We start from the raw sequence: 66,240 nt of genomic DNA, 5'->3' as shown, positions 1-66,240 counted from the left end.
GCTGGTGGAGGAGCGTGAGAAACGCTCAGCCGCGTATGCCACGCACCACCACCACCATCCACCACCACCAGGCGAACAGTCTACGTTAGTAGCTACCTGCTAAGTGATTGACTTTATTGAATAAAGTCCGTACAGTACATATTATGGTTTAATTTTAATTTTGGTATAACCATAAGCCAAGAGCTCTGAACAACCCCAAGCTGCTAGCTTAACAAATCTCACAGCGCATGCTGTGAGATTCCCGAAAGGGAAACTACGTTGCTTTTTAACGTACAACTAATAGACCTGCGGCCTCAGACACGTACCCCCCCCCCCAAAACACACACACCCATTTGTGAATAACAAACCCGCAGGCGCACTTGCATGCCGCCACACCACACCACACCACACCAATGCACGTGATGCCCTGATGACTACCTCGGGGTCGTACACACGCGGGTTCTTTCTCCTCCTCCTCACCCCCACCCCCACCCCCACCATCACCACCCGGTCCCAATGTTCAGGACGCCGGTCTGGTTCCCCTCCCTGGCCTGCTCCGCATCAAGTGGCCTAACGACATCTACTCGGGGGATCTGAAGGTGGCGGGGGCGCTCATACACACCACATGGCAGGGCGGATGGTGGGTTGGGGGGGGGGAGAGGCCGGTGGACGAGGGGGAGCGGATGGGAAGGGGGAGACATGGAAAAACACCGAAAAAAGGGAGTCTTGGAATTGCAAGGGAGGGATCTTTTCGAAGGGCAGGATGATAATGAGGAGGAGGAGTGGATGGGGGTGGAGGAGGTGGGTGAAGGGCAGGGATGGTTAGTGGTTAGTTGCTGGGTAGCGGTGTGGGCTGGAGGGCCGGATTCGTGGGTGCATGGGGGTGGGTAGGGGTAGTATTCCTCGCCTCTCCCTCGACCCGTTGTAAGACACTCAGACACACGGACAGGTAGGGTACTCCTCGCACCTCGCTCTCCCTTCCCCGCAATGCCCCGGGGGGCTCTCTTGGACACCCGCGTTCACGTTCCCCCACCCCCGGTGGTTCGACTTACCACCACCACCACCACCACTGCCCCCCGTGTCTCACTGTCCAACTCCCCTCACGGACCCCTACGTACGTACGACCCTATGTACGACGTTCCTTCGCCGGCCCCGCCCGTCATCGGCCCACCGTCCTTCCAGCTTCAACGTCATTACGGGCATTGGCCTCAACGTCAATAACCGAACTCCAACCACCTGCTTGGACGAGCTTCTGGAGCGGGCAGCGGCAGAGCGGTCGGCGGGAGAACAAGGTGGGGCCGCGGGGGCCGCTGCATCGGAGCTGTCTGTACGTCCGTCTGTCTCACGAGAGGCGGTGCTGACGGGTATACTTGCCGCTCTGGAGGAAGTGTACGACGTAAGCGATAGCGGCAGGAGTGGGGCAATGGGAGGGGCATGAGAAGGGAACAAGAACGGGGGAGGTGGGGGAAGGGAGCAGCAGCAGCAGCAGCGGCAGCAGCGGCGGCAGCAGCGGCGGCAGCAGGGGCAGCGGCGCGAGGCGGTAGTCATATGCACAGTCGACAATACAAGTGTTGCGACGTACAAAGCAAGGAGAGGGAAGGAAGGAGAGGGAAGGAAGGAGAGGGAGGGAAGGGGAGGGAGGGTTTGGACAGAGACAGGGGGGTGGGGTAGCAGTAGCGGTAGGGGGGTGAGGGTAGGGGTAGGGGAGGGGAGTAGGGGCAGGGGTAGGGGGGTAGGGGTAGGGGGTTGGCGGCAGCAACAGGAAGGGGTTGGCGCCAGGGATGATCAGCCAGTCGCAGGAACGCGGAGCGACATTGGGGGCGGAGGCAGGTGCACCCACAATGTCTTTCACTTACATGTTGTACAATTGTAGTACGTTACGTGTACAAATGTGATATGGGTTGCCCATCGCGTTCTAGTCCTGATATGTTATTATTACTTGTCTCTCTCCTTGATATCCTCTTTTCCTTCTCTACTACATTTCTTATAACACCGTACTTCATGAGCCCATTTCCCCGCGGCCTGCACTCCATCATCGTCAGATCTTCGAGGAGCACGGGTTCGCCCCCCTGGAGGCCGAGTACCTGACCAACTGGCTGCACACTGGCCAGGTGTGTGTATGTATGTATGTATGTATGTATGTATGTATGTATGTACGTATGTATGTATGTGGGGTTACGTTGGGTATGTCGAAGGGGGCGCCAGGGAGTGTAGCCCCGGGGGCCCGGAGGGGTGTGAAGATTACGGCAAACCCTGGACGATACACACGGACACGGAAGCCGAAGCCGGGAGGGAGAGCGAGCGGAAGGGAGGGAGGGAGGGATATTCTCCGCAAACGGGCGACGAGGAATGCATGGTTGGAAATCACCACAGCTTACGCCCCTTCGCCGTCATCATATCACCTGTCTGCTTGGCTTTTCCCTGAGAGCCTCAATGGATTCTCACTTCTCCCCCGCGCCCGTTGACTCGTCTCCGCTTTCCAGCCAGCTTTGTGCACTTTTTACACTTTTCCGCTGAGTTTTCTGTCCCCCTCTGTCCCCCTCGCCGTGTCATCTCGCCTTGCTGTTCTACACCTCCCTCCCGGCGCGCTCCTCCCCCGGTCTGGGGTGCTGTCGGGTGCTGTTTGACCCCGGGGGCTAATATTGATGTTGACCGCTGAGTAGGTGTTGGACTTTGACAACTCGGAGCCGCCCGCGACAAGTCCATCTTCCTCCGCGACCACCACCACCACCACTACCACCACCACTACCACCCCTTCTACCACCGGCAGGAGCACTGGCACCGGCGGGGGCGGTGCGGTTACACGGCTGATCATCCGCGGCTTGTCCCCCTCGGGCTTCCTGCTGGCTGAGGATGTCGAGGGCGGTGCTGGTGTTGCTGGTGCTGATGGTGGTGGTGGTTGTGGTGGTGGCGCCCGTTACGAACTGACACCCGACGGTAATAGTTTGGACATGATGAAGGGCCTTATTCGTAGGAAAGTGCAGTGATGGCACTGGTTGCTGTGGGTGTTGTTGCAGCGGGGGAGCCCCCCCATACCCCCGGGGGGGGGGAATACACCCCCCCGGGGTTGGTATCCTGGAGGGCTTCTTATTATCACGGGATCCCGAGAACCACCGATCGGTTCTTTTCCGAAAAAGACGTGACACAACACCGGGGTAGGGTGGCATCGGAAGGTGAGTCGGCACGTGAGGGAGTGGTGCGCCAAGCAGCGTAGTACACCGCATGCGGGATGAAGTACAAGCATGCAGCAGTGGTGCAGGGGTACGGGTGCAGGGGTGTTTCGCTCTTTCGACCCTTCGAAAAGAGAACCTTTTGCATTTGCAATATTCGAAGATTTAGGGAGTTTTGCTCTGTGTTTATACGAGTTTTTTTTCCTGTTTTGAGACCTTGGTGCGTGTAACAAGAAATACGTTGAAGCGGCCTTAAAAAGAAAGTGAAGGCGGTGAGTGAGAGTAGCCATCCCGGGGCGTGGGTGCTCGCCCACGGATGGATCGGACACCGGACACTACTCTTGGGGAGATTTACAGCTGGGCGGCTGAAGGCGGGGTTTGCCGTGCTGAGAGGGGTTGAGGTCCCCTACTCGGACAGGGAATGAGCCCCCCTCTGGCGAACCTGATTGACACCTCGCAGTGCTTGGGAGATAGGCCGATCAGTTATGGGGTCTGGTCAATGGTCTGGTCAGTGGTCTGGTCAATGGTCTGGTCAATGGTCTGGTCAATGGTCTGGTCAATGGTCTGGTCAATGGTCTGGTCAATGGTCTGGTCAATGGTCTGGTCAATGGTCTGGTCAATGGTCTGGTCAATGGTCTGGTCAATGGTCTGGTCAATCAGGTCGGGTTGTAGCAAACATGCTTCTGTGACATACATACATAACACATATACAGCATATCATCAGTGTCCGTAAGGTGGTTGACTGGACATTCCGTCACTCGTGCTCCATTCTGTTGACTATTGAGGTCCATCCATATGCTATGAAGTGCGGGAATGCGGCTATGCTAATATGTCATTGCATTTGCCCAAGGCAAGCAAAGGAGGCACGGTTCGGCCTATCGACCGAGTCTGCTTTGTTGTATTTCGGCCAGGACTTCCCTTATGTCTTCACGGGGCTATTCGCTATGTTGACCAGACAACTGCCCGCTGTATCATGTTATCATGTATATCAGTAATGGTTTACCCCTGAAAGCACTGATCGAATTGCGCGCCTTCGTGTTGTATGGAAATGCCATGCCCCCTGCTATTTACTCCTTCAGTCGTCCAACTTCTTCAGCTGATTGTAACAACCATTGCTTGCTTGAGGCGTCTTTTGGGGTTTGTCTTCCCTTTTAAGGCTTGAGGCTTAGGCACGGCTCAGCTCAGGGAACCAGATTTGACAGACAGCTGCTGGTCCGCTTTGTTCGCCATGCTTGGCTTTAGCTTTTCCTTTTAAAACTGTGTGTGTGTGTGCGTGTGTGAGGGGAGAGGGGTGTAGGATAAACTCCCGCTGTCATTTAGGGCTCACTCTTTCCCTGTGCTGTACGGCTCACTCGTACGGGCCCTTACGGGCTTCTTAAGACAGAATCCAGAAGAACACAATTCAATCAGGATAAATAAAACGTACTGGCCTGATAAGCAATGCTTAGGGAGGGTAGCGAGGGTCGCGGAAGAGAATGGCCGCCATCTGGATGGCCACCGTGGCGGCCAGTTTGGACCACAAGGCCCCCGGGGTCCTAGGCAGCGAAGCAACCCCCCTCTCCCAGGCATTAAGACCCTGACGTGGGCGGTAAGCCGTGGGCCCCTCTCGCCCCTAACCGCCTCATAACCGGAAATCTATCGTGGATACCTCGACCCGCCGCTCCTTCTCACTAATCCTGCGTGGCGCCGAATCCAGGCCACGAACTGTGTGCGGTGTCATGAGTCCCCTCAAGAAACAGCTGCGTGAAGCACCCGCCGGCAGAGCTGCGCTATCCGGCTGAGGTTTCCCGGAGAGCTTTGGGCACGCGGCTGAGGCGACATACATTCTTATACGGCACGCGGCTGGCAGAGGTTAAGGCCTGACTTCTGCTCCCGGCCGACACGGGTTCAAATCCGCCTGCCGGTTCCTCGGGTGTTTGAGGAGTGTTGAAATGGGAGGTGGCCCCCCCATCATATGGACGATGTAGGTCGTGATAAAATCAACTTGCGAGCTAACCATGAACTAAGTTGATGCGCCGTTGATCCGCTAGATTTGGTTGGATGCTGGTGGTGAGTTGCCGAACCCAACGAATACATTCTGAAGTCGGATGGGGTGACGGATTAGGGTGCCCCTCTAGCAGGGGAGAGCAGGGACTGCCCCGGGAAAGGGGGCCGCTGGCGAAGTTAACCACCCTGTAACAACATACTCCCGCATAGGCCGTTTTCAGGCTGGGTCCCGTCAAAAGCGCAGTACAGTTCATCAGTTGTTCGTTGTTCGTCATCTTAAAAGTCGTTATGAGCGGCCCGGCAGCAATCAGGCCCTGTATGCGTGTCAGGTGGATTTTGAGAAAGCCTTTGATAGAGTGCCCCGGGCAAGCCTGTGGCAGCGTCTTGAGGAGAGGGGTGTGCATGGACCCATGTTGACGGCCCTTAAAGCCAGCTACGAACGTGTTCTCCAACGGGTCAAGGTTAACGGTCGCCTAGGGTCCATCTTTGCCTCTCTGCAGGGCGTGAAGCAGGGGTGTCCCATGAGTCCCAATTTGTTCGGGTTCTTCATTGAGGTTATTGCCGACTACCTTGAAGCGAGGGATGGTATGGACGAATGGTTCAACACACGTGCACACGAATGTCCTGTCATTAATGATCGTCGGTTGCCTCTGTTGTTCTATGCAGACGACCTTACTTTGTTCGCGACCTCGTTGGCACGCCTCCAGTTCTCGCTTAAGCTGCTTATTGAGTTCTGTGCTGCTTTTGGTATGCGCTGCAACGTTCGGAAATGTGAGGCCCTTGTTGTGGCTGCTCCCGTTGATGTCGTTAAGAGGGCGTTTGAGGGGGTGAGGCTCATGCTTCCTCTCCGTACTGATGGGTCGCTTTGGCACCCACCCATGGTTGGTAGTTTACTTGTTCCTAGTCCTATTAACTGGTGTGGTCGCGTTAGGTACTTGGGTCTCTATTGGGGCCCTGCGTCCCCGTTTGCGAGTTGTGTCAACGAACTTTTGGAAGCAGGGCGACGGGCTATGTTCGGTCTAAGTAATCGGTTGGATGAGAACAGGGTGTGGGCTCCTGCCGTTCGGCTTCAAGCGTTCGACACCCAGGTCCGTTCGGTTCTCTGTTATGGTGCTGAGGTCTGGGGTCCTGATAGGATTGTCTCCGTCCTGCGGTTAGGTAAAGGTGTTTTACCCGCTGGTAAGTCATATTTTGATTTGGCTTTGGAAGATGGTATGGTCCAGGTCCAGCGTGACTTCTGTTTACGTTGTGCTGGGCTCAAGCAGGTACCTTACAAGCTGTTGTACAGGGAGCTGTCTCAGTTGCCTTTGCAGTACTTTTGGTTACGCCTTGCGTTGTGTTTCTGGAATAAGATAGTCAAGTCCCGTGGGTCGGTCTATCATGACGTGTTAGTAGATGATCTCCGTCTGGCTCTTCTGTCTGATCTCAAAGTGGATTGCTGGTCGTCTAAAGTGCTCATCATTTTGCGTTGGTTGGGCATGAGTGGCCGGCGTGTGACTCCGTTTCTCAGAAGGTAGATGTATACTCGTCTCAGTTGATTCGAGTGGGTGAGGTTCTGGAGAGGTTATCTGCGTTCCTTTTAAGTGACTGGGATCAGTTCAGCCAAGGGGGTGATCCGCGTGTGTTCCAAGGTAAAGGGGTTTCGCTTTGCAGGTATCATAACTGGATGGGCTCCCCTTCACCAGCAAGAGAGGGCTCCGATCCCACAGGCTATTTGCGTGTTTATTTGCCGGTCAACCAGTTGCGTATGGTTGCCAAATTCCGTCTTTGTTGTTGGCCTTTGGAGGTCAACAAAGGACACCATAGGCCGAGAGAGTGCCGTACGTGTCAGGTCTGTACGTCGGGTAAGGTTGAGGATGAATATCATGTGCTCATGGAGTGTGAGGCGTATACTGAGTTGCGTAATAGGTTTCTGATTAACGTTGAAGATACTGATATGCGCAAGGTATTTCTTAATACCAATCCGAGGAAAATCGCTACTTTCCTTACTGAGGTTTTTGATGAGCGTCAACAGCGTGCTCTGGAGCCTCACGGCTCGTGAGGGCACCCGCCGCGTCGGCGGCGGAAATACTGTAACCACAATACAATACAATACAATAGGCACCCAGCGTGAAGAAAAATCTTTCAGGTGTCAAAGATTTAGGGTACGTCTTTCGGCGTTTTGGCGTGACGGAGTCGTCCTTCCGGTTCTTGCTAACTTATAGATCAATGAAATGCTCCAGCCATCCATGTTTGGGCAAACTTCTGGCGGGAGGAAATAGCCGAGGGTTCCATGTCTATACGAAGGAAGATAGCCACACTGCATATGGGCCTTAATTGTAACTAGATAATGTACAGTGGCGCCAGGAAGCCGTGCGCAACAAGCTGTTATGGTTGGCGCTGTCCTCTGTCAAGGTCCTCCTAGATGGATGGATAGGATGGAATAGCCCCTAACAAGTTAATCAGGGAGCCCTGCCGATCGATGCATGCACCTAGAAGCATATTTTATCAACGTGATTGCTGGAAATAACGGATGCTAAAGATAACTCGGCGCGAGCTGAGCACGTTACACCCACGGCCTAAACGCTTGTAAACAATGTGGACGAGGCTTCATAGTTGAGCTCCTTGGGCCGTTGATGGCTTAAGCGCTTAAAAATTCGATTGTTACAGTGGACCCCGAAGCGCTTGACCCTTGTTAGTTGGAACGTCGAATGTTGATTGCAACGGACAACCTATTACCGAACAAACGAGGGTGCCAACCCGATGTGCGGACACGATGCCCGACGTCCTGCCGGGTTGCCAAAATCTGAATTAGCTAAAGCCAGTCTCAGATGCAGAAAGCTCCTTACATGGCGCCAATTGAACTTGATGGGGTGTTAAAATCAAGCTAGCTAGGTTTGAAGTGCTTGACGTTTCGAGGACAGAACCGAGTAAATTTTGACGCTTTCTTCAGGAAATCCAATTAATTTATCAATGCTAGTTCACGGGCCATGCATGTCGCGAATAGTACCTCCAAGTCGGCTGGTCGCTTGCACCGCAAAGACGAAAAAGCCTGGCGGCAAACCCACCGGAAAGGGCTTCGGAACGCCATCATCTTGCGCATCGCCAGCACCCCAGAAGCAACGCGGATCTGAGCTGCGAATACTCGATGACTTACAGCCGGTGCTTGTCGTTCCCGAATCTGAAATCGATGATAATACGTTTCAATCCTGTCTATTCTATATGAACAAGACGGAAGAGCTATGTGGGCGACTACCGAAGCTGCTAGACCACGAATGGGCTGAGGCGACGGCCCATCGCATCCAGGACTGCGTGTCCCAACCGGTCCTGCTGACCTCACCAACTCACACAACGTCAATTCACATACTCATGGTGAAGCATGACGACTGCTACAACCCAGCGCTTGTCGCCGCTGTCTGGGACCGCGTACAGCCGGATGCCGTGGCTCTCGACGTGCAGCCCCAATATCCCAAGTCCTTCACGCGCATGGCGAAAGCAATGTACCCTGGACTCATGGACAAGCTCCTGTCCACTCCCCTGACTTCCTTGTCCGGCGCCTTGGACCATGCCGACGACTTTGACCGGTACGGCAGTAAGGCCCCAACAGGGCCCAGCTCCAACACCATTATCTTCTGCGTGCGCGCCACCAGCTGGTTCCTTTCCCACCCCTTTCATACACCTGGATCTTTCTCCTTCCGCTCTCACCGTGTTGACGACTGATCGCGCTGCCCCCTCCATCTCCCCCATGCTATTCCCTCTTGCTCCATCTGCTGCTCGCTCCCTCAGCCTGCGTTGGCATCACGCGCTTCTGCAGGTGGTTGGCCAGGGCGCCAGCCCCATCCTCATCTCCCAGGCCGCCCTCTTCAACGTGTTTGCTAACCGAGACTTGCACCTCACTGAGGCCATTGCTGTGGCGCATCTCGCCGTGCAAGGACCTGCGGCAGGGGCAGTGCCAGCAGCAGCAGCAGCAGCAGCAGCAGCTGCTGCTGCTGCTCCAGGGAGGGGAGCAGCAGCCGGCGGCCCGGGGCCCGGGACCGGCAACCGCAGCGGCCCCGTTCACGTTCACGGGATAGACGTGGAGGTGAGGACCATGTCGATGTAGGTGCAGCTAGCGGAGGGAAGCTTTGGAGGGCACATCATGTGCGACATCCATGCACATGAGGTCCGCTAGGGGGGTGTTCCCCCTAGCAGGGGGCATCAGAGGAAATCTGATAGAGGGAAAGAGCGGGATGACTTATTGCCGGTGAAAGTTGACTTTGCGACGAGTTGGCTTTCCACCTGGTATTTTTATAGTGGAATATTGATGGATTGATGGAATCATTATGTGCACATGTGTGCATATCCCGTGCACATGCCGACCGTTTACTACACCAGCATGATCATCACCCCGACATCAGCAACCCCGCAATCTTCCCCTTGCTTCCCTGTCCGGGTGCTTTGAGGTGCCTTCAGGACGCGATCATGCTCCAGGCGTTGGGTGAGGATGATTTCTGGACCGACGAAGACAGTGCGGCGTACAGACGAACGCTCCTGCAGGTCGCGGATCCAAAATTGAGGTCCGCGGTTAGCACGTGGCTGCAGGTCAGAGCGATGTCTGCGACTGTGACTCTCTTCGTCCCTCTCTTTTTTTGTCTGTCCCCTTCTGTCTATCGTGCGCCTGTCCATCGTGCGCCCCCCGCGGTGTCCGTCGTATACGTGCCCCGTTATGTGTCCCTTTCTTTTCTTTGATTGCTCACCACTCGTTCTTACCCTCTGTCGCGCTCTCCCTTTCCCCCTTTCCTAAGCAGCACTTTTTCCTTGCCAGCAGACATTCACTCGCTCGTGGTTCGCCTTTTCCCCCTTGCCTTCCTAACTTCCTGCCTTGCTTTCCGTGCCCGATCCGTGTGGACCTCCTGAGCTGTGCTGTCGTCGCCACCTCGTTTGGGGCTGTCCTCTGAACGTCATCGGAGCAGTTCCTCTCAGCTGAATCCCATCTGGTCTCCCTAGGACCTACCTAGGACTTTGTTTCGTAATCCTGTTTAGGATCCGTTTAGTATCCGTTCTAGGTCTTTGGAAAAAGGAAAAACCTGCTTCAAACTCTTTTCTAGCGCCCACGCCCTTCAGTGACCCTCCTGGCTCCTGTTCTGGGTTGGCGTGGCTGCCGCTACTGCAACTGCTACTATTGCTGCTACTGCAACTGCTGCTGCTACTGCTTCTACTGCTGCCACTGCTACTACTGCTGCCACTGCTTCTACTGCTGCCACTGCTACTACTGCTGCCACTGCTTCTACTGCTGCTACTGCTACTACTGCTGCCACTGCTTCTACTGCTGCCACTGCTACTACTGCTGCCACTGCTACTACTGCTGCCACTGCTTCTACTGCTGCCACTGCTTCTACTGCTGCCACTGCTACTACTGCTACTACTGCTGCCACTGCTACTACTGCTGCCAAATGCTACTACTGCTGCCACTGCTACTACTGCTGCCACTGCTACTACTGCTGCCACTGCTACTACTGCTGCCACTGCTTCTACTGCTGCCACTGCTACTACTGCTGCTACTGCTACTACTGCTGCCACTGCTACTACTGCTGCACTGCTACTACTGCTGCCACTGCTACTACTGCTGCTACTGCTACTACTGCTGCTACTGCTACTACTGCTGCCACTGCTACTACTGCTGCTACTGCTACTACTGCTGCCACTGCTACTACTGCTGCTACTGCTACTACTGCTGCTACTGCTACTACTGCTGCTGCTTCACCACCACCCGCATGGGACATACTCCGCACAGGGCATCCCTGTGGGTACTTCTACATCCGTCCCCCGACAGCGTTTCGTGTTGAGCCGGTTGGAGCAGGCGCTCAGTCGGCAGCAGCTGGAGGAATCTTTTGTGAGCGCAGCAGCTGGTCGGGTGGGGGGAGGGGGTGCTAGGGTTACCGGGCTGCAGGCGGCCGGGTAATGGACGGCCGGGCCGGGTGGGTAGCATGGATGGATGGATGGATGCTGCTGCTGCTGCTGCTCCCGTTCAGACGCGAGGTGCAGGAATGCGCGCACTGGAGGGTTGGGCGACGTGGGACTCGAACGGCCGTTCGGCCTTGTGTTCGTTCTTGTGTGCCCTCTCACGGCCCCCACGTGCTGCAGGTGGCTCACGAGGCCCACTGTATCGCCCACTCTGAACCGCGAGTACGCGAGCACCTGCGGCTGCAGGGGCTGCAGACAGCACATCACCTGGCTCGCCTGCGGGACATCGCCTCGGGTCGACTGGGTGGTCGCAGGTGCAACCGGATCCTGGCGGTCATGAGCGCAGAGCATGCCTTGAGGCTTCGGCGGCTGGCGGAGGCGCCGGGGGAGGCCGTCGGCCCTGCTCTTGTTGGAGGCACTGGATGAGAACAGGCTTCACACCGCCACCTTGTCCACGGAGGCCTCCGTATGTAGATCACAGAATCACAGACAGATCATTGCCAGGCCAAATGTGTGTAGGCGGCATTACGGTAACCGACAGACCGTCCTATGGAACACACCCAATAGTAGGTTTTGGCCTCGGTAGGGTTACCAGGCTTTACCCTATACCGATGGGTCACCCTACCGTTAGGCTACCGGCTACCGTACCAATCGGTTACCGGCCGGGGGACAAAACTCGGTTGACCGTAATTGATTGTAATGGAAGGTGCTTAACCATGCATAAGAAGTGCCTTGTCTACACCTGGTTCAGTGAGGCGAGCGACCAGACCTGGATGCTGAGCTGCTGCGTGCTGCTGTGCTGCTGTGCTGGCTGGCTGGTCAGCGCGCAGCACGTCAAGGGGCCCCGCCGTGTAGGATTGCCCCCCGCCGTGTGGCTGTGTGGCCTCGGCTGTAACGACCAAACAGGATATCTCGCCCCGCTAAAGCGTAATATCGAAAGTCGTTACTAACGAATGTTAGTAACATTCCATATTGTATGGCATTTCGCCTGTAACTGACGGAATTATTCGGATGAGCACAAACAAGTTTGGCTGCGTTCCATGGACAGAGGTCAAGGTCGCATCAACGTTTCTCGCGCTATATATACTTTGGTCCGCATCCATCTTCACCCGTCGGAGGGGTTGCAGCGGGTACCTAATCCTTTAATCCAGGGGTTGGGTACCGGTCAGCCATCCTCTAGACCCAGCAAGGATGGTCCGCTTCTAAGTCCCTATCCAGAGTGGGGGTCACATCCATATCCACATCCCGAGGGACGGAGATCTAATCCATATCCCGTTGCAGCACCCTTATCCTAATCCTGTCGGGGGTCCCAATCCCCACAAACATGTGGCTTTCCAGTCCAATAACACAATACCACCCACATGCACAGAAACCGAGGTTCAGGGGATTCCAACACGATCCGGCTTTGTCAGATGACTATTGGACTGTAGTAGCTGGCCGCTGAAAAGGCCTCTCGAGATGCTGGTGGTCGCGCTTAGCGCGTAGCGCGTGTAGAGCCGTACTGTGTACCAGCTACCACATGGACCTAGAATGGGCCATTGCTTCCACACAAGTACATTGCAGTGCGCGCGCCGCATTTCCTCCCGGGTGTCAAAGGTCCTCACCTGTCTTGACCATATTTTTTTCATGTAAACTGATTGTAAAGCATTGTAGCGTACAGGATAATAATTTAATTTAATGACGCAACCATTCACGCTAGTGGTGTGCCCTACATAGCAGCTGTGCCTTCCTGGTGGCCATATTATTCATTCATGCAATGATGCATGCTGAATTGTAATATCACCCCGTACGAGGGATCGCATCCAATCCATGGAAACGAGGCGAACCATCGGTTCACCGTCGACACTTGCACCAAAGAAGAGACCTCCTAGGCTATACGGTGCTCGAGGTTTTCATAGCTATGATATACAGCCGCCCGATATGAAGGACATGCCCACGAAACAGCGCGGAGTCAATAAATTTAAACATCAAAACAAATAATGTTAGCAATTCTCACGGCGCCGTTGCGTACATTTCATCTATTTTCACCCTATGAAGATACACAATCGCGACCAGAAAACTGACTTGGGGAAAGGGATGGAGGGGGGGCAAGGGGGTTTGTATGGAGGGGTGTCTGGAGGGGTGTATGTATGGGGAACACCCAGATGGCGTCTTCATGGCGATCCTTTTCTTTCGTTTCATTCTTTCGTTCTTTTGCACTGGAGGTGCCTTAACTATCGTACAGTGCAAACTTGGGAAGGGCCTTATGAAGGCCTTTCATCATCTTGTCGCGCTCCATTGCATTAAGGCGAGGTCAATCAGGACAGCGTATCTGGATCCAGAGGAGGAGGAAACGGAAGCGCGTTAGCGTAGCTCTTTTCGGCCAGCTGTGCGTGCGTGCGTTTGGTTGTGTTTATGGGTGGGTGAGTGGGTGGGCGCATGCGTGGGTGAGTGTTTTTTTCAATGAACGGAGGCGACAGGCATAAGGGCTGGAGATGGGCTGGAGAAGCCGCGTGCGCAGTCTTACCGAAGCAAGTAGTCCAGTAATGCAATGGCCTCTTTCAATTGTTGATATTGTTGATATTGTTGATATTTACATACGTGTTCCATGCATTCCACGGCCATCTATGGCTTGTTACAAGCATACCTTTGCCGTACATTTCTTTGAGTATCCCAGTATCCGAGTTCGCTATCCATGCACGGCATCCGAGCGCTTGATGGCTCCCCCATGGACCTGGTGGGGCCTGATGGCAATGGATTTTGCAAACCTACTGCACACGTTACTCGGCACTGAGCGGGCCGGTACGATGCACATGTGTATTGGTTTGCCTATATATTTTTCAGATTTACAAACATTTGCACCCCCTTGCGACTTGCTCGCGTGGTGTAGTGGTCATCACTGTGGACTTTGAATCCACCAACCCGAGTTCGAGTCTCGGCGCGAGCTTCGCGCCCTCGGAATAATCTTTTGAGTCGGTTTTTTAGCAGTTAGTTATAGATTTTTTGGCGAAGTTCTTATGAAAGTTGGTATGCCATACCACTAGCACGAAAGGAAGCCATTGGCCGAGGTAGCTATGCTACGATAGACTTACTGTTCATGTGAACAGGATGCGAAGCTCAAATTGGAATGACCTTATCCTTGTAATAATATATAATAGATTATGCTAATATACATTTTCTCATAACAAGCATCACAGTGAAGCAACGGTATAAGGAGAATGAAGTCACTCCAAGCAAAGGGGCCACACCGGACCACATTTGCGACCACACCTCGCTCAGTAGCAGTGCTCAACCCTTGCCATGGCCCAGTTCCCTTTCGGTCCCATGCACGCTTGACCTTTGCGAGCGCTTCCTCGGCGACCAAGGATGCGCCGACAGCCAAGCAGCAGAAGCCGAAGCAGGCGCGTCCTGAATGTACCAGCGTTCAGCATAGCTTGAGTCTTTCCATGTTAACTGCTACAATCCCTGAGGAAGTGTTGTCGCTGGCTCGACATCGCTTTCAGAACGAGGCCCCTTACTAAGACCCTGCCCTGGGTCCTCATGTTCAGGGGGGCGGAGGAGGCAAGGCGGTGGAGGCCGCCGTGACGCCCCGAAGCGAGGACTTTAGCAAGTGGTACCTGGACGTGGTCGCAAAAGCCGAGCTAGCTGACTATGGGCCCGTTCGCGGTAAGTACCGATGTACATCGTCCCGGCTCTGGAGTCCCATTTTTCTTTGTCTCCGCGAAAGCTGTGCGTGTCTTCTGCAAACCGTCTACTTTCTGTCAACAAAGCGCCGCGCATCACCGCCACAGGCACCATGGTTATCCGGCCGTACGGCTATGCCATTTGGGAAACCATCCAGTCATACCTGGACGGTCGCTTCAAGGAGCTCGGCGTCCAAAATGCCTACTTCCCGCAGCTCATCCCCTACTCCTTCATCACTAAGGAAGCAGAGCACGTGGAGGGCTTTGCACCCGAACTGGCGCTCGTGACCAAGGGTGGGGGGGTGAGGGATGGGGGCCCGAGGGGGATGGGGGCACATGCCGCAGGCACGTGGTGTGGGCATGCATCGGGTCCGGGGCGTCGTCCTTTTCCCGCCCCGCTCTCCCCATTTCAAATCCTTTCCTCCCCTCACAATATCGCCACTCCACCACCACACCGCCCCTACGGGCCTGCTTAGTCCCCACATTACCCCAGCCCTCGCGCCTTCTTGCCTCTTCCCTCTTCCCCATCCGTGGGCCCCTTCCCGTCGCGGCCATAACCGTGCGACCATGTCTTGCCCGGGATCAGTCGCCCCACGCGGCATTTTCCGTCTCTCTCCCTACCCTCCCCCTACAAGTCCGACTTTCTGACAGCGGACTCATCAGCGGACTCCTATGTATCGCATTTCTCCGCTCGAGGTTTCCTTGTCTCCCAAACCGCCGGCGACGTCTTTCCTTTTCCTTCCTTTTGCATACTAGAAATGACCCCTCACCCCCTTCCCTCTTTTCCCTTCTGTAACCCCTCTACGTCCTTTGCTCCCGTCTTCCGTCAGCAGTTGTTGCCTTGAAGAACTCCCAGCTCTTGGCTTGGCCTAGGGTTTTTCCCCCCTTCCTTTCCCCCCTCCTCCTCACCCGTCCTCACCCCTTCTCTCCCCCCGCCTCACCCCCTCCTTTCCCCACTCGCTCGTGGTCCGTCTTTCCCCCCTCCTTTCCCCCCTTCCCCCGTTTGGAAGCCGCCAGTTCATTTCTGGTTTCATTGCAGCATGTGAACCCGCCTCCCCCCCCTCCCTCCAGGCGGTGGTAAGGACCTGGAGGAGCCCCTGGTGGTGCGCCCCACCAGCGAGACCATCATCAACCACATGTTCGCCCAGTGGGTGCAGTCCTACCGGGACCTGCCCCTGCAGCTCAACCAGTGGTGCAATGTACACCGCTGGGAGATGAGGACGCGGCCCTTTGTCAGGACGCTGGAGTTCCTCTGGCAGGTAAGGGGAGGGGGGAAAGGGAGGCGGGGAGGGAGGGGGTGGAGGGAGGGAGAATTCAGCTATTGTTTTGAAGAATATGCCACATGCTGGAAAGAAAGAAAAACCTGCTAACGTGCAAAGTACGTGGAGGGGTGGCAGCACTGTGAGCCCGTCCTCCGCACCCGCTGTACCATGTACATCCCCGCCGTACGGCGTCGTACCCGCATGAAACCCACAACACACTTCCCCGAACACACTGACACAGGAGGGTCACACGGCGCATGCGACTGCAGAGGAGGCGGAGGAGGAGGCGAGGCGCATGATCGACGTGTACACGGACTTTGCGATCAACATGGCTGCTATGCCCGTGGTTCCGGGGCGCAAATCTCGCATCGAGTCTTTTGCTGGTGGGTGCCGGTCCACTCCCACGGACTGTCCCTGACAGCTGGTCGGTGGATGGCTTTGGGGCCCCCGCCATCCTGAAATGTCCTGGACTTCATCAAACCGTTACAAAGTTGTGCAATCAGCATGTGATTCCCCCTCTCCCTCATCCCCCTCTCCCGCGTCTGCCGCAGCAGTCTTCCATTGGCATCAGCTTCACGCGCTCCTGGTTCGTCTTTCCCCCCTTCCCGCCTCCGAACACTCCCTCCCTCCCCCGGGCTCCCAACCCCTGCAGGTGCCAACTGCACGTACACAATCGAGGCCATGATGGGGGACCGTAGGGCCCTACAGGTAGTGGGGGTGGGAAGAGGGGACGGGAGGGGGGGAAGAGGGGAGGGGAGGGGGGGAAGAGGGTGGAGAGGAGGGGAGGGTGGGAAGATGGTGGGAAGGAGGGGAGGGTGGGAAGAGGGTGGGAAGGAGGGAAGGGGAGGGGAGGGTGGGAAGAGGGGAGGGGAGGGGAGGGTGGGAAGAGGGGAGGGCAGGGTGGGAAGAGGGTGGAGAGGAGGGGAGGGTGGGAAGATGGTGGGAAGGAGGGGAGGGTGGGAAGAGGGTGGGAAGGAGGGAAGGGGAGGGGAGGGGAGGGTGGGAAGAGGGGGGATCGTGGGCTCTCCCCCACTCCCATTCCCGTTCGGGTCCTGGCGTCTGGAGTCTTACCTTCTCTATCCCCCCAACCACCAACCAACTCTGTACGTCACCCTCCAAACCCCCTAAATCCACATTCCCCCTACGACACGCCACGCCACCGCCCCAGGCCGGAACCTCCCACAACTTGGGCACCAACTTCGCCAAGGCCTTCGGTACCCAGTACCTGAACCGCGAGTCCAAGAGGCACTTCGTCCACCAGACCAGTTGGGGCGTGTCTACCCGAGTCATTGGCGGCATCATCATGACGCACGGTGATGATAAGGGGCTGCGGCTGCCGCCCCGCCTGGCGCCTGTACAGGTACTAACGGCGTGACGTTACGCTGTGACTGATTGGCGTCAGTTACAGCGTTACCTCGGGGGGTTGGGTCGGTTCGATGTGCGTTCCTTAAAGTTGTTTTCCCGCTTCTCACGTTTCTCCTAGGCGAGTTGGTTTAAGCTTTGTTCCTGATCCACCATATCTCCCTTCCTTGGCAGTTGGACGTTGGACGTTGTGCTGCTCGTCATCGTGTTATGTTTCAATCGTTCCCCGATTCCCACCTCCGCCCTAGTTAAAGCCGAAGTCTTAGCTTCTTCGTCTTCTTTTCCTTCTTCTTTTCCTTCTTCTTTCCTTCTTCTTTCCTTCTTCTTTCCTTCTTCTTTCCTTCTTTTTTCTTTTCTTCTTCCTTTTCTTTCTCCTTTTTTTCTTCTTCTTTTTCTTCTACGTCTCTTCCTCCCCATCCTTCCCTGCGTCCTCCACCTCCACCATCACCTCAATCCGGCAGGCTGTGATCATCCCCATTGTCAAGAAGGAGGAGGACCGGGTACCAGTCAACGAAGCGGCCCAGAGGCTTGCAGAGGCGGCCAAGGTGGCGGGCATCAGGGTTAAGGCGAGTTCGCGGGCGAACACCTGTTCTGTCCGTTTGGATGGCTCACCGGCACCTGAAGACCTGTTGGGACAAGACGATGGCTGGGGGGTTGGGATGATAGACGCCGGGTGGTGACGGGGTGCTGTGAACGGGTTGCAGAGGTGGTCGGGTGGGATGGTGGGGGGATTGCGGATGGGGGTAGGGGGCTCGGGAAAGGTCATCTTCGCACACGTCAGGCGCGGCCGGTGGCGGCCCCTTCTCTTCGAGGCCTCGCCACATGTCCTTAAGGAAGCCCTTCATTTCTCCCATGGGCGTCTTCATGACTCCCGTGCTCCATGTGCAAAGCAGGCCTTAGTCGTGCCTTGTTCCCCTTCCGGCTCCTTGAGCGCCCTTCATCCGCTCCCTTACGCAAAACAACCACTTGCGAACCCCAGATCGATTCCGACGAGCGGCAAACTCCTGGCTGGAAGTACAACTACTGGGAGATGCGGGGCGTCCCGGTGAGGCGGGGCCCGGGGGGGGGTAAGACCCGGTTACCTCCTGGTCTACATCGGTGGGGGGTGCGTTCACACAGATATAGGTTTCCGGTGTGGGGTGATGGTGGGGGCTGTCTGGAATATCACCGCCACATTGAGGTAACGTAAAGCGAATGAGCTGCGGTATTGTTCGTCTCTCTTTCTGTCTTCTGAGTTCCTTCTAAGTTTTAAGGGAGCTATGCAGTACATACGTACGTACGTACGGGGACTCTTGGCGTCCACGAGAGTGCGCAGCAGCAGCAGGCCCCTACCACGTACGGCGCTGCTGTTGCTACTGCTGTCGTTTTTTTCCGGTTTTCCTCGTTCTTCAGCCGCCTCAGCGCAGCAACCGCCTTCTCAAGCGCGAGGGAAGGGGACGGTGCCTAAGTGGGCCCCTGCCCAACACATCTGGCCCCCACCCCAATACCCTATCTGCTCCATCCTCAAAAGGCCACATCATTGCTTCATGGGTTTCTGGAATCGCTAATGGTCCCCGAGGGGGCAATAAATTTCCCCCACGTCACAAAGCCCTACGTCCCGGCCGCCTGATGGGAGTGCATTTCCTCTTGCGCGGGCTGGGTTTTGCGTTTGGGGCTTCATGTAAGTCTGTCTGTCTGTCCGTCCCATCAACCGTCTCCGCATGTCCTGGTCTCTCCGATGTAGAAGCCTAGAGTCCCTCCCGCGGCGGGCGCTCTCCCCCCACCCCCCGAGCGCACTTTCCTTGGCCGCAGCTTCACGCGCTCGTGGTTCGTCTTTTCCCCCCACCCCCGACCGGCCCAAACCCCCAACCTGCTGTGTGCAGGTGCGGGTGGAGGTGGGTCCAAAGGACGTGCAGAGCGGGACCTGCGTTACAGCTCGTCGCGACATGCCAGGCAAGGGCCCGGGGGAAGGAAGGGGGCCTGGCGGGAAGAACATAACTAAGGCGGGAAGAGGGGGGTATGGCCGGGGCCCGGGGCAAGGAGGCGGGAAGAGGGGGGTTAGGTTCCGGTGGCTGCTGGGGGTTTAGGGCTAGGGTGGGACTTACGTGGAAGGTAACAGGGATAAGGGTAGGTTTGGAAGAGAAGGTCTGAGAGGTCTTAGGGGGAAGAGGGCGGATAGGGGAGAAGAGACGCCCCGTTGATGAGTCGACGGGGTGTCAGGTAGGGGTCCCTAGTTGTTCCCGCAAACCCTTCCGTTAGGAATCCTGTTTTTAAGTGTTCTTTTGATTTTTACATTTACGTCTTGTGTTTGTTTTGAGTGCACATGAGGATGCCTGTTTGTATCTCTCTGCGGCTGTGTTTTTGCCCGCCTGTGAATATCTGTCTGTCTGTCTGTCTGTCTGCCCGTCTGTGTTGCCATTGTTCACACAGGCAAGGAGGGCAAGCAGATGGGGGTGCCCATGGAGTCGGCCGCCTTCGTCGCTCACATCAAGGGGTTGTTGGAGGAGGTGCAGACGGGTCTTGCAGCGCAGGCAGCCGCATTCCGTGACGCCAACATCGTGGACGTGCGCAACTACGAAGAGCTCAAGGAAGCCATTGCCGCTGGTGGGTAGCTTAGATGCTACTCTCAATTACTGTTCTGCTGTTATTGCCATGGTTGCTGCTGCTTTAATGTTATTGTTTTTGCTGCTGCTGTAATGTTATAGTTGTTGCTGCCGTCTTAATGTTGATGGGGTGTTACACTGTGGGCGGCTCGCCCGATAAAGGACGAGCACCGGGGGCCCTGACCGGGCCGAAACACAGCACAGGGATGGGCGCGCGGCTCTACGTCGTAATGTTGTTGTTATTGTTGCAACCCAGGCAAGTGGGCCCGCGGTGGGTGGGCTGCCAGCGACGAGGAGGAGAAGCGCGTGAAGGAGGAGACCCAGGCGACCCTGCGCTGCTTTCCCTTCGACCAGCCGCCCGGGCCTCACACGTGCCTCATGACCGGGCAGCCGGCCAACGAAGTGGCCATTTTCGCCAAATCGTACTGAAGTAAACACACCGGGGTAACCTGCCGGCTTTCTTTTTGCGAAATCGGACATCTTTTGCGGGACTTGAAAGGTCACACAGCGCTGGACTATGGTTTTCTTTTCCGCTACCCTTTGTGCTCTCCTTTACAAAGAGCCCTGTCGTATCTTGGCGCTCATCAAGTAGTGCCAAGGAAGTGTAGTGCACCGAGAACTGGGACATTGCACAGTCCTCCTCAATCTTTGAGGTCAGGGGAGGACGTGGTGGATTTTTTCTATAGCCGCAGTGTACCTGGTGAAAGGTACTACGCAGGGCGCATGCAAGATTTCTTAGCCTGGAAGCCGTAGGGAATGCCTGAATTAGTTGGCCAAGGTGAGGTGTGCTGAGGGCGAAACAGTCGTGTGTTGTGAGCCGTGAGTAGTATGCAGTGCTGTATGCTGTATTCGTTCGCGTATGCTGCCGCCGAGCGGTAGAGGGTCTCGGGATGCTCGAGTGGTGATGACGGTGATCCGGGAAACATATGCGAGAGCGTCTGCACCTGAATGGTTGGGAATGAATGTAGGACAGCACAGGTGATAATGCTGTTTTTCATACCTTTTCCATGCCTTGCACTCTGGCAATTACACTAACAACCTCTGCGTTCCGGCTGAGTCTTCAGCTTTGGGGTGTGGATTTTGTTTTTGGGTGACACGAAGCGCCTTTCGGAGCTCCGCGGCCCCCCCCGGGGTTCACTGCTGTCAGTCGGTCAGTCAGCGTTGTGTCTTGGGTCGCGAGAACATCGCAACGAGCCTAGGGCGAGTGCAGCGCGTAAATTTCTGTTATGTTTCTCTTCCCTGAAGCAAAATTCCGCACAGCATTGTTTGCATTGATTGGTGATTACAGTTAAACTGAGCGGCCTGTTTCATGCTTGCAAGGGAAATTTGTGGAGCATCTGTACGATGCCCTTATGGATTTTAGGGTTTTGGGGAATCATCTTTGCCCTGTTTATTTGGGACACGTTTGCCGTGCTCAGCTCGGATGCAAGTTGCCGAAACGGCCGACTGATCTCAACCCTTCAACCATCCCGTGATTGTGGCAAAAGCCTAAAACAACAGCCGGGGAAGATTGACTCCCTCCCACAGATCACAGACGGATATCAACCCGGAGGTGCGCGAACAACGCTGCACGTGATCGACCTCCCATACCTTCTGACGGAGATGCGGATCAAAAGCCACAAGCCAGGTAAACCACCAACGACCGCAAACCGCCCGCACGTCCCCCTCAATCCGCGCCCAAGCCAGGCTTGCTGCTCCGGCGTGAACCCTACGTTATCAGCGCCTTACAAAACATGTGCGTCTTCCGCCGCTGCCATCCGCAAAGCCAAGTCAAGCCATACCTGCACCCGCACACATGCTGCTAGAGGTGCAAGGGGATGAAAAAGAATGAAGATATCGCCGCCACAGCTCCGCAGAGGCACGCACAATAAACCCTGGCTACAATAAGCCCGTGACTGAACGGGTTGGCAAACGCCAACACATCCCACCACCACCTTCCCTAGCCCGGGCTCGAGAGGGGCCACGCATAGGCCACGCATACATCCTCGCGCTGCGTGCCCTCCTGTGCATCCTGGTACACCCGAGCTGTACACACCTCACCTTGATATCCTGAAACCAGAATATCAGAGGCCCAACAGTCCAAAGCAAACAGTCGCGGCGCCAAGCGATGCAACTTCATGCGCATCACACACTACGCCACTCCTTGTTCTTCCTTTCACACACCGTTCTCAACAATCGTCTGCGCGTCCATGTGTCCATCCGTCCGTCCATCTCCGTCGAGGTGCATCACATTAAGTCGTCGTGTCCCGTTGTAGATTGCATATCTTTCCACATTAAATGCAACGCACGAGATTCTCTGTGCTCTTCACCACCGTGCTCGCAACCTAAAAATGAGCATCAGAGGAAACAGACCAGAAAATGACCCACTGACGTCCACCGGGGGGGGGGGGGCAAAGAAGATGCACCACGGCTGCCGCTCTCATGAAGCCCCTTTCCTAATCAGGCTCCTCTCCCTCTCTCCCTCTCGCACCTTCCCTTCCCTCGAAGCTTCAGAAGGACAGACATAAATGAAGACACATACACACACACACACCAGTTCACGTAATCTCTCGGCAACTCCTAGGAATAAACCTTCAGGCCCCTGCCGACGCGGAAAGGGAGGAAAGGAAGTCATGCCAGCAGAGAGATCGACCTCTGCCATCGAAGTAGCCTCCGGTCTTGTTGCCCGTGGCCTCCCCCAGATGCCGCCGCCGCCGCCGCCACCGCTACTGTGTTCTTAAAAACGTGCCTCCTATGGATCGCGCACCCATCTCCATATCACTTCTTCGTGTTTTTTCTTCCCTGCACATGCGCTAGCTCCACCTTCCTCTTCCAGCACTCCTCTCCATCACTCGCCCACACCATCTCCCTACGCATGCGCTGCCATACGCCCAGGCTGTATTATGCAGCCCACCAACACAACCCCCGTTCAATTCCAAATGTCGTCCAGCGCCGTGGCTTCTCCCTTCTGCAGCTACCTCCGTTCTCACCGCGCACCCCAAGACAAGGCTAGATGCGTCTTCTCGCTGCAACCAGGCTTCCTCCCTCTTATGACGAAGCCTGTATGCGGCGCCTCCGACCTGCTGCCCTTAGTTGTTGGCAGCCGCCGAGGCCTTCCGTGCCGCGAGAGCTGCCTTGACAATGTTGCCGCGGCTGATAAGGCCCACGAGCTTGCCATCGGAGTCCACAACTGGCAACCGCCGAATCTTCTTTACGATGAGGATACTGCGTAGGAAACCATAATGGGCGGACAGGAAAAAGAACAGGGCAACGGTTATAGGAGCTATCGTTGAAAAGACAAGGTTTGAAACCGTGGAAGGACGTGGCACCGCTAGACATGCGTGCAGCTATAGTCTACGCCTCGGCGTGGCTGGGGGTAACCCTACCTCGAATTGAAGTGATGCTTCAGGACAGTTGAAAATCATGACATGCCCAATATCATCGCTATCCAAATTGCCGCACATACAGTCAGCAACGTGCGGTTTCCCGGGAACACGTGTCGTTAAGGTGGTGCAGTAACACGGTCCGGAAGTCAGACGCCCCGGTACAGCTGCGGCACACATCACGAAAATGCGTCTTGCCTTCGCAAGCTTTAATCGCGCAGGCTGCAACAAAACCTAGTCAAGGGCAGCACCGAGCCCGCAGCCACAGCATCCGATCCAAAGAAAGGGTCTGGCACACTCTTCCCGAAAACCAAAAACCCTTTCGCCAACAAGGCCACAAGCACTACACTCACTTCGTGGCATCCTCCAAGTTGGTTTCGGGCCTTACGGTGATTGGCTGAACCGTCATCACGTCCTTGATCCTGCGGGAAGAAAGTTTACACAGTCAAGGTGACAGAATTTTTTTGTACACGTTAGACAGGGATTTTTAAGGGGTAGTGAGAGTTTCACGAATGTGAAACGGTCGCTCACGAGGGGACCTCATTACACGGCACGTGTAGTGAGGCACGAGACCTTAAAAGGGCCGAAAGGAAAAGAGAGCTGTGCTCTATCCCGCGCGCTTTCCCAGGTTGAATATGTCGTTACAGTCCCCGGTGCCCGCTCACTTCTTTCCGGCGCTCTTCGCCAACATCTTCTTGACCTCCTTGAATGCCTGTGTGTGTGTGGGGGAGTGTGCGTGGGACGTGCGCGAGGAAGTGTTTTCATTGCAGGGATGTAGTACTGCCAGAAGAGCATACTTTGGCACCTGCTTAGGCCTGTCCAAGCATAGTTGAGCCGTCTCAGCGCAACGTGCCCTTGCTTTTTGAAGCGACACGCGACAACTGAATACGCATTTTTGGTAAAGGAAGCCCCAGCCCCGAAACCAATCCATCCCCCTTCCTCCAGATGTTTGTTGAGTTACTAAATTACAAGAAAATGGCTCCTAGCACAGCACCATAACCCCGGAAAGAGCACAGAGCTCCTCATAAGAGGTACCTGACACCTTATTTCCCTTCACATTGCACGCACCCCCTAAAGAGCCCTAAAGGCTATCGACGACGTGCCAAACTTTTCCCAATGTCGCACGGAAGAGAGAGAAGGAAATGACGGGGTTGGAACAAGAATGGCCTCGCCTAGGTACAAGAATTGCTTTACCAAAGCTAGCTGTGCGTATCTATCTATCTATCTATCTATCTATCTATCCATCCATCTATCTACAATGGGCCAGCACTCGTGCACCCGGAACCTGAATATGCTGGGCCTCGTAACGGTTTGGCCTTAAGGCCCACTACTTGGTTGCCCCAGTGTGAAAAAAGGCGCATGAAAAGAGGCCGCGTGCCGATCTTAGCAAGGCACATGCTTGCATTAACTGTCTCCAGAGGCCCTAAAGCCCGTAGCGCGGGTCTGCCGCACCGGGAGCCCTAGCCTACCTGCCAGCTTTGGTCCGCCGACGGGAAGAGGTTCTGATCCTCGTTCACTCGGCCCACAGCGTCCAGGGCAAGAAGGTCAAAGTCCGACACAACGCCAACCTGCCCGCCCAACGGAGCGACGGAAAAGCAGCAAATGGAAAACGGTTGCATGATGACTACGATAAAAATCTAGTGTAGGGCAGTGGTTTTAAGCCCATATTGCCGTCATGCCCGCTAATAAGAGTAAAACACGTAAATGGACCTGGGCCTTGCTTAAGGGGGCTTTTCGGCCCCACACTCCCCCGTGTCCCCCGCGTCACATGCTACGCACAATCGGACGCAATTTCGGGCGTTGATATCCGCAAATGACATGCAAAAGCAAACGTCAGGTACCTGGGTGCAGAATTCCACAGCTTCTATCGCCGGAAGAGCAGCCATGTCAGTGATTTACCCAGCGAAGCCACTCCGGGAAATGGGGCTAATTCGTTGGCAGGAAAATCTTTTGCGGTGGCAGAGAATAGGACTGGACTCCTTATTGCCCCTACCACATCTCTTTCCAAAGACGAAAGGTTAGCCCTTGTTACCGTGTCCGTTTCGTGCACCTCAAAGCTTACCACACGATTCTCAGCGTCCACGACCGGGAGACCTACAGAACAGCGGTGCCGTTGGGAAGGGGAAATTTGTGTTTTAAAAGGCAGGAGTTAGCAGGATGGACACATCAGACATAAGCTGGATAGATTGGATCGATTCTGTCGCAGTGTGTTCGACAGGAGGTACACGACCTGTCGACGCAACAATCACTAGTGAGCGGAAGTTACGAATTCTGATATACTGTGAAGCGTGAGGAAGGAAAGAACCTTAGCATTTTTGAGCCCCGGACCGGTGCCTGGCCCTGATAAACCCACGCAACGACGCGCACCAGTGATGCGATTCTGCACAAGCAGCTCCAGCGCTGAATCCACGGTATCCTCGGGGTAACAGCTGAAGAGCTTTCCACTTGTCATTACGTCCTTGACGAGGTGAGCCGTCTCAATGGACGCCTGCGTGTACTTACATATTGGCGTCTGTACCATCACCCGATTCGCCCAGTTGCACAGTTCAACTGATTGTACCTTCGCTCTTGCAATCACCATACGTCTGACATTTATGCAGGTTTGTGTGTGCCGAACAGCAGCACGCAAGTTGGCTGGGCGGGTCCTGAGGAGCATTTTATCCCGATTTACTGGTGGGATAAGCCCTGGATCAGTGACGAGTCTCTATCAAGAAATTATGACTAAGTCGCCAATTATCAACTACAAATAATAGCTTCCAACACGCGGGACCAACAAACACAGGGAGCCAATGGCAGATGTAGGAACAGCCTTCGAGGTTCCCGTTGAGAGGCTAAACCTTAGTTGCAATGATACAGTTTCAATATTGTTTGCTGCGTTCCACTGCCCTTTGTCCCATTACTTCTGTTGTACAGTACGGCAACTCGCATTTGCAATAGGAATGCCCAACGTCTGCCATGGGCTCGTGCAAGGATTACGGGAGACTCCTGTGAGAGTTTAGGTGGAGGGTTTGAACAGGTTGTTACGCATCTACTGTAGCCGGGGCTCTTTCGCAAACTGGTAGCTCCTTTAGTGATCCTAGCACCATGAGGCGCCAGGCAGTTAACTGCCTCCGTGGCTTGTGGCGTGCACAAACTGGTAAGATTGGCTTTGCGAAGTGGCCACGCCTTGGGGTCCTGAGCGTCTTGGAGGGCGCACGTTATGCAGGTATCAGCGGTCATGAGGCAAGCAGTCAGACTGGAATTGCTTCAATCGCTACAACGGGTTTGCTAGGCCAGCAGGAGCGCAGCCTGCGGACTAGGTACGTCCGCTTTGCTTCTGAGTTCCGGTGGGCTCGAGGGTTCTTAAGCTGGCTATCCTCGCTTTTACAGTGCTTTGGAGAGACCGTCGCGGATTGCAACCCTATCCGCGCTGCCCTGGTCGCTGCAAGCGGTCCGCACTGCGACTGTGGAAGCACTTGTTCCCGCAAAGGTGAACAACTTCACCCTCAACTTCGGGCCACAGCATCCAGCTGCCCACGGCGTGCTTCGACTGGTGTTGGAGATGAACGGCGAGATTATTACACGTGCTGGTAGGAGCATTCGAGCTCTCCATGGAAGCTGCGAAGCTAGGAGTTTGGAATAACCCAGCCCGCTTGTTCCCACCATAACAGACCCACACATTGGCCTTCTGCATCGTGGAACGGAGAAGCTAATTGAGTACAAGACATACCTCCAGGCCCTCCCATACTTCGACCGCCTGGACTACGTGTCAATGATGTGCATGGAGCACTCGTATGTTCTTGCCATAGAGCAGCTGCTGAACTTAGCAGTGCCGCTGCGTGGGCAGTATATTCGAGTCCTTTACAGTGAAATCACGCGCGTGCTGAACCACCTGCTGGCCATCACTTGCCATGCTATGGACGTGGGTGCGCTGACGCCCTTCCTGTGGGCTTTCGAGGAGCGCGAAAAGCTGTTTGAGTTTTACGAACGCGTCTCGGGTGAGCTCCTTCCGCGCACTCTGGGAAGATGACCGAAAGCAGCTGGACGTTGATGCGCTGTGGGGAGAGCGGCGACCCACGGGCCAGAATACGGCAAAGATTGCAACACAACACGGAGCCCTCGCTTTTCGTCGCGCACTTTCTGCGGCGTCCCATTATGCATCCCACTCGACGCAATAGGCATGCCACTCGATGCGGTGTATTTATGGAGAGTCATACATCCTATGCATGATGTCGTCGATTGGTGGTAGTCGAGTAATCCAAAAAACAACTCCTTACACACGCGCTCCTCACTCCACCATGTCGTGGTGTGTTTTGATGTTGGCTGTCGAAATGCGATAGCTGTGCTCCCACTTTAAACAACAAAAAAAATTGGGGCACCAACACGCAAGGGATGTGGGCTACGTCCGGACATGGAGGACGTAGCGCAGTGATAAGTCTGCCGCCTGCCATCTGCCACGCCGCAGCCCTCTTAAGCACAACATCCATGCCTTACCCCGCCATGGCGTAGCAAGCCAGCCGACATTGGTGCTGCGGGTCATATTTCAGCTAACGTAAGAGTTTCTTTGTCTTCACCATCTCCTCTCTTGTTCCCGTTGTATGTTGCCGAGCTCCCTCCCGTGACCCCTCCACCCCCTCCCCTCCGGATTGCTTCCCTTCCACGCAGGTGCGCGCATGCACGCGGCGTATTTCCGAGTGGGCGGTGTGTCTCAGGACCTGCCCATCGGGCTACTGCGCGACATTTACGATTGGGCACGCCAGTTCAGCAGCCGCTTGGACGAGATTGAGGAGCTGCTGACGGGCAACCGCATCTGGAAGGAGCGGACCGTTGATGTGGGCACCATCACGGCCCAGATGGTAGGGCTGGAAGCTGGGGTCTTGGGCGGAGGCCCCACCACGTTGGGGGTTAGGATTGAGGAAACGGGATATCGGTTAGAAGGGTTGGGCTCGAAGAAGCACCAAGCTTTGAGCCAGGGAGAAGAGGAGGAGAATTGGAGTGAGGGTCAATTAATCGGGTGGTGAGAGGTGAGACGGGGAGCCGAGCGAAAAATGCAAAAGGGTTCATAAGGTGCTTTCTAGGTGGAGTCGGGCTTGTAGAGATTGGGAATGTGGGGTTGAAGTAGGTTGGAAGGGTCTGTGTGTTTTGCGCTATGCGTTCGGTGAGGATGGTGGCAGCGCGGCGGCGGTTGGCGGTTGGCGGCAGGTCGGGGGCAGTTAGGAATCCATCGATGGCTGCGAGTTTTGGAGAAAGTCGAACGCCGACATAGTTTGGGGGCATGAGGCATGTGTGGCGCTCATGGCATGCATCTTGCCTTCGGCTGGGCCTTACCCGGATGAAGCCACTGGCATGTGGCATCGATGTACCGAGCTTCCAAACACCGTACACTAAGGATAACCCGGGTTGCAAATTGGTGGGCGATGCTGTCAAAGCCAAGGTTGCTTGCCTCCAAGTCCTCCGACTGCGAAGTGTCGGGGTTGATTGGGTCTGCACTCTTGTGCAGAATGTGTTGCTTGTGAGCTCGGTGCTTCTATACACTAGCGCGGTCACGATGTGTGACAAGACAAGATATTGCCTTGATTATGCGGTGTTGCCAGCTTTCATCCTTGACGTGAGTACTGATGAAAACTGCTGCCACGTGCCCTACCCAAACGGGACGCCAACCCGTTACAGAAGTATATGTGATCTACGCGATCGACTCAGGACTTGCTTTAGCTGCCAGACTGCTCTAAGCCACCCTCCCCCACCTGCGTTGTCGATGTCGTTTTGACCCCAGGCGTGGGACTGGGGCTGCTCGGGTCCCATTCTGCGCGCCAGCGGCATCGATTGGGACCTGCGCAAGACCCAGCCGTACGACGCATACGGCCGGATGCAGTTCAATGTGCCCATCGCAGGCCACGGCGACTGCTACGACCGCTACCTGGTGCGACTGCAGGAGATGCGTGAAAGCCTGCGCATCATCTATCAGTGCCTCAATGAAATGCCGGACGGGCTGTACAAGAGCCCCGACGCTAAGGTAAGCAAGCAAGTACTGGTTCAGGAAAGGGCAGGAGGAGGAGGAAGGGGGATGAGAATTGAAATTAATGCATGAGAGTTGTATCTAGACCAGGCTGAACAGGTGCTAGGAACAGTGAGGAGGAATTGGCGACGGCCTCTGGACTCGATAGCAACTGGGCTTTACAGTACGCGAGGGCTCCTGTGCCTGCGCAGCTGCGGCTGGGGTTTAGCTGTAGGAATTTTCCAGGCTATGCTTGTCCTCCAGCGTAGCCATCCTGTTGTTGACCAGCTTTTACAGTTTGAGACTCATACATCTCCCCTTCGTGTTCGACGTACTTGTCGTCAATGAATACGGGACATTAGTCGTACCTTTCCACACAAGCCTTCCTCGCTGGCCCGTATTTTGTCCCCGCAGGTGTGCCCGCCCAGCCGCTCGACCATGAAGCAGAGCATGGAGGCCTTGATCCACCACTTCAAGCTGTACACGGAGGGCTTCCATGTGCCGGCTGGGGAGACGTACCGCGCTGTGGAGGCGCCCAAGGGCGAGTTCGGCGTCTATCTGGTGTCGCGGGGTGGCAACCGGCCGTACCGGTGCAAGATTCGTTCGCCGGGCTACGCGCACTTGCAGATGATGGACGTGATCAGCAAGGGCGCAATGTTGGCGGACGTGGTCACCATCATTGGGACCATGGATGTGGTGTTTGGTGAGATTGATAGGTGAAGAGGCAAACGCGGCGTGGCAGCTGGGGTGGTTTGAGGCGGGCCAGGAAATGAGCTTATACGTGTGGGTTCGTGTGCGCGCGGTGTGGAAGCGGGGTAGGTAGCATAGGTCTGCACCGCTGACTGTGGGTTTGGCTGTTATTCTAATTCGGGCACTTGCAGACATGGGCCTGACTTGCGAAAGGCGGGATGGAGATCAAGCGTGTGTATGGGGCGTCGCAAATCTGTCTGGGGCTCTACGCGTGCCAGAAATGTGCGCATTTTCTTGGTTCTTGAGTAGCTGTCACGTTTCGGTTTGACATTTTGATGCGTGTCAGCCGCTGGCACGGGCTAAACGTGCATATAAGTTGTGCATGAACGCTCGGGCGTATTTTCGCCTTGCATATGACATTATCTGGCAAGCCACGTGCAGGCAGGCTCCGTAGCGACGCCGCGGTCAACCGCCCTGGCGGTTCAGACGACGGGTGCTACTAGCATGATCTTGCGTCGCATTTGTAGCGAGATGGTGGTCACGTGTTGCTTGCGTAGATGGGAAATGGATGTCGTTTGGAAATTGGTTTGTGGATTGGTAGCTCGTCAGTCGGACAGTTTGTGTGGGCCTGCTGAGTTGGCGTTCCCCACTGTACCATGATGGTTCTCTGATATCCGGTAACTAGGCATAACAAAAGTGGTCTTAGCGGAATCGACTGCGCTGGTGGTTGAGTGACTCGAATACCCTTAACGGCTACTACTCGTGCATGTCTTACCTGGCGTTTTGCTTTGTAATTGGTGTAGTATGGCTATTTTAGCACAGCTAACCTGTTGTAATCTTAACGCAAGCGTAGCATACGAAAGGTCGGGGTACCTACTGAGTTTGCAGGACGGTGCACGACGGCAAAACCAAGGCAGCCAACGAGTTAGGCGGTGCAGCTTCAATTGGCGTATTTGGATACGTGTAAGGCTTAGGGAAGCGAGACACACGTATCTTTATGTTAACACAAGACGCGGGAATGCAACCGTCCAGACAGATGTCCAAGTTCACCGTAGTTTGATGGATATTGCGTATTGTGCATTTCTTTATGAAGTTAGGAGCTGCGTTTTTGCACAGGGACTGTCTCGACGTATTGGTCCTCCTTTTAGGCGCCTGGGGCATTCGGCCTGTGTGCGCTGCATGGCTCACCAAAGGGTGCTGAAGCGTGGGCGTTAGCGACTCGAACCACAAGTCCGAGGCTCATCAGCTTGTCGGCGCCCTGTCTCTGGGCCGCTGCACCTAAGCTGCGTTTTGATATGGAGCTTTTGAGGACAACAAAGCGATAGGGTTTGCTGAAGGCACGGTTGGGCGAGGTCGCTGAAGCATAAACCAATGCCCCAGGTAGAGTGCAGCGCAACCTGGCTGGCCACGACCTTGTGCAAGTTTACTGGTAACCTGCTTGACCTACTGCGTCATTCCTTTTGGCGTAACGGCACCGGGACTGACAGGGTGGGGCGTCTATCGAATGCACCAGCAGAAAGATATGGTACCAGCTGACGCCATGACGGATCCTAAGGCTAGCCACAGGGTAGGTACCAGAGATGTATCTCCGCTTCGTGTGCTGACTTTGGTACGCGGGATTCCATTGAGCTTCCGACCTGTTGTGTCTTGCAGCTGGCTCCCGTGGTGGCTGGGCAGGATCTGGCGTCGGCTGTGATACAGGACACGGTCAAATATCTGGGCATACAGGCGACTGGGATATCCAACCTGAACGGGCCCTACTTGCAAGTCCGCCCAGTAAGCGTAAGGGAACGGGAACGGGTTACGGTCCCGACCCAGCTCCTGGGCGCCAAGCGGGCGCCCTCACAAACCAATGCCCTCAAACTCCTTGACCCACAAATTGCATCTGCTGGTTATCACATGCTGGGTTAGAGTACCGTGTTCGAGTAATATGAATTTACGATACAGGTCAAAGGGCTGCGTCAAAGCTATCCGTTTACAGTCAAGGCGCTTTCCTCACGTGCCTCCTAGGAGAACTACTGAGTACCCGATTAGATCGCATCACTTTTGACCTCCTGATTTGCAAATCAAATTCCCTATGGCGACGGTTTTGACACAGGCTGGGAGCGACGCGACGGACATACTGCTGGTGGGCAGCTGGCGCGCTCACTTCCCCCCGGGGGGTGATAACAGCGGCCCGGTACTGGACAGCCTGCAACCAGCGTTGCCAAAACCCTTATCTGTGGCGCTCTTGCCACAGACTTCTGGAAGCGATGCCTCGCAGTCCATCCAGGCCGCGCCGAGCGTAGCACCTGCCGAGCATCCTACCATCCTGACCACATCCGGTGCAGCTGCGGCAGCAGCTGGCTCTGGGCCTGGAGACGTAAACCTTGGCAAGCCGCAGAGCCCGCGTTTGCAGTTCGCAAGCTCCGGAGTAATGGCATCGCGTTCCCGAGGCGGCGGGCCCCCCGACCCCATGAGCTTTGATCGCAACCAGCGTGATGACTCGCCGTCAACATACGTACTCGCAGAGCAACAGAGTGTGCGTGGTAGACACGCGGGGCCCATCATTGAGGAATGCCACTCCGATTCCGAGGCGGCAGCGTCTGGAGACCTTGCTCGCAGCTATCTGCAGCACCAGCATCACCACCGCCACCATCACAATCACAACCACCAGCTGTGCCGAAACCTTGGCCATAAGGAGCATCCCCAACAGGAAGCGGCGCCGGTCACTCAAGTCGATGCGTCTGCGGTGGCAGTGACCGTGGACCCAGATCGTATGATGGAGGACGTGCCCGCATTGCAGCAAGGGCTCCCCCCTGAGGGGGGACGCCAGTTGATCTTGGAGGTAGCACATGAGCCTGTAGTTGGCAAGCCAGGAGCGGCTGTGGCGGCATACGGCAAAAATGGGCGCACAGCATTATTGAAAGGTGGGAGTGTATCAAACGCCAGTATCGATGTGGGTCATTTGCTTGTGGCTGCATGCAGATGCCGTCAGGCCACCTGGCTACGTGCGAGAGCAGTTCCGGGGGTCGCCTGCATGTGGTTTTGGGCCGGTTGCTCTAGTTGGGGGTGGACTAGGGCGTCCAATTTGTGGCAGCCTGTCCTAGGTGTGCATTCGGTCCAACGGTGACGTGGGATGTCCTTGCGGCGGCATTGATCTCCCTATGCCCTGTAGGCCCCGGTATAGCGGCGGCAGGAGCCCTGGCCTCGGCAGCCGCAGTGCAGGCCGCGGCCGCGGGCTCAACTCGCTCAACAGCGGTCGTGCCCGTCGCCAACCAATTGGTGGTCAGCCCGCGGCCACGCTCCGAATGGGAGCTGGACCCGACCAAGATTGCCATCGGCCGGCGATTAGCTGTGGGCGGATTTGGGGAAGTGTTTCTGGCCAAGTACGAAGGCACGCTGGTTGCAGTAAAGCGGCTTCTAGCAACGGATTCAGGTGGGTGGTAAGATCGTAGCGTGTGAAGGTCGTCGTGGCACGTTGGCAGGGGATGCGGAGTTGGGACCAGCCACAAGGGAGGATGACCACCGGTGGGTTGTTGTTGTTATTGTTGTTACAGAGTGGGAGGCTTCTGGGCCACTTGAACATACCGTGTGGGTTGTGGAGGGCTGGGTGTAAAGATGCGGGGATGTTGGACCGAGCGCTGCCATGTGCTGAGGGATCGCTCTCACGAAAGTTCCTGCTTCTGCTTCCAGGCCACGATTGGTAGGGAAGGCAAATTCTGACCATTGGTTGTTGGTCATTGGCTGCCACCTATTGTTCATAGATCCGTGTGTCTTTGCCGACGGCCTCCAGATACGGCGCAGCGATTTGTGGACGAGGTCCACATGCTGGCGCGTCTTCGCCATCCCAATTTGCTCCTGGTACGAATATTTATTGCGGGGCATTCTACGGGAGAAGGTGCAGCGCAGTGGTGGTGTCCAGTCATGTGCGGAGTTTTAGCTGCTACGGCAGATAAGGAAAGCGCAATAGGTTGGGGAAATGCTCGTGATCCCAAACATGTGGAGGGTTGGTTGGTATGCAGCTTTGTGTCCCGTTGATGGAATGGAATGCCATCAGCAACGTAACGAGACGGAAGGAGCGGATATTGAACAATTTCGCAGGGTATTATGTGATTCTTGCATCCAGCTTAATGCTCAAACCCGTTACGATGGTCCTGCCTGTGCCCTCCGTCTTGGCTGCGGATTCCGCTATCCAGTTCATGGGTTATACACTGACGCCAGAGCCGTCGATCGTTACCGAGTTCATGGCGCGCGGCAGCCTCTTCCACATCCTGCGTCACGCGGGCAACAGGCCGCCTGATCCTCGCATGCAGCGGGCGGTGGCCATGTCGGTGGCGCGCGGCATGGCGTACCTGCACAGCCGGGCACCGCCCATCCTGCACCTGGACTTGAAAAGTCCCAATGTGCTGGTGGACGACCGGTGGAGGGTGAAAATTGCGGGTTGAGTATTATGGTGTATATAAGCAGATGGCTAGGGCAGGGCACAGCACAGCATATGTTTTGCTGAGCATGAGATCCGCAGCCAAGGGGTTAGTGCCCGTCATAACGCGCATCGGTTTAGAATGCGGTTTCGGCTTTCACATCGTTGTGCGTTGCGTAGGGCGTAGGGCTGTTCACGCGAACTTTGCCTTTAGCGTGACTGTTGGCAATTTAGCGTCGCGGCATTTGCTGGATGGACACACGGAACTGTATTGCAATGGAAAGGCTTTCCAGTCGATTATGTGAAAGCGACACCCTTTGCGGTGCATTAGTCCATCCCTTGAGTTCGCGATTGCAGGTTAGAGCTCACTCATTTCCTTCCGGCTGCTTTTCTTGTCTTGCGCAGATTTTGGTCTGTCGCGTGTGCGCCAGCGGACGTATGTGTCGTCCGGCGCGGCTGCTGGGTCTCCCGAGTGGATGGCCCCGGAGGTGCTTCGCTGCGATCATTACGCTGAGGCCGCGGACGTGTACAGGTAGGGTCGGTACCTAACACGGCCCGAGGGGGAGCCGCTGGTCGTAAACAAATCGGGTCGTGTGCCAACCCTAAAGGGAGCGATAGCACCTGCGGCCGGGCTGTGTTCCGATCTCCAATTCGCGACCAGTTCTTGGACGGTTATAGTGCTGTGTCTGTTTTTCCCTTCTTCTCTCATCTGGCCTTCGCTTCTTTCCTGTCAATTGTTTTTCCTCGCTCTCTTGCTGATAGTGCGCTGTACGAATTATTTCTGGCACGCACGCAGTTATGGAGTGATCCTCTGGGAACTGTTGACCGGACAGGCACCGTGGGCTGACTTGAACGCTATGCAGGTGAGCAAAACCCCATGTAGCAACGGATGTAAGTTTTGGAAAACGTCCTTTTGACAGGTTCATGTCGATATCCCTTTCGCCGTTAGAAGAACTTCTGGTGGGGCGCGCACGTATGTCCCAAGGCACTGTAACGCATATGCTGTGCGCGTGCGGTCCGTTGCGGAAGATGGAGCATGCATAGCTTTTGAACACGGTTATGCATTGCGCTGGTGCAGGATATCGCCGTTTTGACCTCCTCGGCGCAGTTGCTGTGCCTCGCCTTTGCTTCGCCGGTAAATGACCGCATGCCTCATTTGCCCAGTCATTCTTTACTCGCCTGTTTTTTCTTTTGTGTGTGTGTGTGTGTGAGAGTAGGTGGTCGGTGCCGTTGGCTTCGCGCGGCGGAGCCTGCCGGACCCATTCGAGGGCGACGCTGTGCTCCTGCACTTGTGCAAGGCATGTCGTGCCTACGAGCCTGGCCAACGCCCAACGTTTGCGCAAGTGGTTGAGACCTTGGAGAGCCATTTCAGTCCCTTAGCAGTGTCGCCAGGGAACGCGCCGGCCGCGCTGCCAGCGCCTGAGGCCACAGCAGCTGCTCCCCCAGCCGAGCGCACTCCGCCGTCGGGTCCTTCGGCTGTGGGGGGTGCAGCTGGGGAAGGTCGCGGAGCCGGCGGTGCTTCGGCGCCGCTGGACGTCGCGGCATCGGCCTCCATTCGCATTACCCGGCGCCACAGCCTCGCTGCTAGCTCTGACGCTGCGGACGTCCTTGCGTCCGCGGTCGCCGCCACAGGCGGTGGTGGCGGCAGCCTAAGTAGCGGCGGTGGTCCGCCGCGCCTTGATGCACGCTTTACATCCATGCACGAGTCGCCTCGGTCGCGGCGGCGCTATCGCAGCCCGCGTGGGGAGGACATGGTGGGTCCGCCGGCCATCACTGCTCGGCTGCAGGACGGCCGGAAGACGCCATCGCCGAGGACATCTAGCGGCTGGACATGGCAAGGCGGCTCAGATGGTGGGGTTGCGAAAGCAGAGGTGACGGCGACGGGCGGCCCGCAGGTGCAGGGACAGCAGCCTGCGGCTCCTGGCGTGCGGTTAATGCCTGCAGGCGCGTCACCATTCGCCGCCATGGCAGCCGCGGATTTTGCGCCCGACAGTGCGCGTAGCTTGCGCAAGCTGCGTTTGGACGCGATTCGCGGCGCTGCAGCGGCCGGTGGCGCGAGCAGCGACGGGGGAAGCGGTGCACGCGAGGTTAATGGTGACGGCGTTTCGACAGCCGAGCCTCAGTTGATGGATTTAGAGAGCGCTACGGGCACTACAATGGCTACTACACAGCTGCTGTCGGCTGTGGCGACGCAAGGCATGCTGCCGTCGCCACCGGATCAGTTGTGCTGCACCGCGGTGGAAGTAGTGCCCCAGTCGCCGCCACTGCCGGATGTGGTTGTTGACGGTCTTGCGGTTGTTTCGACACCTGCGCACCAGCATAGCGGCCCGCTCGAGCTTGAGCACGGAAACCGGCCGAAAGGTCAGCCCCAGAATACTTGCCAGCATGATCATTCGCAGGAGGTGCCTCAGGATAGACACGACCGGCAAGTACAAACACCAGGTAATGAGCACCAGGCAGTTTGGCCTGCCAAACAGCAACAACTGCAGCACCGGCAGACGGAGCAGCAGCAGGGGCAGCCGCCGATTGCCTTGGAACAGCGTATCCAAAAGGTGCACCAGCAGCAGCAGCAACAGCAGCAGGTTCAGGATCAGCAACAGCCGTCAGAGCAATATTGTGGAAGTGGGCCTCTAAGTCAGCATTCGCTGACGGGGGGCCTATGCAGGCGCCCAGGCCATCGACGCGTGAACAGCGACGAGGCTAGCCGTGTGCAACATCTGAACCCTGCGTTTCACGCTGCCGCTGGGACTGCCGTGCCCGGGGTTGCGGTATCCGCGCCCGGGGTTGCACTGCCACACGCCCAGCATCATCAGCGGCTCCCTGTCACCGGAGCCCCTACAGGGCCCTCTTCTGCAGGCGGCGGGGGAAGCAGCGCAGGTGGCAGCGGCATGCCGCCGCTCCCAGGGCGGCGGAGCCGCGGCCTGGCGCGCAATAGCGCACCAATGCGGTACACGTACGGCGGTTCCTCGTCGGGTGCTGCAGCCTCACAGCTGGTGCACCCGTTGCAGTCGCCGCCGCGTCCTAGGTCCTTCGGTCATGGGCAGACCATGCATCAGCTGGTCCTGACGGCGAATGCCGAGGCAGCTATGGGTGCTGCAGGTATCGGCCCGTACCAGCTGGTACATGTAGGCGCATCAACGCCGGCTACGCCTGGCGTCGGCAGCGGCTCTATTGCTGGCGCGGCGGCGCTGTCGGCGCCTATGTCGCTCAGCCCTGTGGCCGATGGCGGGCCGTGCTTCTCAAGCTCTGGGGGGGCGGACATGGTGATAAGTGCTGGCGGTGCGGGGAGCGGCGGCGGTGGCGCGGATCCCTGGCCAGATACACATAGCGAGCTGAGCTTTGCGTTTATTCTAAGGGATAACGTCAGCATCTGCTCGGATGACTACATGCAGGGCGCGTCGCTTGATAGGCTGCCTCTGCTGGAGGAGAGCGAGATGACGGTACGTTGACCCTTGCACCTGGCGCGTTTCACCATGCATTGAGCCATGCTGGGCCAATGTCTCTTTCGCCCTGAACTCGTACAACAACCGCACCGCACCTGGCAGTTTGCCAGAAGGTGGTTCAGAAACGATAGAAATACTTTGGAACGCTGTTGGTCCATGGCCCCCCCGGCTTTGACGGACACCCCCCCCCCCACACACACACACCCCTGTGCGGACACTGTGGCTGTAACTATTAACTGAAATTTAATCGAGGAGGAAACTTCTGGCGCGGCGTGTTGCTTGACATCCGGAGAGAGCCATACGTATATATTCATGTGTATCGCTCGTGTGTGTTCTTTCACCAGTTGATTCAGGCAGACCTCTTCCAATTCGCTACTATCTGTCTATCTCAGGTACTAACATCGTTTGTAGTTCCTCTTCCGCTGTTAATGATATTACATCCGCAAGCCGCAGACGCCGTGCCAACTGTTTGTTTCGCTACTGCTGACCCCACCGTCTGAATATATCCCCTGGCCCGCGCGCGCCGCCGTGTGTACACGTACGCTGTGTATGATTTCAGGAAGCCACCGGCGAAGACGATCCTGATGATGATGCTGATGGCGGTGCAGTAGCTGCGTCTCAAGAGGCAGCAGACACGCAGGCGAAAACCATCGTGGCCCCTGGAGCTCTGGGAGGCAGTGCGGTGAACACAGATGCCGACTTTGAGCTGCCGCGCCCCTTCCTGAATGCCATGCAGCCGTCTGGATCCAAGCCCCCATCGCCGGGTGTAGCAGAGTGTGCGCAGCCGCCATGGGCGCCCTCAATTGCCTCCCAGAACAGCGAGCGAGCCCCAGAGGGTGACCCATGGGCAGCTCTGCGGGCTCATAGCGTTTCGGGCCTTGGGCTTGCGTCCGCCGGGCACCAGGCTGGCTTACTGGGCCGCAGCGCAAACGGCCCGTCGACACGTTCTTACCGTGTCAGCAGCGGTGGCAGCGGCGCGATCAGCCAGGAAGGCGGCATTGCACCGGATCGTGCGGCGCAGCCAGAGTGCGTGGCTCACCCGTCGAAAGGCAACGGCAAGCAGGCGGCTGGGAAGCCGTTTCAGCGTATGTCCAACGGGGGCGGTGTGAAAACCTACCGCAGCGGCCGCTTCAAGGTGACGATCGAGCCCGCGTGCTCGGACCCGCCGCCGCTGCAACACGCCTCCCTGCCGCAGGCTAATCATCATCCGCAGCCACCCTCCTCCGTTCCTGAGGAGCAGCAGCAGCAGCAGCAGCTTCAGCATTTCATGTCTCTGCCCCAAACGCCAAATCATGGGTTGCCAACGCAGGCTGGCTTTGCGTTCAGCGCGGGCGTGAGTTGTTCTGAAACAGCTGGGGCGGAGCCACCTGCCGTAGGGGGTCCAGTAATGGAGCAATTAATCAGGAGTGAAGACGTTCTAGGGGGCCCGCAACCTCCGCTCCAAACCAATGGCTCGCGGGAGATGGCAACGGCGGCGCCTGTGTCACCGGTGGCGGCTTTTGCTGCTGCGGCATGGCCCGAAAATGCGAGTGCAGTTCCGCAGCCGCAGACAGGGGTAGCGCTTCCACTCAGCGACGGTGCTGGCGGAGGCGGCGAAGGCGGGAGCGGTGCCTGCATCAACGATGACGGTGCTGCGTCGGCCCAGTGCTGCACGGCGCCGGCGGTGATAAGCCCGTTGGGAGAGTCTCCGAGTAGTGCAACTGGCAGATTGCGTAACGGTCACTACCTTCATGCGCACAGCCACTACAGCCATCACCTTCACGGTGAGCTCGCGGCGGGGCCGCCGGTAGCACTCAACAGCGTGACCATGTACCGTAAAGGCCGGTTCTTCGTCTCTCATGCCTCGGCGGGTACACACCTGCTGTCTGTCATTAATCCCAACGCAACACCAGCCCAGACGCAATGCCACGCCGCCACTGGCTGTGGCGGTGGCAGCGCCTCCAATGGTCCCGGTCCGTCCGGAGGCTGCTCCGCGACTGAGTCCTATGCGGAAGAGTCTGAGGAGCATGATGGCGCGAGCGGCCCCACGTCGCCGTTTGCCTGCGCGGTCGCCGCCTCAGCGCCGTTTGGCCGGACAGGGAGCCAGACAGGGTTGGAAGGCAGCGCGCCACAGCTGTTAACCGCTAAGCCGTCGTGGCCCGCGTTGGCGGCTCTAACGGCGGCACAGGACTCGACTCGTCCGAGCCCCATGAGCAGGCAGTACAGCAAGGGGCGGTTCACGGTAGCGGAGTCAATTGTGGCGGCGCCTCCGGCGGATTCACGCCGACCGTCCTCGAACAGCGCAGGGGGAGCAGAGCCGCCAGCCACAGCTGTGGACGCCATCTGGGAGCCAAAGCCGGCATGCCTGGCTGCCGCAGCCGCAGGTGTAAGCGCTGCATCGCCGCAGCCCGATTCCTTTATGGGGCTTCACGGCGTTTTAGAGGATCCTAGGGTCGGCTGTAGCTTTGCGAGGCCAGTGGGGTCGATGCCGACGATCTCGCGTGTAGGTTCTCAGCAGGCAACGCCCCCGCAGACGCTCGTCTCGAGTGTCGACGTCCCGTGCGGCTTGGCGTCAGGTGCTGCCCTGAAGCCCGAATCCGGGCTTGCCGAGCTTGGCGCCGCTGCCGCCGCCGCAGGATGCTGCAGGGGCAGCGGTGGCGGGGGTGCCTGCGGAGGCAGTGGACCGAACACAGCACCCGCAAGCCCACGGGGCGAGCATGTGGTCGTTCGGCGCGTTGGGCGCTTTACCGTTCGCGAGGTGGATGGTGCCTCTAACACGTCTAGCCGGGTCCCGAGCAACAGCGGCACGCCGACTGAAACCGCGCGGGGAGACCCGAATGCTGCAGGTAGGTTCGAACTCCGGTGCAGAAGACTAGAATACTTCCCAGGTTATACGAGGTTCTAAATGCTTTTTCCAATGGATTCCAATTGCTCGGACACCCTCATGCTTTGTTGCTCTCATGCAGTATTTGCGCATATTTTTGTTGGTTTTCCCACAGGTCAAGCTTCTATGGGGGCGCTACCGGGGCCTGCGAGCGCCTGTGGCTGCTCCAAAGCAGCTGGCGTAGCCAGGCTCGGTCACGGCCACGGCCACGGCTCTCCGGCGGAAGACCTTCTGGGCCCATGCAGCCATCACAGCAGCTGTAGCTTTGCGTCAGCATCTGGGTGCAGCCGCAGCAGCTCAGTATCCCACGGCTTGGAGGGGGACCTCTCGCAACCGCCACTGGCATCAGCGGTTCCGCTAGCGCGGGATGGTAGCGCAGGGCACCAGCCAGCAACCCACCGCTCCCCGCAGGGCACACAGCAACTTGGGATCCAGGCCGCGGCAGCCCCGCTGCCCCAATCGACGGAGGCGGCAGGGGTCATCGGTGGCCCAGCTGACCCCCGTGGGCCCAAGGTCCTTCATGTCAAGAGCAAGGGGCGGTTCACTGTAATCGACTATGAGGCACCGCCATTGCCTCTGCATCAGGAGCAGCATGAGGAACAGCAGCAATACCTGCAGCATCTCGGCCATTCGCCAATGGCTATGTCAAACCAGCAGCCGAGGGACAACGGTTGCGGTGTACCGAGCCCTTCGGTTCATATAGGCTGGCCTGGTGGTCCGCCCCGGGACGTTTCCTCGACAGACGTCATGCAGCTAGGGTCTGCAAGTCCAGATCTGTCTGCCCAGCTGCCCGGCAAAGCAGCACCTGCCCATCACGGGAGGTCGGCAGACTTGGCGCGTGAACAAGTTCATCTTCCTGCCCAGCAAGTTGCGGCAGAAGGTCGCGGAGGCGGCCTGCCGCCGCTGCACGGCGGTGTGCTTCACCCGCCGCAGAATCCGCCAAGCGATCGGGGTCTCGGAACGGGGACCCACGAAGCGGTGGCGGCGGTGGCGGAGGAGGATCGTGGGGAGGTCCCGTGGGGGTTGTCCGCAGGTCCGCAGGCTCCGGAGGAGCGCGCTCAGCTACAGGCGGACATGGAGCGGCTTGTGCGGGAGCGCATGGAGCGCAACGCATTGGAGCAGCAGCAGCAGCAGCGGCGGCGGCGGCAGCAGGAGCCGGTGGAGCGGGCGCGCCATCGTCTGGGAAGGCCGGCGGTTGGCGCAGTGGATGAACAGCAACCACCAGAAGGCGCAAGGGATCACCACCCAGGAAATGAGGCAGAAGAGAACGAGGTGGATGAGCGGTGTACGTATGAAGTGACCTTTGGCGACGGGCTGACAATACAAATTAGCCACGGGCTGCAGGGTGCAGGAGACATGGCCGAGGAGGAAGGCGACGAGGGTGAGGACGAGGATGCGGTCATGTTGGATGTCGGGATTGTGCATGAGGATGCGGGGGATGGCGGAAGTGACAGTGACGACGCTGCTGCGGCCGTGCATCGCGGTGACGCGAGAGGCGATGGCACGGATTCCGATGGCGAGCTGCAGCCGCTACTGCCGCCAGAAACGCCAGCCCACGAGCCGGCTCACGAGCGAGAGCGATCTGAATGGGAGGCAGCAGGAGACGGTTCAATTCGCAAGCGGAGGCAACGGCAGCGGAGGCGCCACGGCGGGTACGGCAGCGGGGATAGCAGTGGGTACGACGACTCCATGGAGTTTTGACTACTCTGTCGTTAGGAAGTGATCATTTTTCGTTCTTTGTAGGGTGTCTAGGGAGTCTAGGACAGTATTGATACGATAGGTCATCCTGGTTCATCCCTCTGGTACCGCCGTCGCAAGCTGGCATATTAGGCCCCGAGCAAGGGTCGGTGAAGTGAAGCTATAGCTGTGATAGTAGGGATGCTGAACGGGCAGTTGCAGTACCGAGCAAGTAGAATTATTTGCGGGACCCGCCTGGCGAATGGTTTGGGTTGTGGCGAATGGTTTCTTGGCCAGGTAGCCAGCTACAATTTTCGCCACGGCCAGCTTGCATGCTTTAAGTAGCACTTAGTGATACCAAAAAGTGGTAATTAAGTGCCATCTTGCGGTTTCTTGCTGCCCTCTAATTCAATAGTACTCTTCCTTTGTTACGCTCGAATGTCTGTATATCATAATAGCGCTAGGGATTGGGGCATTGTAAGTCTGTTGGAAAGGACGCAGTGGCGCTTTTGCGTGGCGCTGGGATATGTGACATGCATGGGAGCTGCTGGGGAAGTGGTATGGGCTCCAGAGAATAATGGACGCGTGATAATCGGGTGTGACGTAGAAGCGCTTCACAACGTCCACGTCTAGTATTTCAAATTGTTGGAAGATGTAAACCTGATGCATTCCATGAGCCAAGGCCGAGTTGTTCCGGTCCACCCTATAATTACGGACGCACAGCCGCTGATGTGCGACCTTGCTGGCACTTGTAGAAATCCTGAACTAGCCCACCATTTCACCTGCCTAAAACACTGAGAAGGCAAGAATTGTACATGCCGACTTCTCAAGATCGAGAGAAACAAAATTAGCGAAAGGAAGGATTCTGCTGGATCGTACGTTGCGTCGACAAGGACCACGTGTGAAACGCGCTCAAGTATACGGCTGACCGACAACAAGCCAAGAACCCAAGCAGCTCAAAGAGTAAGCCAGAAGACAAATTTTCATGTCTCTGGTCTTGAGGACTCCGCCGTGCAGCCTTCAGCGAAGGAAGCAGGATTACGGCTGTAGTGCCCACTTAAGGGAATTCAGTACACGCCTTTCAATCAGGCCAGTCAATTACCCGACCCTATGATCGATCCACCATCCAAGGCAAGCAGTCCAATGAATTGCGCGGACCCCGCGACCGCCCGCCGCCACACGTCCGACAGAAAGCCCACCTGGGTTATATTGGCGGCTTTGCAGCGACGGATAGTCATAACATAACAACCGCCCACCGCACGCATTCGTTTATCGGCGTCCCGGCAAGTTTATATAACCACGAAGTCCAAACTGACAGACACACAAGCCCCTCCCAAACAAAAAATTACACCGTTGAAAGGAAAGATCCAGGCAAGGACGGAGAATGCCACGCAAAAAAAACATCTGCTGAACGTTACGGCGCTCTGAAGGAAACGCGACACCGCAGCAGAACCCCGCGCTTGGAAGGGCTCTCCTTCCGGGGCAGTCCAAGATGAGCCCAAGGCTCCTTTTTCCTCAACGACATTTGTCATCGCAACTTGGCGTGTTCCCTTACCGGAAAAACGCCATACAACAACTGGTCAGTATGCCCCTTGTCTCCATGCATACATTTGCCCTGCAATGCTGAACATCAAGCAAGACTAGGGCGCCCAAAGCATGCTATCCGCCCGTACAAGACCGCGATATATTTAGCAAGTTTTGGCATCTCTGGCAACTTAAGAATCCCCTGCGTCGCATGCCTTTGCCAGCGTCTGCGGCCAAAGACCTTTCCACGTCTCCCCCTCCCCCCAGTTCCCACGCACACGCGAAACCACCACATTATACTTTACTGCTTCGCCTTGGCAATTAGCATGCGGTAAAGCTTACTATACAACGCGTAGTACTGTGTCCGATTGGTGTACGACACAATGCCGGTCTGCTCCATGTCGTCAAGGATGTTGGACAGGTTGAGCAAGTCGCGGAGAATGCTCATATACTCCTCGTCGCTCAAGAACTGGCGGCCCTTGGGGTACTGGTCCACAGGTTGCGTATGCTCAGTCACATTGCGGATAATCTCAGCACGGACGTCAGCTGCCAGGAGGATAAAGGGTTTCGGAGCCGCGGGTCGGTTAGAGGGGTCAGGAGGGCAGTGGACGGCGGCGTTGGGGAGCCATATCGAGCTTGCAACCCCGAGGGCAACCGGAGTGGTTAAACACAAGAGCAGAATTGCAAACACAGGACGATGGGACATACGTGCACGTGCATGCAGAGGGTAGTCACGCGCATGAAAAGGAACAATCACGGCGAAAGTTGTGTGACTAAGCGCTTGCACTTAGTGTGTGAGTAAAAAGACGATACTTCGTTTACGAGGCCCAACTGGCAAACCAAAACACCATCAACACCGTTGTGTGTCCGGTGACAAAAAAACATTCAAGCAGCAACCAAGCTCGGTGCTGCTGCTCAGAGCTCGCCCTAAGGCTCCTGAGCTCCACACTCAACGCATCACTGCTCGAGTGCTTCAGCTGACCACCAGCACGGCAACCCCTCCGCCTTGCTCCCTCCAAAACAAGGAGCTCTTCACGAGGGTGCCGCCGCAGCTGGCAGCCCAAGCTAACAAGCCGGCTGCCGACGGCGACCACACAGGCCGAGGTGGGCCGGTAAGCAGCTGCTCATCACGCCAGCAGCAGACGCCATGCAGTCCATGATGATTCTGTCCCCTAAAGGAATGACAACCTAGGCCCCTGTGGAGACATGCTAAGGGCTACGGCCGCAAGGGCTACATACGGCCATAGGGCATTATTGTAGCACCGATGCTTGATGTGCTGCGGCATCTGCTAGCACTGCAGCACCCATGCCGTGGGGTGCATGTCACTAGGGGACACTGGTTCGTAATGCCGCTCGTTGCTGTTGCTTAGTTTTCTAGGAGAGCTCTGCACACGCATGGCCCATGCTGCTCGTTCGTTCCTACTGCAGTCGCGCGGCATCCTTGACTCTCTGCCGTCCGCTATACATGTCATGTCTTGCGTGCTATCTGCGCCCCGAGCAGGTTTTGTCTGCGCACGAGTATACATGTCCTAGGGGGAACCGGAAATGCTGCGTCCGTACCAGTTGTATTGTGGTACACAAGGTGCTCCCGCCTCTGACGCATGTAGGCAACAAGTTCGCTGAGCTGCGGCTCCGGAATGTATCGGAAATCAGGAACTTCGACGACCTCCTCTTTGGGCAGGTACTTCTTGCTGCTGCCCGCGCACATACACATCGGAAGCGCCTCAGCATCAAGTCGCCCGAGAAGGACCCGCCAAAGGGTTAGATGTTGAGCCCTGCTGTGAGGTGTCCCTCCTGTCATGTGCATATCAAGCGGGCTAAGGTCACGCTCGCGCTCGCAGGACCGGAATCCTTCTTTCTGCGGTAAACGGTTCCTGCTTCCATTATTTTTGCAACGTGAACCAAATAACGGCTGTGAATAACTTGCCTTTGTTACGACAGTATCCTTGAACCTCGAGGAGTGGCCCCTCCCCCACCAGAAGCTCTGGCTTTGGCTCGAGTGGGGGAGCCTAATGAGCAAATCTTGCTATAAAAAGATGTTACAGATAATTGATAGGACGCCTCCAGGCATTCGGTGCTCAGCCCTGTAAGGAAGCTGAAGTGTCTGACCCAACGTCCTTCCTTTCAAAAAGGGAGCTCCATTAAACTACAGGGTGCTAAAGAATATTCAGCTAAACAAAATTTCTCTGTCTCAGAACACGTTGGAAGTTTAGGTTCGCCAACTCCAGGGTGGTCACAAGGGTTGACAAGAAGAATCGGCCAGTAATCTGTAAGTACGCACGGCAGTTGGCATCCTAGGCAGACGGTCCGGCCCCATGGTTGTCCAGTCCGTTCTCTTTCAACCGCCCAATCACTTTACGACAGCAAAGGCTCCATGGATTCCAGGAGTGGCGAACACTTCATTTGCCTTGTACACATTTTTATTGTCAGACAAGTAAATTCATAAAGCACAACCGGGGAAAGCTGGGTGTAATTGTCCACATTTATTTTCTTACTCGATTTGCAAGGGCTGTTATGGGTACAAACCTACTGTGGGATTTGAGCTCTTTGGCGACAATAATCCAAGCTTGCCATGGACAGAGTAGCAAACTATAAAAGTAAGGCCTGGCAGTTGCTGACCAAACTTTGTTGGGCTTGAATCCTTTATATCTATGAAGCAAAGGGCGTCCGAAACCACACACTTCGGAAGACATCACTTTAACACAAAGCTACTAAGCCCCTAACTTTTTTACTTTTTGTCGTACACGAAGTACGCCGTACCGGACCTTAAGAGCGCTCCATTTTACTGAGCATGTGCATCAGTCATGCATATCGGCCATGGTCCGGGCGTGGGTTTATCTTTGAATTTGGTTTCACGATAGCTGCCATTCAGGGTATACTTATGGGCATCACAAGGCCCAAGAGGTTACGTGAGCACTCACTTCTTTCGCGATTATTACAGTATCGTCCAGGGTGGCTTGAAAGCATTTGCCTTACATTGTAAACCCTAAGGATGCGTTGTTTTGAAACCTCGGAAAGGAAACTGTTAGCAATGTCATTGCAATGACATGTGTGTTTCTTACCTTCAGGGATAATCCGTGACACGCTTGCAGCCATGAGCTCCAATTTGTGTTGATTAGGGAGCGACCAAATGGCACCGACCTGAGCTAATCGACAAAAGATCAGCACTCTGATAAGCCAAGCCAGTACAGTCCGTCGTACTTCCACGGCTATTGGCTTCAAGTGCGCCTCGTCAAACACATAAGGTCTTTGGTCTCTCCGTCGACGCTTGCGTGCAAAACCATGCTCAGGCTATGGGCGCGCCGTGCGTCCCAAGCCAAACCATCCGCGGGCGACCAACGCCTGCGCGGCTCCCGCGCTGCGCTCGCATCATGTCCCTTCTGCGCAATCGCTGTGGGGGTAGAAAAGCGTTGCATAGTTTTCCAGGCGAGTGCCCTATAGCAAGCAGCGCGCTGCACCCGCAAATAAAAATGTAAGAGCTAAACAGCTGCTGTGCCGCCCCAACGATGCCAATGACCTGCCTTCCTCGCATGTACGTGTTCTCCAATGGTTGTTGGAACCTCTTCCTCTCACCTCTTCCTGACAATCAATTTGGGTTAGCAGCCCTAGAAGTTTCTTCCAACCCAACAAACCTGTTAACCGCAGCCACCCCTATTTTCTATCCATTCATGTCAATCCATGCATTGACTCGCACTGGGTTATGGCGATGAAAACCCATGCGCTTATGATACTCACGCTCGTAAAACAGTAGAAAAAACACGGCTGGCGCTCAAGCTGAAGCTTCAACCCGCTCACCACAATCAACTTCCAAGTGAGCTACGAAAAATGTCGTCCCCACATCCACCTGCCCGCACACGTCTACCCGCCGTACGATACCTTCCAGAACGACCGGCGGGTTGTGTTCCACAGCATCAGGCCCCAGGCCCGAGTGCACCTGCTGGTCATTCCTCACATCGACCACTTCGACAACACAACACTCCCTGGAACCCCCGGACATGGAGCTAGGTGGGGTGGGGACAAGAGCTGGGGAAGGGGGGAAAGACGAACCACGTGAACGAGTGAAGCTGCTGCCAATGAAAGAGTGTACAAGAAGCAGAACTGACCAGCAGGCGGCTTTGAAGGCGGCGACCTCGGGATGATGTAATGATGACGACCGCGGAAACCTACCTACCTAAGCCGCCAAGGCTAAAATAAAATCGGAAGAAAAGCAGTAGAGCTAAGCCGTAAAGAAGTAAGGGTTGGTGTAGAGGCGGCGAAAAAGTAGTAAAGAACTGATGGCGTGAGCTGGAATAAAGTTTGCCGCCGGCCTGGCGGCGGCATTGATGAGGTTGGACCAATACTGGCTGATAAAGCTGGTGACATGCAAGTGCTCCTCCCAAACCCCAACACGCGCCCGACCGACCGGCCGACCCAATTATCCTATTCCGGCTAGCTGACCGACGCAACGCGGCACACCGACAAAGCTCGAACCTCCTCAGACTCACCTGGCCAGGCAGCAGAAGCGGCGGGCAAGGGCATCTTCCCCCTTTCCCCTGGGGAAGGGGAAAGGTTTTTTTTTTCTGAATCTTACGCCTCCGCCGCCGAACACGACCTCGCCCCACATGGCTCCAAACTTGCAACACACTATGACTGACACTCCCCACCCCCTCGAACAGCGTAACCGCCCTCTAAATTATCGCGCATGGCCCGGGCGCGTGTTCACCTTTTTTTCCCAGCTGAGGCGATGGAGCGTGTGGGCAGAAGCCGCTTCCTTCAATACAATAGACGGGGGGAACATGCTCATCCGCCGCCGCCTCCACCAAACTCCGGGCTGCTGGGTACCACACCACTCCGGGCTGCTGGGTACCACACCACTCCGGGCTGCTGGGTACCACACATCCGCACCGGGCACCCGGTGACAGACCTTTTCCTCGGAAGTCTGTCTGTGGATCACTCGCAGCGAGTTTGGGGAGGAGAGGTTGAACCTGGCGAAGGCTTGGTTAGGTTACTAGGGAACTTGGCTACTGGGGTTCTTAGTTAGTCCACGGTCTGGACTTGTAAGGCACCTGGGGTTGCTGTGTGGGGCCCTAATCTTGGCCGAGTCTGGCTCCTAAGCAGCGTATGTTCCTAAGCAGCGTATGTATGGCTCTTTGTTCTTCTCAAACAGCAGCAGCGAGCACTCAGTGCGGCAGGCAAAGTGAAAGGCCCGGAAGGTTCGGCGGAGAGGAGGTGAGATCAGATACCACCTCCGATTAGGTGAATTAATGAAAATGGAGGGGCAAACTCACTTTTGCTCGGGAATGCTGGGGGTGGCTGGGGCTCACGGGCACTCGCCCGTGCCAAGCAAGCTCTTCACCAGGACATCGCTGAGGACATGGGTCCTGACGGCACGGGTGAGGGCATATGTCGGATGTGGGGCGATGCTGCCACCGCGGGTTCTCGTCTCAGGGTTCACTGATACCTCACCCCGAGTTCTTCTTAACTCCCATCGTCATTCGCGGTTTAAGGGCATCTGGACACAAGTGGTGGTTGCACTGCCGCACCCTTCCTTTCAAGCCCTTCTGGACGTGCTGCATGCCTGAGTTCAGCGTCTCTTTTGTCTGCCCTAATTACCCTCCCACACCTTCTCCTACCCCACCTGCTCTGCCGGCCATATGGACAACACCGACGAACGGACGGATGGAACCGAACCATAGGACACATCACTCGTAATACAGCCTGTACTGCCTGGCGTTGCCGTACTCCTCGCCCTGGGCTGTGGTCAAGCACTCAATGCCATGTGTGTGGCTGGCCTCCACAACCCTCATCACCCGGCTGAAAGGCAGCAATGATGTGATCGGCTCCTTGGCGATGGGCAAGACGCGACCAATAGACATGGTTGGCGTGGTCAGGCTCAATAAGGGTCTTACCTCCTATCGAGCTGGCTCGGGTTACTCACATGCTTTTCGATGTGTGGTGCTCAGTGCCTAATGCGGCTGGGTTGCAGGATTACCCCTCCGCCTATGAGGCTCCCCATCCTACACCGCTGTTGCAAGACGCACCCGCACATAATCGAGGCGGAATATAATCGAGGGATATACCGATTCATATATTCCAGGCAGGATGCACCTCGGTCGGGTCTCACACGCCCGGTGAAAATCCCGGTGCGACTGTGCTGCGTAATCCTCAGATCCACAATCCGGATGTGGACTGCCCTCAATCGGATCCAGTCGAACCAGTGATGCAGGTCCCAGCGATAGCTTTACTCAGGTAGAGCCCCCGCCCACTCGAAGTTATGGACGACTTCCGCAGCAGTGCAGTGCTGCATTCAGTTAGCGCTTCGGATCAGCAATGGTTGCAAAAGCCGTCAGCAGCCAGTTTGATAATAAGATCATACCTGTAAATATATATAGGCAGTAATATGAAGCCAGGTTCAGGATAACTACGACAGGAAGGACGAGGACCGAACAGGATGGAACCTCTGACAGACAGACAGACTGGACAGACAGACAGATAGACTGGACAGACAGACAGACAGACAGACTGGACAGACAGACAGACAGACAGACAGACAGACAGACTGGACAGACAGGACAGACAGTCGGTGTCAGGAGCACAACACATAAGCTGACAGGACGCAACAACCCACCCCCCTGCAGATGCAGATGCAACGTCCCCCGTGCACAGCGAGTCACCTGTGAGCAATGGTGTTCGTAGGAACAGAAACACCACAACCGCAACCTTCGACTGCTCCCGCAGACGTGCCTCATCAGGCAATGGTTTCTTAACAGAGGGGTAAAAAACTGCGCGCCCGGCTCCCAGCTACTGTGTTACGAAGTGCTCGTGGACAGTGCCCTTACATCGACCCGTGCCCACCACGCCCTATCCATGGCATAGACGAACAACAGCCGGTACACTAAGCGTTTCTTTGGTTTTAGGGGGTTTTGGGTCAATTTTGTTCCGAAACCAAGGAATGATTTTAAGTCAGGCTAACGAACTACTCCTTCACCGTGAGGTGTTGGGGGGACTCCACAACCCCAAACCCGACCGAGCAATAAAGCACAAGCCTAATTGAAAAGCCGGGCAACGGGCTTTTGGTGGTTCCTTGCGATGAGAAACTGTGTAGCTAGTACGGCACACATAGCACGGCACACATATCGTCGATGAATACGCAATAAGGCGCTCCGCCAGCACCTGTAGAGGCCTTTTCAACGTCCAGCTACTATAGGAACTTATAATGCACATATGCATGCATGCTTGGCAACCTTAGGAATAGCTGGAATACATGGAATAGCTCTCGGGGCCATGTCTGTCCATCTAGGAATGATCGTAATGGATGACGCCCGGTAGGCCGGAAGGATTTTTTCAAAGACCACCCATTCCACCGCCCTGTGTATGTGTGTGTGTGTGTGCAATCAGGCAATGGGCAGGTGGGAGGCTTTCTGCCCCAAGGAATAAATTCGCGCTAGAGGATTCCTTTAACAAACCACCGGCGGGTGCACACCTCCCGAAACCGTGTGCCGCCCAAACCCCCATTCAACCCCAACTTTAGAAACTCATTTTTGGAAAAAATAGGAAGAATTCTCTCATCGGGCGAAGGCTAGAAACAAGAAGCAAGGCCACGCTGACAGCTGGCAAGACGAAAAGCAGGAAATGGTTTCCTGTCACCGTTCGCGCAAAAATTGCATGCGATTAACAGGAAGCTGATATGCATGCATCGGTTGATGGGAAAAGGCGATAAAAGCATTATTGGCCGCTCTACAGCCCGCGAGGCGAGGTCCCAGGACAGGGCCCAGCCTCTCCAGCAAGCATTCAGCACTGAGCGCCATTTTAACCTGGCTTTTGCGGTATAGTTTTCCGCGGTTTGTGTTTTAGGAGGTCAGGATTACCCATCAGGATGTTTTACGCGCGCACACGCTGGCACTTCTGTTTCGCAGGTGGTCTCAATACAAGCTTAGAGCATATGACCAGAGAGCTGGTTATGATGGCCTTTACCAGAATAAAGCAGTCTTGGTAATAGCTCGTGCCACGTCGCGAAGTAGCTAGAAGCTGTGCTTGTCTTCAGCGATATCCCCATAACGCATGTTACAAATAAACTTAGCTTCCCTGTCTTATGCATGACATATTCAACGATGTTACACGCCCTTCAAGGTGTGCATCAAGGACCCATGGGACTGGCAGATATTCCCACATACATACAAAGACTTTGGGATTTACATCATGTCTTGATGCTATCGAGTCCATAATGCGAATTTTGGGTTAAACGATAAAGTCCTAGCGTCGTGTTTGGCGCGACCTGTAATCAAGGCAAGTCACAAGGGTTAAACGATTAGCCTGGGAAATATCTATACTCTTTGCAATAATTTTCTCATGGACGAGCGAGCACATCTACTGCTCATGGCACACCGTAGATGAACAAACGCAAAGAGTGGTCGGCTTGTTGCACTAGCATCTTGCTACCTCTCCTCACAAATTTGAAATTAAGCTTATTGCAACGTTTCCTTACAATAGCCATTAGTAGTCATCGCTGCGATTATGGTCTTTCGGAGCTGAACACCATCGCCAAAAAAAGCTGACAGCCCCCTTGCGGGCGCAGGGAGGCAGATGTAGCACAGAGTCATTGTTTTGAAAGATCGATCGCTTTCAGTTTGGGTGGCCAAGGCATGCAGGGTCTTCAGCCTAGGGCATTCTCTAACCCATCGCAATGAGGAGATACACAGGCCGCGCACTTCTGGCAGCCGCCGCCCTCGCGGCCGAGGCCTACAGCAGCCTCAGCCCCGCAGGTGAGAAGTATTTGGACCGACGATGTGCTGCCTGCAGGAGTGCCGTCCTGCGTGGCGGCGCACCTTGGTGTTTCGCCCACCAAACCCCTCCATGATTTCACCCGCCCGTAATAAACCCCCACGCCGCAGCTCGGGCCCAGTATCGACAACTCAGGCGCTCTTTCAGGGCTTACATGAAAATCACTCCCTTAGTCCTAAACTAAACTATGCGCAAATGCCTCTCGCGTTTTCAGTTCAACACAGCCGTCGGGCAGTGTTGGGTACTTTGCGTCACATCACATAAGAGACCGCGGAGCAACACTAGAGGGTGATTTTAAGAAACGAACTCCTCCTTGGCTAACGACTAAATAACATCCCTCGGGTGCATTTCTCGTCTGATAACTTCACATCGCGCAACGCACTACCACGCTTTGGACATCCGTCCATGACGCGTCACAAACAAGCGTGTGTGTTTTGCCACATTGTGAACATTACCCGGGGAAACAGGTGCACTCTTCCTGGCGCTCTTCCTTGCCTGGGGCGCGTTGGCCACGCGCTCCTCCCTCGCGCCCGCACGAGCCGCTGCACGCACCAACCTGGTGCTTTGGTCCTGCGCCGCCGCCGCGGCCTGTGCCGTGCTTCTGCTACAGCTGCTGCTGCCTCTGCTGCCGTACAACGGCATCGGACCAGGCTCAACGCTGTGGGCAGTACTGGGGCTCCGAAACCTGTCACAGTGCAGCGCCTGGGAGCTGCTAGCGGTACGACGACGCTGAGGAGTAATCTGTATTAGAAGCTCGATTTCGGTGACTTGCCGGCAGCAGACTTGCTGTTAACAGAAAAACTTTTTTTGTTGGCATATATCTCGTGAAGTACGACATCACGGATATTTTAATTACAAATATGCGTACGGCTATTTAGGTTTACATGACACCTATCAACAACCTACTACCGCCATCAAAACGCTCATTGAAATTCCCGACAGCAGGGCTCGGCAGTCCAGCCTTGTGCGGTTGCCATTTAAGTTGTCTCATGTGGTGTGGAGGCAAAGAAAGGGAAATAACGTCTAACCACCAACTAACCGCCTTCTCGTGTATATAACCCATATAACTCTAATTCTGGATACGGAATGGCCGACGCCGCCAGGTCCTCTCGCCGCCGCTGCTTTGCGCACTTACGGCGCTGGCGGAGGCGCAGGATGCTCACACAGCTTGCTGTGGCGGCGGCAGTGGCAGGGGGGCCGGCGGCGGCACAGTGGGTGGCGGCGGCGGGGCCGGCGGGGCCGGCGGCGGCACAGTGGGTGGCGGCGGCGGCGGCGGGGCCGGCGGGGGCGGCGGCGGCACAGTGGGTGGCGGCGGCGGCGGCAGCACGTCTGAAGTCTGTAAGGCTATCCTGGAGCACCGTACGACGGCGACTCGCTCCGCTTGTCCTCCCAATAGCGCTTGGTCAGCTGGCAGCGGCGGCGCCGCCGCCTCCGCCGCGGGTCTGCTCGTGGTTCTCGCAGCATTGCTGTGGCCGGCGGTGTTCAATCTGCCATGGCTCCTGCTAGCATCGTACGGCATAGCTGCTTGGGCGTTACGGCTGAGCCTTCCTCTCGCCACACACGCACCGCTGTTGCGCTTGTTACAACTGTACTGCGGCGTCGCGCTGGCGGCGTTGTACGGCTGGCAGCTACAACCCCCCGACGCCTGGCACCCCATGGTGGCCAGCGGTGGCCGGGCTCTAGGACTATACCGCCTGTACGGCGCAGCGGCAACACAAGACGTGGACGACATTGTCCTGATGGCGCTGCACGCCGGAACGCTGACGGCGCTGTACGCGGCGCTGGGATTCGCCGCCGGCGCGGCGGGGGAGGCTTGGCGGCGCCGTCGGCTTCGACATGCGACTCGCGTGTCACTGGCCTCATCCGGATGGCCGCCGTCCTCTAGTTCCAGAAACCTCACGGTAGGTACGACTGTACGGCACGGCCGCGTCGACACTGCTCTTCGGGAGCCGCTGCTGCCCCCGTCACCCCCGGCCCCCGAGGCCCTTCCGCTCGCTGCCAGTGCGTCACCAGCTGGCGCCGCCAGCTCCCCCCTCCGCAGCCCCTTAGCCGCAACCGCCGCCAGTGGCTCTTTCCGCCCCTTAAGCCCCGCAGCAGCGGAAGGTCCTTCCACCGTGGCACCTGGGGATGGCGCCATCCCCCCTTCACATCCCCCAGTGCTCGCCAGTGGTTCGTCTTTACCCCCCTCCCACCCCGCGGAGCTGCATCACCGCGGTATCAGCGACCGCGGAGGGCTACAGCTACAGCTACAGCTACAGCTACAGCCACAGATCCAAGCCAGCCGTCATCAGGGACAGGACCCAAGCCTGCGAGATCATCACCAGCCGCCGCCGCCGCAGCAGCAGCAGCAGCATCAGACCAGGGCGGCATGGCAGCAGCCGACTCACCACCAGCAGCAGCACCAACACCAACACCACGGCGGCGGCTGCGGCGGCGGCCCTGCGGTACTCGCTCGCGCGGCGGCGTGGTCGATTGAGGCGGTGGAGGGGCTGAGCCGCCACCCCGGTATGGCCGCCGTGGCGCTGGCGGGTCTTAGCATGGTGGAGGTGTCCGTGTTGGGCTGGGTGCTGCTGGCGGTGGGCATGTGGGCGCTGCTGGTACCGGGAAGGTGAGGAGTAGTTGGCGTGTATGGTGGTTATGTGGTTCCGGAGCCAGAGGGGAGGTACGGGGAGGTACGGCAGACGGATAGAATGGAAGGGTGGGAGGGAGGGTGGGAGGGAGGGGAGGAGCCCCCCTCCCACCCTCCCTCCCACCCAAACTGTTTTATGTGTAGGTGTTTGGGGGTTTAGGGGTTTAGGCCTAAGTCATGGAGGGAGGGGGGCGAAGGGGAGGGAAGGAAGGGGCACGGAATGCCAACCGAAGGATTGTCCGAGCGGCGGCGGCGGCGGCGGCGGCGGCGGCGGCAATATGGAGCCCAGCGTTGCGTTGAAGAGCGCCGCGGACGTTGTGGAGCATGCGGACCGAGTGTACGGGAAGTACGGCACATCGTACTTCACCCACGCCTGCAAAAACTGCCTCTCGGAAGCGGAGTGCAGTTAATATGCCTGCGTTGGGAAAAGCGTGCGTGCGCATATTCCCTTCTTGCCCTTTTGAAATTACTTATCTCGTCGCTTTCTTTGGTTTCGGTGCTGCCCTTAATGTGACAGTATTTATCTTATTTATTGTCCTGCTTTGAATGATAAATCTTTTCTTTGTTTGTTTGTTTTATATGACATATTAGGTGCGGTCGGAAGGTGCTACGGCGCGCCAGCCCGGTATTGACGCTGCTCCTGCTGGTATGGAATACGGCAGTGTACGTCGTCACGTGCCTATCGGCGTCGTACCCTCATCTGCTACCGCCCGTACTGCACTCGCTGGGGCTCTTCATGTACGTCAGTCCGCCACCTGTCGTATTGCCTCTCTTGGGACATGCGTTTGCAATCGTGGCCATGGCCGGACTTTCGCGAAGTAGTACGGCAGGCAGGACGAGCAACAGTGAATCTGGCGGCGGCGGCGGTGCTAGCGCTAATGCTAGCGCAGGCCGGGGGCGGGACGCTGGCAACATCGTCGTCAGCAGTAGCAGCTGCAGCGTCGGCGGCGGAGCTGGGGGCCGCCATGACAGCGTCGCGAACACCTCTCTGGGCCTTACGTTCGTACTGGCACTGTACCACATCCTCCATGTGCTCGTACCTGTGAGCTGGATCCTGATCGGGTCGTACAAGCTAGATCTCCTGCATGGAGTGTACTTGCTGGCCGTACTGTTATACTGCGGCTCTACGGCCGTACGGCTAATTCCTGACCCAAGGGTCGGCGCAATCATGCCGGAGGTCCGACAGAGAGAGGGCGTCGTACATGGCCGTGTCCCCCATCGTGCCGCTTCCAGCAGCGACGACGACGTCGCAGGCGATGTCGCCGTTGGCGGCGGCGGCAACGGTGGCAGTGGGACCAGCGGCGGCGTGAGTTATGCGTTGTCGTACCCATTTCCGGCGACGCCGCCGGCGCATTCTATGCTGCGCCTGTACGCGTCCTTGCACCTGCTGGCATTGTACGCGGCTATGTGCGGGCAGCTCCCGGGTCTGGGCTTCCTACAACCTGACCCGTGGGTCACTACACTTCGGCTGGTGGGCCTGTGGGCACCGTGCCGTACGGCAGATTGTTTGCCTTTACTGGCCACGCTAGTACTGGCGACGGTGCATGCGGTGGCGGGCAAGTTCCTGAAGGTCGTTGGCGCCGCCAACGGCAAACCGCCAGCGGCAGCCGAGAGCTCACAGCAGCTACAGCCATCGCCGCCGCCGCCGCCGCCGCAGCAGCAGCAGAATCCGGCGGGTAGGGCGGCTGTAGTCCAGCACTGGCTTCTAGCCCTGGGATCCACACTAGCAGATTTAACATCGTCAGCAGGATACCTACTGCTCGCCGTACTGTTGTACGTGCTCGTCCTGTACGATGTACGGATAGGGCTTCTGGGATTGGGCTACATGGTGCTGGGCGTGCCGCTGCTGCTGGGCCCGCCTCGCCGCGGCCATTACGTGGGGCTACTACTGCTTCGACAACGACGGAGGTATATCGCATAGCCGGGAGCGGAGTGGGAGCTCCAGGGGGGGAGCAGGGGGCGGGTGTACGACGAAGCACAGACGATAGGCAAATATAGTCTAGGGGAAAACAAATACTGCATCAGGAATATATTCACTGACCAGCTCGGGGGGGAGGGGGATTTAGAGGAGAAGGGTTCTTAAGGGGTTTCCCCCCACGTGGTTGCGAGGGCCACATGTTTTTTGTGTCGTACAAGTACGTGCTGCGTGCGTGGTTGAAAATACGTTCTGTCGTACATCATTTACCTGGGCCACACCAGCCATCGTATGTGTACGAATCGTATAACCGTCACCTGGTACGATTTTTGTTTTTTGCATGTTGACCCCTCGTGTTGTCTTGTCTTATCTCAGTCCTGACGCTTTATAAATTCCCTCCGATCCCGGGTTGGACGTGATGTTTTGTTTTTAGTAGTAGTGCTTTGTTATGTTTTAAGTAATAAAGAAATTCTTAACAGGTTAAGCCGTATGTTTCTGGTTTTTAATTCGTTTGTTATTAACTCCGTCCTCGTCCTCGTCCTCGTCATCGTCATCGTAGATAAGTAATATTAGGTAAAATGATCGGTGTATCTCTTTCGTAGGTCTGGTCTGTTGCCTGATCAAGCTCAGGCGCCGCGCCCTTCCATCGTACCCTGGCGCTGTGGCGAGTTGATGATGGCTCGAGTCAGCTGGCTGGCGTTGGCGGTGCTCGCTCTGTACTGCGGACTCGACCTGTGCATGTCGTACGGCGCAGCGATGCTAGCTGTGTACGGCCCATGGCCGCCGGGAGGGGGTGGCGGCGGCGACAAGGAGGGTTCGGCGGCAGCAGCCGCCGCGGCAAGGGCCGCAGAATGGTGGTGGCGGCTGGTGGCGCTGATGTACGGCGAGGTGCCGCCGCCGGCGTCTGACGTGGCGCTGATCTTGGCGCTGGCGCGGCCGTCATGTCTGCTGCTGGTTATGCAGCTGTACAGGTGCGGAGGCAGCGTGTACGGCATTAGCCCGTTGTGACATTTTCGAAATTTTCAAGCGTCTCCTCTTTGAAGTGCGTCTGTATGTACATGTGCAGGTGGGCCTTTGCTGCGTCTGCCGTACGCAAGTGGATGCAGCGCTGCGACGACGAGTGCGCCGCCGTGGCCGTGGAGGCGACTGGACTGCCGGCGCCGTCATTGCCCGCATCCGCTGCCATCCCCGCCGCCGCCGCCGCCGCGTTGTCCACGTCAGATTATCTACGGCGGCGGCGGCGGCTAGCCAAGCAATCCTCCGTCGCCTGGTTTGCCAAACGATGGATCATACTTAACGTGGACTTACTGACAGGAGTTTTGTTGTTCGGCATCGCGATGACGTTGCCGGGGGCCTTATCGCTGGGCCTAATGGCGGCGGCCGTCACCGCCGCTCAGGCCGCTGTCTGGCGCGCCGCCGCCGCCGCCGAACGGCAGCCGGCGGCATCGCGGCGGCGCGACACCGCCGTCGGGTTCTTCACGCTTGCGCCGCTGCTGCTGGCGGCGGCGCTGTTGACGCTGTACGGCTTGCAGCTGGCCCCGGTGGCGGGCTGGGTGAGGGCGGTTTCGGAGCCGCCGGGTGGCGGCGAGGGGTACCGTCCCTGGAGCCCAGCCGCTGCTTTGGACTGGCTGGGGCTGCCGCTGTGTGGTGCCTCTAGCGGGGTGCCGCCGCCGCCGCCGCCACCGCCGTCGCCGTCGCCTCAATCGCAGCCGTCCTCGTCACCGCCGCCGCGGAATCCACCGCTACCTTTGGCAACGCTGTCACCGCCGCCGCCACCATCATTGTTGCCTTCGGCAACGCCACCCCAGCCGTCACCGTTACCTTCCTCACCGCACTCGCCGTGGTCACCGCAACCGTCACCTTCGTCACCGCAGTCGCCGCCGCCACCGCCACCTTCGCCACCGCCACCGTGGCCGTCAGCATCGCCGCCGTGGCCGCCGCCACCGCCACCGCCACCTTCGCCACCGGCGCCGCGCCCATTAGCATCGCCGCCGCCGCAGTGGCCGCCGCCACAGCCATCTTCACCACCGCCACCGCGGCCGTCAGCATCGCCGCCGCCGCCGTCGCTACCGTCATCATCATCTTTGTCATCGCCACCGCGGCCGTCAGCATCGCCGCCGCTGCCGTCGCTACCGTCACCATTATCTTCGCCACCGCTGCCGCGGCCGCCGGCATCGCCGCCGCCGCCGCCGCGTCACCATTATCTTCACCACCGCCGCCGCGGCCGCCAGCATCGCCGCCGCCGCCGCCGTCACCATTATCTTCGCCACCGCTGCCGCGGCCGCCGGCATCGCCCCGCCGCCGCGCCGCCGTCACCATTATCTTCGCCACCGCTGCCGCGGCCGCCGGCATCGCCGCCGCCGCCGCCGCCGCCGTCACCATTATCTTCACCACCGCCGCCGCGGCCGCCAGCATCGCCGCCGCCGCCGTCGCCGCCGTCACTATTACCTTCGCCACCGCCTCCGCGGCCGCCAGCATTGCCGCCACCGCCGTCGCCGCCGCCACCGTCACTTTCGCCACCGCCGCCGCGGCCGTCACGGCTACCTTCAGTGTCACCATTGCCGCCGCCACCGTTACCGTCGTCACCGCCGCCGTACCCAACAGCGGTGGACCGCCTTCGTGAACTGCTTTACCCCACTACAGAGGCGTCGGCAATTGGAAGCCCGGCCAGCGCCGCAGCAGCGTTGACGGCGCCGCTGCGTCGGCTGATGTCTAGGGCCACGGCTGCTGCGGTCGCTGCGGCCGCCAGCGCCGGCGGCAGCGGCGGCGAGTGCTCGCCAACGCCGGGCCTGCGTCTCCGTTTGGGCTTGGGTCTGCTCGCACTGGCGGCGCTGGCGTTACGTGGCAAGGCGCGCAGGTACCGCGGGGGTCCAGCCTGTGATGGTGTGATTGGGATTTCCGGGATATGCGGGGGAAGAGGTGATGGATATATCCCAATAAATCCCAATAATATAATACATACATCCCAGTTTTATAACAAATTCCGATTTCATAAAATATCTTCCAGTCTAAATCCGCAACACAGAGCCAATAAATAAACATATTTTCCTGATCATTCCTGAACCTCCCCGACTTGTAGCGACGGTACCAGATCTCGCATTACGGATTGCGCCTTCCTAAATCCAACAATTCGTTTGAGATCAACGGTTTTTACGACGTTTTTTACGACGCTTGGACTCTAAATCCAACAAAATAAATTGCGGCCTCCTGGTAACTTGCCCGGTGGTGTGGTCACCTGCCAGGTGGCGCACCAAGTTGCCTCGGGAGCTGGCGGCAGCGGCGGCGCCTGGTCAGCCGTGTTGCCTGTTTTGGCCACCGCCGGGGAGCAGGCCAGACGCCGCGGCGGCGGCAACCTGGCCGCCCCTGGGCCGCCGAGTACCGCTCCAAACTGTACGGCGGGTGCTGGCTCCGGTGGCTTCTGTAACCAACCAGGTTGGGCCTTATGGCAACACTGCCTTCTGAATGACATTTATTTATTTTCCATTTATCTTAGGCTATATTTTTTATTTTTCTAGTACACACAGAGATATCCCATAACGCTGTATCTATCTATGTAACCACATATCTATCTATCTATTTATTTATCTATTTACCATCTACATACCTATCATCCATCCATCCATTCATAATGAAATAATGCCGCCGTACGAAAACAGGTTTTGTCACGACTTGGACGCGGAGCGTACGACGTCTTGAAGGTACGATGTCCTGAAGTCACGCCGCGTTGTATTCTGTCGCACTGTCGTACGCTGCGCATTGACACACTGGTAGCGGCACACACGACCCGGCCTCTCTCTTTGAGGGGGCGGACGAGGGCGGGGAGGGGGGGAAAAGGTACGGCGAAACACAGACGATTGAGGAGAAGAAAAACTTTTCTGGTTCCAAATCCCACGTGTTTTTTGTTCACTGCATCACTGAATCGTGTGGCAGGATCTGTTTTTGGAGCCGTCGTACTTTTGCTTTTTTTATAAATCGTACTTGTAAATCGTACTCGCCGATCTCCTCTATGGTGCGGCATCACCTCATTCTCGTGTTGTGTCCTGTTTAGGCAATGGACGTCCCCGCCGAGCAGCTGGTGGCTCCCCCCGCCACGGGGGATGTGGGCGCTAGCGGAGGTGCAGACGGCAAGGCAGGCGAGGAGGACGCGGACCAGCAGATGCAAGGAGAACGGGAGACGCCGGCGGCGGCAGCGGCAGCGGCTGCCGCCGGCAGCGGCGGCAACATGGAATCGCCGCGACGGCCAGCAGCGGCCGCATCCTCCACCGCCGCGGCGGCAGGTACGCCGGCGTCAAGTACGCCGGCCTTGCCGTCGTACGACGACGCTGCAAGACCCGGCACACCCAATGCGCCGCTGCCTCTGAAGCACTACTACGGCGGCGGCGGCGGCGGGGGCGGCAACGGCGCCGCTGACATGGCTAGCCGTGTGCTTGTGTTCGTACAGCTGGTGACGCGGGGCGTTATGGATGCATGGGAGGGCGCCTGGGTGGAATGGGGCGGCGAGGTGGCCTTGCTGTCCCTGCTGCTGGCGGCCTTCACGAGCTGCAGCGTGATGTCGCTGCCGCTGCTGGCGGCGCTCGGGCTGGGCATGGCAGCGAGGTGTGCGGTACTCGTGGCTTAGTTCCCTTGGTTGGTTGGTCCTGGTTGATTAGCTGGTTAGTAGGTTGGTGCTGGTTGTGGTTTTTTCGTGTGGGATGGTCCTCTATTTCGGCGGATGATGGGTCCTCTATATTTCCGCAAAAGCGGGTCAGCTTCGGGAACGACTCTCTCCATACTCTCTATATATTTCTGCTTTCGGCGGGAGTTTCGGGAGTTCGTACGACTCGTTGCGCCGGAACCATTTGCCGATGTGTCTGTCTGGCTGGTACGAATTCCACGCAGGCAGCTCCTAAACCGTTTGTTTTCAGAGAGCCTCGCCATGCGCCCTACTGCCGCTACCAGCAGCACGAGCACCACCACATCCACATCTGCAAATCCCACAGCGAAACCCAAAACCCTAACTCCTCTACCGTCACCAGCTCTTTTCCCCCCCCCGTTTCCCCCCATCCGCCTTGGCCCGCTTCGCAGGCCGTCCCTCCATACTCTGCTCCGGCGGTACGTCATATTGCCCATGCTGGGTGCCGTACTGCTGTACCAGTACGGCGCTTGGGTGGGTCTTCCCAGGCTGTTGCTGCCGGTGCTGGGCCGGCCACCGCCGTACCCATCGCTGCCCTCCGAAACCACGCACCTTCCCCCGGCTCTGGCGGCGTGGTTGGGGCTGCAGGGTGTGGGCCCGCTGGTGCCGTGGGCACTGTTCGCAGCGATGGTGGCATGCCTGATGCAGGCGAGTACGGCATGGGGAGTACGGCAATTGCCTTGCTGTACTGGGTCGTACAAATTTACCCTAAGTACACTTTTTTTTGGTGGGGGTAACGGAAAGCCTGATTAAATGATGAAATCTTTTAGGATTCCCCTTTTGATGATGGATTGTTGTTGGATGGCGCAGTAACACTATCCCTGTATATGAGTTTGCACAACAACTGTCAGTTGTGTCGTACATCCTTAGTTGATGTCGTACATGGCAACTGTTTGTGTCGTACAACCTCTACTTGCGTCGTAAAGCCGCCGACTGGGCTCCCACCTCCACCACCTCCACCACCTCCACCACCACCACCACCACCACGGCCTTTGCCGCCACCGAAACCCCCACTGCTTACCCGACGTGACGGACTGACGGACTGACGGACTGACGGACCCGCAGGTAAACACCGAACTGGGGAAGCAGCTCCCGCATCTGCGGCAGGGGCACCGCGACGTCGTGGACCAGGCCGCCGCCGCCGCCGACGACGACGACGACGACGACGACGACGACGACTCCGTCACCGGAGCCTCCGTCGCCGGCGGCGGCGGTAGATCGTCCACTCACCCGCCCATTCGACAAGAGGCGGTCCGTAGCCGCGGCGGCCTGTGGCGGCGGCCGTGGCGACGCACTGATTGGGTTGCCGAGTCGGCAGTTGTCCCTGCCGCCGCCGCCGCCGCCGCCGCCGCCCCTGACGAGGGTATCATCGCCGCCACCCGGTACGGCGACGACAACGACTTGGAAGCGCCGCTACTGCCGCCCGTCGTGGCGCCGGCGTCAGCGGCGACAACGTCGTACGAAATCCGTGCACCAGGAGGACCTGGCAGCGGCAGCGGCAGCGGCAACGGCAGCGAGGCCCAAGATGCCGTAGTACAGCCGGGCTGCTTTACCCCGGTCATTAAAAGCCATCCGCTCGCCATCCGCTCGCCGGCTTACCGGACGGCGGCGGCGGCGGCCGGTGACGGCGGCGGCGGTGACGGCGGTCGTACGACACGGTTATTCTCGCCGGTGGCATCCTGGGCTCAGCCTCATTGGGGCGTTCTGGATTGGGGCCGGTACTTCCTGGTCCGCCACGCCGCTGACGTGTTGCTAGTGGCTCTCGTGGGCCTTACGGCGTTCCAACGCGACCTGTTGCGTGCCGGGTACCTGGCGCACTGCCTGCTGCTGTTCCGGCGGCGGCAGGAGCTGTCTAGACCGGGGGGCGCGGGTGGGGCACTGTTTGGCCGGTTGGTGGCCTTCAACTTCCTGGTACTGCTGCTGGAGGGCGTGTTTCAGGTAGGCGGTCGGTGGGTGAGGCGCGTCGTGTGTGTGTGTTTTCCTCTTTCCTCCCCCGCCCCGTGTTTTTTTTCGTGTACGTGTGTCGGTGTGTGGATGGTGGTAAGAGGGTTTCGTTGGGCCGCCTTTTGTTGTGCGGCTGTGGAAGGAGTGTGGAATTATTAAAACATGCCAAAAAAGAATGAGAAGCAACTGCCTGACGGCCGAGTGGGTGGTTGGGTGGTTGGGTTGAATTGCCATGATCGCTGAAAAAGGGTGTGTGTGACGATTGAAAAAGGCGCCACAAGGCCCAACTGAAATCTGCATTTACCCCTCTCCCTCTCTATCTCTTATTTCTCTCCACTTATTTTGGCTGTGTGTGTGGTTTAACAGGCGCCGTGGGAGCTTCTGCTCGGTGCTTCCTGGGCCCTACCGTGCAGCCTTGCCGTACCGCACCCCGACATCGGCGGCGGCGGTGCCGCCGCCGCCGCCGCCGCGGGCTCCACTAGCCCTGGGGCTGCCCCGGCCTGCACCTTTCCCCGTCTCGTCGGCCTGTGCCAGCTGCAACCCGGCAGGACCGCCGCCGCATCTGCTGGCGGCGGCGGCGGCGCCGCCGGCGTGTGGCTTCCCTGGACTGCTCTCGCCGACTCGCCCGTGGTGGCGGACGTGGTGGTGTGGTTGCTGCTGCGGCTGTACGTTCGAGTACTGCACTCTAGGGTGTTTGCGCGGGTGGCGGCGGTGGCGGCGGCGGCGCAGCAGCGGCACGTGGCGGCGTTACGGCAGGAGGCGCGGCGCGCTCGCCAGGCGGCGGCTCGCTGCGCCTTGGCGGCGAGTCACTCCCGGGCGGTCCGCAACCGGCGTATCGCCATGCTGAAGGCGCTGCTGCTATCTCCCGGTGGGTTCGTGGTTTAAGAAAGGGGAATACAGGCTCTGACAGATAGACAGACCGACGAACAGGTAGGCAGAGTCAGACAGACATGTTTTCCTTCATGGCCGTACATTCATATCCGGACGACGCAGGTGATGCCGCTGAGTCGGACGGTCCCGCTCCGGCACTTAATTCCGATGTCAACGCCGACGATGATGCTAATGGCAACGGTGCCGCCGCACTGGCGGCGTACTACCGAGCGCGGCGGGGCTCGGTCGCCAGCGGAAGCGGTGGCGGCGGCGGCGGCCGAGAAAGTGGCGCAGCCGGCGGCTGCGGGCTACTCCTTGCGACCGGCGGCGGCCCATGGGTCGCGGGGCTCGCGGATCTGCTAGACGATGATGTCGATTTGTACGACGTGGCGGCGGCGGCAGCCGCCGCCGGCGGAGGCCTGAAAGCCGCCGGGAGGAGACAAGGCCGCGGCAGCGGAATGCCCGCGCTGCTCCGTGCCGTACAACCCATGGGTCTAAGTCAATCCTACCCGAGCCAACAGGCGCATTATCGCGTCGCTGGCGGCGGCGGCGGCGGCGGCGGCATCGGCGGCGGCGCTGACCGTGAAGGAAGAAGATCAGGTCACGCCGCTGCCGGCGGCGGCGACGTTGTACGACACGAGGGACTTGGCGCCTTTGGCCGCGCCGGCAGCCTTGCTCAGGTGTGTTGTCGTACCGCGACGTGTATGACGTGTATGATATCGTCGTACCGCGTCGTACCGCGTCGTAAGCTTTATGCTTTGTCCTTAACGCGTCCTGGCGTGTCATGGCGTGTCGTATTTCACGACACGTGTCCAACCTGTTTGCCAAAAGGGGAGTTTTGGATTGGGAGTTCAGGATATGCGGCAACGGGAAGAGTTTCTTTTCGTCACCTTCAGGACCGAGGTGAAAGAGGAAGTGGGAGAGGAAGTCTAAAACTGATATATGTTCTGTCTTTCATCCTTCCGTCTTTCATGCTCATGTAGCGCGGCCTTAGTTGTGTTTGCCGTATATGCAGTGTGGTGGTTATGACAGTTTGTACGATACTTCGGCGTTTTTTTGCAGGACTTACTGACAGAAAACTTCACAGAGTCTACTGGCATCCGCGGTTGTACGCCTCGTCGTACACAGTCGTACGCGGACCTGGAGCCGTCGGCAACAGGCCGGCTCGGTCGTCTGGCGGCTGCTACGGCACCAGCGGACGCGGCGGAGGCCGCCAACGCTGACACCGCCGCCGCCGGCGACGATGTTGGTTCTACTCCGCTTACGTTATCGCACGGTAGCGGGTTGGGTCTCGTACACCGGCGCTTCGCATCGGCGGCAACTTTGACGCCGGCCGGCTTCCAAAGGAGCGCATTCGGGTCCTGGGGGACAGGGGAGGGTTCCGGAGCCTTGCCGGCGGCGGCGGCGGCGGCGGGGCCGCCGGCTGCCGCATCTTGAGGATCTTCCCGGCGACCCGGTCAGGAGCCGCGGCAGGCCGCCGCCAGCGCCGTCGCCGCCGCCGCCAGCGCCGTTGCAGCGGCTTTCTTGGCCGCCGTTACTGTTATGGATGTACGACAAGCTAGTAGCGCCACTGGCGGCAGCGGCGCAGCG

General features: G+C 57.4%; 8 protein-coding genes across 8 annotated transcripts in view; 6 read left to right on the top strand and 2 right to left on the bottom strand.

Moving 5' to 3' along the window:
* The window catches only part of VOLCADRAFT_120018 (uncharacterized protein), a gene marked incomplete at both ends in the record, with an annotated part of 4,277 nt that extends 1,311 nt beyond the window's left edge, over positions 1 to 2,966 (top strand). Inside the window, 5 exons of the mRNA XM_002958630.1 lie at positions 504 to 619; positions 1,162 to 1,271; positions 1,329 to 1,375; positions 2,022 to 2,090; positions 2,643 to 2,966. Of these exons, the coding sequence (XP_002958676.1) occupies positions 504 to 619; positions 1,162 to 1,271; positions 1,329 to 1,375; positions 2,022 to 2,090; positions 2,643 to 2,966 (666 nt within the window). The remainder of the gene's footprint in view (positions 1 to 503; positions 620 to 1,161; positions 1,272 to 1,328; positions 1,376 to 2,021; positions 2,091 to 2,642) is intronic.
* A 5,370-nt stretch (positions 2,967 to 8,336) lies between these two features.
* On the top strand, positions 8,337 to 11,483 carry VOLCADRAFT_99961 (uncharacterized protein; the record flags this gene model as incomplete). Its single annotated transcript, XM_002958629.1, has 5 exons — positions 8,337 to 8,698; positions 8,901 to 9,063; positions 9,567 to 9,695; positions 10,927 to 11,007; positions 11,238 to 11,483. 5 exons carry the CDS (start codon positions 8,337 to 8,339, stop codon positions 11,481 to 11,483), a joined length of 981 nt encoding a protein of 326 aa, XP_002958675.1.
* Positions 11,484 to 14,572: 3,089 nt separating this feature from the next.
* VOLCADRAFT_84558 (uncharacterized protein) lies at positions 14,573 to 20,581 on the top strand. Its single transcript, XM_002958628.1, has 11 exons — positions 14,573 to 14,702; positions 14,828 to 15,013; positions 15,791 to 15,978; positions 16,223 to 16,364; positions 16,634 to 16,689; positions 17,150 to 17,341; positions 17,805 to 17,903; positions 18,323 to 18,388; positions 19,206 to 19,280; positions 19,758 to 19,926; positions 20,182 to 20,581. Exons 2-11 carry the CDS (start codon positions 14,833 to 14,835, stop codon positions 20,352 to 20,354), a joined length of 1,341 nt encoding a protein of 446 aa, XP_002958674.1. The 5' UTR covers positions 14,573 to 14,702; positions 14,828 to 14,832; the 3' UTR covers positions 20,355 to 20,581.
* Positions 20,582 to 22,993: 2,412 nt separating this feature from the next.
* VOLCADRAFT_99959 (uncharacterized protein) lies at positions 22,994 to 25,739 on the bottom strand (the record flags this gene model as incomplete). Its single annotated transcript, XM_002958613.1, has 6 exons — positions 22,994 to 23,129; positions 23,641 to 23,709; positions 23,953 to 23,999; positions 24,757 to 24,855; positions 25,350 to 25,381; positions 25,655 to 25,739. 6 exons carry the CDS (start codon positions 25,737 to 25,739, stop codon positions 22,994 to 22,996), a joined length of 468 nt encoding a protein of 155 aa, XP_002958659.1.
* Positions 25,740 to 26,268: 529 nt separating this feature from the next.
* On the top strand, positions 26,269 to 29,981 carry nuo7 (NADH:ubiquinone oxidoreductase 49 kDa subunit; the record flags this gene model as incomplete). The annotated part of the gene is made up of 7 exons (XM_002958627.1): positions 26,269 to 26,423; positions 26,493 to 26,586; positions 26,657 to 26,856; positions 26,938 to 27,264; positions 27,932 to 28,122; positions 29,040 to 29,279; positions 29,676 to 29,981. Exons 1-7 carry the CDS (start codon positions 26,372 to 26,374, stop codon positions 29,979 to 29,981), a joined length of 1,410 nt encoding a protein of 469 aa, XP_002958673.1. The 5' UTR covers positions 26,269 to 26,371.
* A 3,249-nt stretch (positions 29,982 to 33,230) lies between these two features.
* On the top strand, positions 33,231 to 35,270 carry VOLCADRAFT_69740 (uncharacterized protein; the record flags this gene model as incomplete). Its single annotated transcript, XM_002958626.1, has 5 exons — positions 33,231 to 33,369; positions 33,727 to 33,794; positions 34,130 to 34,373; positions 34,759 to 34,885; positions 35,150 to 35,270. Coding segments are annotated over 5 exons (699 nt in total), but the record flags the coding sequence as incomplete, so codon positions are not given.
* An 8,847-nt stretch (positions 35,271 to 44,117) lies between these two features.
* VOLCADRAFT_108241 (uncharacterized protein) lies at positions 44,118 to 46,027 on the bottom strand. Its single transcript, XM_002958612.1, has 3 exons — positions 45,788 to 46,027; positions 45,421 to 45,718; positions 44,118 to 44,406 (listed from the first exon to the last, which is right to left on the bottom strand). The coding sequence occupies exons 2-3, from the start codon at positions 45,665 to 45,667 to the stop codon at positions 44,162 to 44,164; spliced, it is 492 nt and encodes a 163-aa protein (XP_002958658.1). The 5' UTR covers positions 45,668 to 45,718; positions 45,788 to 46,027; the 3' UTR covers positions 44,118 to 44,161.
* Positions 46,028 to 52,522: 6,495 nt separating this feature from the next.
* On the top strand, positions 52,523 to 57,170 carry VOLCADRAFT_99955 (uncharacterized protein; the record flags this gene model as incomplete). The annotated part of the gene is made up of 4 exons (XM_002958625.1): positions 52,523 to 52,601; positions 53,088 to 53,179; positions 53,724 to 55,228; positions 55,997 to 57,170. The coding sequence occupies 4 exons, from the start codon at positions 52,523 to 52,525 to the stop codon at positions 57,168 to 57,170; spliced, it is 2,850 nt and encodes a 949-aa protein (XP_002958671.1).
* Between the last annotated feature and the right edge of the window lie 9,070 nt (positions 57,171 to 66,240).

This window comes from Volvox carteri (genome assembly GCF_000143455.1).
Source record: "Volvox carteri f. nagariensis unplaced genomic scaffold VOLCAscaffold_100, whole genome shotgun sequence".
NCBI lineage: Eukaryota > Viridiplantae > Chlorophyta > Chlorophyceae > Chlamydomonadales > Volvocaceae > Volvox > Volvox carteri.
This window is presented reverse-complemented; position numbering and strand designations above follow the sequence as displayed.

Bases quoted from the DNA above. Each gene is read 5' to 3' on its own strand.
- VOLCADRAFT_84558 (XM_002958628.1), top strand. From the start codon at position 14,833: ATGGTTATCCGGCCGTACGGCTATGCCATTTGGGAAACCATCCAGTCA. The intron at 15,014-15,790 runs GTGGGGGGGTGA...CCCTCCCTCCAG, and splicing joins ACTGGCGCTCGTGACCAAGG to GCGGTGGTAAGGACCTGGAG. The intron at 17,342-17,804 runs GTACTAACGGCG...TCAATCCGGCAG, and splicing joins CCCGCCTGGCGCCTGTACAG to GCTGTGATCATCCCCATTGT.
- VOLCADRAFT_108241 (XM_002958612.1), bottom strand. From the start codon at position 45,667: ATGCACATGACAGGAGGGACACCTCACAGCAGGGCTCAACATCTAACC. The intron at 44,407-45,420 runs GTACGGACGCAG...TCCTCCTGGCAG, and splicing joins TGTGTACCACAATACAACTG to CTGACGTCCGTGCTGAGATT.